The sequence below is a fragment of the Spermophilus citellus genome, assembly GCF_964194105.1.
Source record: "Spermophilus citellus genome assembly, chromosome: 5".
Taxonomy (NCBI): domain Eukaryota; kingdom Metazoa; phylum Chordata; class Mammalia; order Rodentia; family Sciuridae; genus Spermophilus; species Spermophilus citellus.
Window position 1 is genome coordinate 146,315,981 of NC_138186.1, and position 60,948 is coordinate 146,376,928.

At 38.4% G+C, this 60,948-nt stretch overlaps 1 protein-coding gene across 1 annotated transcript; it reads right to left on the minus strand.

Annotated features, from left to right (window-relative positions):
* Positions 1-46,764: 46,764 nt before the first annotated feature.
* Positions 46,765-59,370, minus strand: IL22RA2 (interleukin 22 receptor subunit alpha 2; the record flags this gene model as incomplete). The annotated part of the gene is made up of 5 exons (XM_081295456.1): positions 46,765-46,914; positions 47,837-48,006; positions 55,145-55,323; positions 57,735-57,870; positions 59,310-59,370. 5 exons carry the CDS (start codon positions 59,368-59,370, stop codon positions 46,765-46,767), a joined length of 696 nt encoding a protein of 231 aa, XP_081151582.1.
* Between the last annotated feature and the right edge of the window lie 1,578 nt (positions 59,371-60,948).

Consider the following 60,948-nt stretch of genomic DNA (forward strand, 5'->3'; position numbering starts at 1 on the left):
CCTGTGCAGAGACAGAGGCTCTGTCTGGTTCATCAGTGTGGGCTCCCTCACCCTGAGACTGATCTGGCTGCTGCCAGTCTAAGTGCCCCATCAACCAAAGGCAGCAGCACATGTGTTAGACACATCTCAGTTGGTTTGGCTTTTGTAGCCCATCATGCCTCTGTGTGGCCCAGCACCATGGGCTGACCAGAGGACTCATTCGCCATGTTTCATCACACACACACACACACACACACACACACACACACACACACACTTTTGCTCCTGACAAAAGGACTCAAACTGATTTTGGGTCTGTTTGGCTCTGGGTCTGTCTCCTGCCAATTATCTGATCCAATGAACATGCTCAAAATTTTTTTCTGAATGTAGATCTTCTGAACATAGATGGCATAGAGGTTGGACACCCTTCTCTTTCCTCTCCCAATAGCCTTGAGTGAACCTGAAAAAAAAAATTGGCTTGAGCAGGAAGGCAACACCCTGAATGTGTTCTTTGCCTGAGGCTTTCCCTCTTTGGCTGAGGATTTTAACAGGCCTTTGAGCAAGAGTTTTATTTCATGCCGGTAGGGGAGTGTTATCAGTTGACTTTTCAAGCCTTACAAAGTGTCATCCTTATTGATCTCTATTTTTTTCCCCACCTCTGCTTACAGACTTGCCATTTCTTGCCTTAATTCACTGCATTAAAAAAAAACTTTTTCAAACAGAGCAGCCAACCCACATTAACATTCTGATTCTTTGTAGCAGCTTCCTTTGAAGAAACAGAAGGGATGTGCTTTTCCAGTTATTATACATGATAGTTTTAACAAATATTTTGTGACAGGAGAGTCATGAACCTGTTGGTCTTATATACCTAGTTTCTCATTGCTACTGCTTTCCCATTATACCAATGCCATGTTTTAGCGTTTTGTGATGACAGTGTTGGGTTCCACTTTTGTATGAGTTATGGTGGGTACAAAGCCTCTGTAAAGAGAATCCAAAGTGCCCTTGTTTAAATATGACAGATATTCCTTCTCAGTGCAGGACTGGTAAGTGGGTTCTGCTCCATGATATTGTTGAGGAACTCACATGAACGAAGACAAGCCATCACATTCCACAGGTAGCTTCATGACTGCTGGAGAAACAGAAGAAAGAAGGGTGATTCAAAAGTAAACAACTTTTAGAAGGTGAAATAGCATGCATACACTCCAGTTTCACTCATTTCTGACTGGTGAAAACTTAGGTGCCTGGATATTACCTACCTGCAAAAAATTTTGAAAAATGTCATCTTAAGTAGGGCAGCCCCATCCTCAAAGAAGGGTGAATGTCTGGGGGCAATAGCCAACAGTCTGTCATGCTGGACAGGGGTCATGACTGCACCATTTCTAGAAATTAGCTTTGCTTTTCAAAATTGCCCCTTGTGAGGTCGATCTTTCTCTGTTCTTTTTCTCCTTTGCCCAGCACAGTAACTTCTAAAAGAAAGCTCCTTTAAATGACAGAGCTATGAACTATTACAGTCAACCCTCCCAGGAAAAGAGGAAAAGCGTGGGTCCCCAGACCTCAGAATCAATAATCTTTCTTTAGCTGTTTCAGAATCCAGAATACCTGGTGATCTTCAAATAACATCAAAATGTGGGCCAAAGATTTGCTAATCCTATTCTCTAATTAAAGGAAAAACAATGTACAACTTGCATGAAAATAAAGTGTTTATCTAAAGGATTACAGAACAGTCCCAGGAGTAAGGTTGTTGGAATTGCAGGAATATTCAACAAAGTAATAGAGTTAGGTACCTAAAGGTACCCGAAGGTACCTAACTCCACACATAGCTTTTCTACCCATCATCTCACTTCTCAGGTTTTCCCCCCTCATAAAAATCCTTTCACATACCAGGATTCTCTGAGATGACCATTAGGGCAAAAGTCCAGCCATTTTCTTAGTAATTGTGCTTTGGTAATAAAACCTGGTTTCCTACTCAACAGCCTTACATGAACATTTAGGCCTTGTCACTTGGATAGCTGTACCCAAGTGACCCTCTGAAGATGTGGCAATTATTCTCATCCTGGGGGTATTCACTGTGCCTACTTTCCCAAAGGTTTACAAAAATGCTTCTTATCAAACTTTTTAGTTTTTGCCAATTTAGTAGATGCTAGATGGTGTCTTATTATAGTTTGTGTTTTATTAATTATGTTTCATTTTCTCTTTATAAAATAATTTTAAGTCTTCTTTTTTGGAATGCTTATTTTAAATCTTTGCCATTTTTTTTTGTTGGGCTATTGGCATTTTATTATAATCTTCTGAGCACTTTATCGATAGGTAAGGCTTCTTCAAATACAGTGTTCCTGGGCCTCCCTCTATATCAAAGGTGGTCACACCATGATCTGTGGGCCAAATCTCTCTTTATGTGAAACTCCTGGTAACACAGGCATCCCCGTATTTTTACATATTGTCTGTGGTTGTTTTTGTGCTACGGTGGCCCAGTTGAGTAGCTTTGACAAACATTATATGGCCTACACCTTAAACGATTTACTCTTTAACCCTTTACAGAAAAGGAGTTTGCTGATCCCTAACCAAACTCACAGAAATAATTCCCAGTATTGGGGACTGCACATCTATATTTTGAAAAAGCTCCTCAGATTTTTTTTTTTTTTAAGTTCACCAAAGTCTAAGAAACACTTCAGTTAGTGGTAGAATATAGAAAGGCACAGTTTCTCACTAGGTTCTTTTTCAGTTCTTCTGCATTTCTCTCCCCTTTCCCAACATATCCAACCACCCCAAAACCAAAGTCTTAAGAGAAATGCACAGGGGCTTTCCAGGCAAGTGTGTCTGGTTATTGAAGCTTTGCAAAAATTCCTTAGATATAGTAAAACTTTATTTTAAAACAGTAAAAATCTTAGGCAAAAAGCAAGAAATTGGCATTTCTTCTATGTCAAAAAAGAAAAGGAAACAATTCTCTTTAGAAAATAATTCTGACATGCAAAGGTATATGTGTGAACACAGACATCTACTTACACGGTAATGCTGTGTGTATCTGTAGGCATGACCCTCACAGACGTATGTGTGTGCATATGTATCAGAAGTGCCACCTTGGATCAAATGCATGATTCAGGGAGCCCAGTCCTTTGTTTCTGGGAAGTGTCCAAGAATAAAGCTACCCTAAAATCTTTCATGAACCAGGAAATAACCACTCACTAACTGAAGCTTTTACTTTGATGTCAATCCAAAGTTAAAGGAGGAATCTGAACAATCCTGTTTTCCCTTAGTACTCCATGTGACTCCATGACTTTATTAGATCATCTATAAAGGTTATTTTTATTTTTGTCTCTACCCTTGTTTCATCTCACCAAAGTGCAGTAGGGCTCTGCTCCTAAAACCAGAAAACACTTGGGGTGATGGCATGTAATTACTGCACGAGTCACTAAACACAGCATTTATCTCCTGTGTTGTTTTCTCTCAGGAAATCTGTTTCAATACAATGCTCAATGTCAAGTAAATGCCAATATAAATACAAGTATTTTTACCTAAATGGAAATATATGGCATCTGCTAAATGAGTAGAGACATCTTCACATGCTGCATTGATGGCCTATATTCTTCTCATGTATGGATTAGCATTACAAATTGCTTCAAAACTTATAAAAATAGAATGGAAACACATCGAAGACAATGTACAACCATTTTATATGCTTCTTAAGCTTGTGGTTTGGAATTGATATTTCCTTTTAAATGACACCTTTAATGCCTAATATTTTAAGGGACTAGATTTCATCTAATAGGTGCATATGTTAAATATAGTACTTTGGATTATGAATTACTCATATTTTCTAAAGTAGGAATTACAATTATTATTATTTAGAAAAAGAATTTATGTGTCCCATAATATTTCTGAGCCCTGAACACATCAATTGGGGAAGTTGGTGGTCGGCCATGGCCTCCTCTGTCTGAATATTGTATAAATTCAGTGTGTAGGGATTATGTGCCCCATTCCCCATTTCAGAAGGAAATTTAGCTCGTGTGCAGAGAGTGTAACATGGTATAGTTTCTATGGAAAATAGTTTGGCAGTTCCTCAAAAGATTAAACATAGAATTACTATATAATCCAGGAATTCCATTGTTGGGTATATAACCATAATTTATGGTTATATAAAAAGCAGGGACTTGAAGAGATATTTGTGTACTCATGTTCATGGCTGCATTATTTGTAATAGCCAAAAATGAAAGCAACTCAAGTGTCCATCAAGAGATGAAAATGTGTGGTGTGTGTGAATGTGTATATTACAGAATATTTTTCAAGCTTCACAAAGGAAATTCTGACACATTCTATAACATGGATAAATCCTGAGGAGATTATACTAAGTAAAATAAGGCAGTCATAGAAAGACAAACACTAAATGACTCTATTTCTATAAAGTATTTAGTCAAACTCAGAAACAGAAAATAGAGTGGTAGTTGCCAGGGGCTGATGGGAGGGAGAAATGTGGAGTCACTTCAATAGGTCTGGAGTCTCAATTCTTCAAGATGAAGAGTTTAGGAGATGGATGGTGAGATCGTAACACAACAATTTGTGACTCATACACTTAAAAGTAGTTTAGATGTTTTATGTTATGTCTATTCCACCACAATTTTAAAAGTCCACAACCTCCAATCTAACCTAGACCACAACAATGATCTCATCCAATTCAAAGTTTCTCCTACCCTGCCTCAGCTCCTCCTCCATTGCTCCCAACAATGAACTGAACTATGATTCAAGTACCTATCGCAACAAAGGGCCTGGATTCTGTTTGTTCCCTAGATTCTACTACTTCCAAAGTTCTGGTTATAGAAAATATGTTTCCAGTATTCTGGGTTTTCCAAGGACAGGACTCAGATTAGACTGAAGGAAAAAGTTTCTTTCTGCTAAATTGGTGCTATTTATTATTCTCTTGTCTGCTGTCATGTACACCATTAAGGTGGCATCCAAACTCAATTTGTAAGGTATAGTTAGTGCTCTTGTGAGACAGTCCACCCTGCACAATCCCTTGAGGAAATCAATGCATTCTCCAGCGGTTCTAGTTATCTATTGCTGCACAGACAATAATTCCAAAATTTAGCAATTTAAGACACAAACATTTATTATCTCATGTTGTTGAAAGTTAAGAATTTGGAATGGCCTAGGTGGGTGGTTTTTGGATCATGAAGTTGCAGTCCAGCTGTCAGCTGGAGATACAGTCATCTCAAGCTTCATTTTAGGCTGGAGGATGCAAACAGAAACCCAAGCTCATTCAAGTAACTTTTTTTCAGGATGCCTCAGTTTATTACCTGTGGTTTTCTCTATAGGGTTTCTTCTGACATGGCAGCTGGCTTTCCTTAGAGAACTCATCTCAGGGATTGAGATAGAGATAAAGATAGATAAATACAGATATATAATTATATATATAATTTATGATAACATATATATACATATTATGTATATAGTATCTTTTATAACCCAATCTCAGTAGCAGTATTCTGTTACTTCTGCTGTGATGATCAGATCTCGTATGAGATGGGACTACATAAGGGTGTGAACACTCAGGGGTAAGGATTATTGAGCACAATCTTGGATTCTGGCTACTCCTCCTCAAGTTTCAGCCCTCAGGAGACTACATTATAACCAGTTACTCCTGGAGTACTCTAGCTCCTGCAGCCCTGTTATGTTGGTTCCCTTCAAGATAGCTGGAACCCAGTTATCCCACATAACACATGAGAAAGCCATCATCCTGGACATGCTGAAGGATGGAAATGAGGATGTATGCTACTTCTTCCCTTTCTTCTTATGCTGCTATGGTGGGTTGTGTTAGCTAGCTCCTGCCTCCAGAATTCTTCAGGAGAAAAGGGAGCATCTCCATCTATGTATGAGTATGTATGTCCATGAATCCAGGGAACACATCATTTTATCCCATGAGTGTAGAACTCTAGGCTCTCCCAAGAGCTCTCTCACCAACCGTGTGAGCAATGGGGTGGCTGATGAGTTCCAGTAGTTCAGCAAAAACCCAGAGGGCAAGTGGAACACCAGTCTCCCCCATAGGTAGGGTTTGTTCTTGGAGTTCCCTCAGATTCCTTGTGTGAATCTCCTCTTACGAATTCCTCTCTTTTCAATTAACTCTTCTCTTCTACTTTTGTAAGCTGGTTGAGGGAGTGGGCATGAAGATTAAAGGACACATTTGTCCTCTACTTGGTAGGTCTGGAGAGACATTTGGCAGAACTTGGATACATACTTTAAAATATGGAGGTACTTGCCCCATGCACCACTGCCAGATGATGGAAGAAGTCTCATTCCTCTTCCTGTTGGACATGTGATGAGGGGGGAAGGGCTGGATGACAGGGACCTTGGTGCTGCCTTTTGTCTGAAGAGCAGACAGACAAGTTGTTAAGCCAAACACATTTTGACCTGCATCCTTGACTAATGTACCTTTATAACCACAAAATTAAAAGGCTATACTTTTTATGTAACTGGAAGTGGGTCATATACCAAAGAGGACTGAATTTAATTATTATTACATATGTATAGGAAAGATATATAATATAATAATAATATATTATTATTATTACCTACTTATTAGCATTATCTATTTATGATCTATTTACTTCATAACATCTACTGATCATGCCTGTATTACCTCTTTTCATAATTACTAATTACATTGTTTTAATCAAGATGTTCACTTATTTTATGTTCCACTGGTGATAATGACAAATTTCTACAATCACTGTAGTTCTTAAATAGTTTTTTTACTCATTGTGATTTGCATAAATTTTGTTTTGCTGAAGTCTATGAATTTCTTTGAAAAGGCAAAGTCACCAGCCTGGTGGTATTGTCTTTATTTTATTTTTAGAAGACTTTGGTGATTTTATTAATAGTGCACAACAGTTCATACCAAATAACTTTAGAGCATAAAAATTCAAAATTTATTTTATTTTCCACCAAAAAAACATGATTTCAGAGAACTTCAATATTCACTACACTCTTTTAGGTCATCTTACATCTTATATAAATTAAAAACCAATTGAATGAGAGTACGTCCTCAGTATGCTCATTCTTTTGTTTAAAAGCTGTTTGTAGGATGTGTTTCAACAAGTCATTTCACCTTTAGGCAGATGAAAATATTTGACATAATCTCTAAATTGCTCCAAAGAATGTTATTACTATTTATGCAGTTTGGTCTTGTCTACTGATAATAAATTATAATTATATAATATATGGCACAAGGAAATCATCTAGATATTTGATCAAAACCATGGGTGTTATCATTTTTAGAATATCTTGTTAAAATAAAATGTTCTAATTAATGACTAATGTATAATTAATAAAATTATATTTATAATTTAATGGAAATATAAAATTACAATTACTTAAATTAGGCTGAAACTTTAATGTTCTGGAGTTTAAATAAAATCTTATTGTATATTTTTATTAAAGTAACATAATTTACAAAGTCTAGCATTTCATTTTCCTTTAGTTGTCTAGGTAAGCTATTGGTGTTATCCTTCATGATGTTACATCTAGGCCTTTTGTATACAATTTTAAGAAAAAAAAAGAATTGTTCAGTATTGCAAGGAATTTCTTAGTGACTGCATGTAACTGCTGCACATGCCACACTTGTGAAAATCCACAGAAACATGTATTGAAGCATGAACAGAAACAAGCAAATGTATGCTCTGGAAAGTGATACTTAATAATACAAATGTGTATTAATTTAATTCTATAAGGAAGGACGGAATTGGCCAATTAATTTACTTTTTTTTTTCTTACTAAGCACTTCTAACTCTCTTTTCCTCAAAGTCTGAAGCTACCTGCTTGGTATACTTGGTGGCAGAACCCAACATGCTACCGTATTTTGTTTTCATATACAGAACAAAAGACATAGAGAAATGTTTCCTGGTGTTCTTGATTGTTCAAGAAAGAATGGTTTTTAGGATATGACTTACACTGTGTTAGCACATTGAATGTGATGCTCAAAATATGTTCAGTATATTTTTATTCGAGTCTCTTGTAGTTAGGTCACCATAACTGAAGATGGATCTAGTGTTACTATGGCAGTGGAACTCAGTGAGAAGAAAGTTTACAGATTCTTTCTAATGTTCCAGGAACTTCAGTGCCTGAAGAAAATATATTATTTGATGGTTGTAAATTGTTTAATGTTTGATTAATAAACACTGTAATTTATTAATCAACTGAATTTTTAAAAAAATTCCCTAAAAGATTACATAATACTTACACAAGTAATAAAAAATGTTATGAATTTAACCAGTTAGAGTGTTAGATTTGACATTCATTAAACATTTAATCAAATCTCTTTTAAAATTTTACCAAATCAAGACATAAATGCTCTAAATCCCATAAGAGACACATGAAATATAAGCTACTTAAAGTTTATAAAACTTATTAAAGCCTTTTTACCAAAATGATTACAAATAGCATAGATTAAACATTAATTTTCATTCTTATCCTTCACATTTTCAGGGTCTCATTTTCTACATTTTTTGGAGGCTTGGGTCATACAGCCAGCCACTGTTTCACTACTTGCTTGGGACTTAGTAACTCTGCCAGACCTAAAGGAAAGTAATAGAAGGCATCACCCACAAGCTGATGCTACAGGTTCTTGGGCTGCACTGTCCAAAGCAATTCAAACCCCAGTATTTATCAGAAGCTGAACCTGTTTTATAAAACAGTTTTCATTGTTTCACTTAGGAATCTTACCCCACTTGTTTGAGGAAGAGTCTCGACTTTTGAAATATGGATTCGGGTTAAGCTGACCACAGCCATCCTGGGTTGTAACCATCAGGATTGCCCCCCAGTAACCATGGCTGGTTTTCCCCACAGGGTTTCCTAAATTCTATTAGTAAACAAGACCATTAGAGTGATGTGGGGAGATTAATGACTGAATTCTGGTGCTACCAGAGTCAGGCACATGCCCAAGTTGTTGATATTAGCTTGAGATTAACTAGATACTTCCCAGCTGGGATGAAGGCGCCTTGTCCTGACAATTGTGTATGCCCCTCTACTGACCAAAATGGCAGGGGTCTACTTGGTCTTGCTGCCAGGACCACACTTCTGCAAGTCCCTCCCAAATTGCACTCTGTGTAGTCCTGAATCTGTCTGCCTCTTTTTCTTTGGTCTCACAGCACCTGGGGGCCATTTCTCATACACTGGGGCCACATTGTTCTGGAGCAATGTCTTTTTTCAAATGGGGTCTCCTTCAAGTTTTGTGAGATTAGCCATACATTTTATCATGTCGACAGAGACAGCTGATATATTTTACAGTACAAATATTTATCATTAGTATTTTATTAACATTAATTACCTACAGTAGTGGTTTTTCTTTCCTAAGCAATGGGAAATGGAGTTTGCCTGGGTAGCTTTCTTCTTCCTCTGTCTCTGTCTCATTCTCCTCCTCCTTCTTTTTCTTTTTTTCCTACTAAGAATTGAACTTAGGGGCTTCTTCCCGGGTTGATGGGATATAGGCGTGTTCCACTGTACCCAACTGGCAATTTTCTTTTTTGGGGGGATATTTCTGAAAGTCTCTTTTTGTCAGCCTCCCTCTGGCTACCTTTCTAATTCTTCTTCCTGAGTAGTCACAGGTGCTAGCAAGTACTGGGCCCCTAATTCCCCTACTGCTATAGGAAATCAACTGAGCTCATTTCTGTAGTTGGTAGAGTTGCTACTTTTCTGGGACTGTGTGGCTCATTGGACGTTTCTGTTCCCCCTTTTCTGTTTATGCAGATAGAAATGAATACATTTAAGCAATCTGAAATATGGATATGCTCAACTGAAGAAAATAAATCTTCATGAATATCACCATTGGCCTGTATTTAAAACTCAATAAAAATGAAAATAACCTGTTTTTCCATTTCATTTTTTGTTGCTATTGCAACCAATTTTTTTTTGTGCATGTTATACTGATTTTTCTCTTTTTAGCTTTTTGAAAATCTCATTTTCAAATTGGCATAATTGGCTGTTGATAACCTCCCTACACTGATTTTTCTTGATCATTTTAGCTCTGTCCCTGATGTTTTATGACAAAAAAAATAGTGTGCTCCAGATTCAGCCTGATTTTTTTTTTTTTTGTTCTGCCATAAGGACACTTTAAAGAGGGTAGTTTGGTGGGAGACATTCTGAAAATTGTGTTATTTGGAAGTTTCATCACTGTGTGAAAAATCACAGAATATACTTACACAAACCAAGATGACTTCAATGTCATGAGGCAATAAAATTGTATGGGACAACCATTGAACATATGGTCTTTTGTCCATAGAAACGTCATGGGGTGCATGACTGTACCTTTGAGATGGAGGCTTGTGTTAGGGACCAAAGTCTGAGGGAGAGGACCCATGGAGAGTTGTGAAGAGTCCGAGCTGCCATTGTGGCTGCTTGCTAAACAGGAAGGAAAGACATTTTTAAGGTTATGTCTCCACATTAATCTTTCAAATTTATTATAATGTAATATCCCATTTTCATTATAATAAATGGTTCCATTGATCACAAAGATATTCTTCTACAGTGGCAACATGAAACTCAATAAAAAGGGAATATTTCCTTTTTTTTAAAGAGATTAATGAGATCCCATGTCTGGGTCATCCAGAGGGAGATTTGTGTGTGTGTGTGTGTGTGTGTGTGTGTGTGTGTGTATGTGTGACATATGTGTAAATGTCCACAAGGTGAATACATGTGTGTTTGGTACTGTGTACTGTGTATGATAGTGTGTGATGATATGGTGCATGTGTATGGTGTGGTGTATGGTACATATGTGTGGTTTGTGTGTGTGGTATGTGCATGTGGTGTGTCTGTATGTGGCAGTGTGTGTGTGTATATGTGATGTGTGAGGCTGGCAGGATGGGGTGGGGCTGAGAATTAAGCTAAGTCAGGTGTGACACTCCCAAGCATTCTTGAAATGTTTGATATAAAAATAGTGTGTGTTATTTTCTCCACTTTTGATGTTGATTAGATTAAGAGATTAGATAATATTTCTTCTGAGCAGGCTGTTTCTGGAAGCATTTTAGCTGAGTCAATGAGGAAACATTATAACATTATACTCCTTTTGTCTACTTGAAACGAAAAAGAAAGTTCTCATTCCTTGAAAATAAAACTTGTATCCTCAGGACTGCGGCTTCACTAACCAGAGAGAAAGTCTGCTGGGAGCTATGGTGACTCGTTAGTGATAACCAAGTGACTTATGTACATTCAGAAATTTGTCCCAAGAAGGATTTGTATGTGGAAGCTGCTGGCCAAGGCTGTCACAGCAGTGCCTGAGTGCTGGGGAATCCAGGCTCACCTTGTCTTTCCACCTAAACACTCTCTTGCTTATTCAGGCTTCTGTTCTGACTTCTGTTGCCTTTAGGTTGTAAGATGCTATTTACACATTCAGGATGACTCCTCTCCTCTCTGCCATTGGGAACAAGGGGGAAGCGAGAGTGAAAGTGTGTCAGTGTTTATTTCATAACATAATTAAAAGTCTTCTTCAAGTTGGGTACAGTGGTGCACACCTGTAATCCCAGCTATTCAGGAGGCTGGGGCAGGAGGATTGCAAGTTGGAAGCCATCTGGGTAATATAGCAAGATCATGTCTTTAAAAAAATTAACTGGGAAAATTAATAAAGTTTGGAAATGGATTAGATATGAAGGAGGAGGGAGAGGGAGGGGCTGAGGATGATGCAATCTTTCTAGTTCTGGTACCTGGGAAGATTACTTAGAGAGTAAATGGTGGGGATTGTATTTTGGGAAAGGTCATGAATTTAGACAATTGCAGCATGAGATGCTTTTAAAACATCCAGAAAGTAATGTAAAGTATACAATTGAATATATTTGTTTTACTTTTTCCTGTAAAGAGAGTTCTCTTGTCAGAGGAAATGTTGTCTAGTAAAACACGATGCATGAATGAGATGTTGAATAAACTCATGGTCCTGGCTACACAGACGCATGATACAGTAAGAAAGAAAACTCAAATCAATCTAGAGGTGTCCACTCCAGGGAAAAATCACTGTCCCTTCCAACACACACTAATATGCAAGATGTTTGCAGGTTGCTGCTGGCATTGACTGATGGGGCTCTCAGAGGAGGCTGCCAGGACAGCCTCAGGGAGAGGGAGCCCAGGCCATTGAGTCTGGTAGAACCTCTGTCCCTGCTGCATGGGCACTCTGGCCTCAGGCCCATGTGGCCTGCTGCATGGGCCACATGATCACATGGCTCCCATGGACAGGTTTTCAGCCTCCCTCAAGACCTGACACTAAATGCTGCTTTCCAGAATGAAACTAGTTTCCTTCTAAGGAGGATGGTATATTGGCCAAAACCCTAGAAGCCTCAGAAGTGCACCTGCTATCTAGGCTTCCCACACACTTCCTGCATGGTCTTATACCTAGAGTGGCCTAGCTCTTCTAATTTTCATACATACAGTGATTTTTCTTAAGCTAAAATCTGACTGTAGCTAAAATCTGTCACTGATTTCAGTCAATTGCAATCTTGTAACACGTAGTTCATAAGCACCAATATGTTCCAGTTTTAGATCTTGAGGATTCAGTGAAGACCACGCGAGAGTCACTGTTGATCTAGCGGAGGATGAGAGTAAAGAAAAATGATGCAAACAAGCAAAATGGTTAACAAGTGTGATGATTACAATGAAAGGGGAAAAAAGTCTTGCGGTATACAGTAAGGAAGGGGAATTGTTTCCCATAGAATGACCAGGGAATGCACTCAGTTGAAACCTGAGAGTGATGAGAGTGATGAAAGTTGTCTGAGAGTGATGCCAAGTGGAAGGAAGCAAAGGACATTCCAGGAAGAGGGAACAAGATGCCTTTTCCATTCTGATGCTCTCCACGCCTGAGAAGTAAAGTCCACTAGACTGTATCGATAAAATTTATTTAAATAGGTCTGACAAAATACCCATTAAGGAATAAAAACTGTGCCTCCTACGGGGAACCAATGCCCCCCGAAAACTGGTCCAGGAGATGTTCTATGGTTTACAGGGCTCCTATATAGCTGGTAGGAAAGCATTAATAAAAAAAAATAATTTGTAAAGGAAAAGGGATGACTGTATGTCCTTTGGTTGTTAAAACAGACTTATCCTATTTTGGGGGGATGATTTATGAGTCAGTTTTGGGCTGCAATGTCAGAATACCCTAGACTGGTTGACTTAAACAACAAACACTTATTCCTCATAGTGTGAAGGCTAGCGAGTCCAAGACTGAGGTGCTAGAAGATTCTTGCCTGGTGAGAGCCCTCGTGCTGGGTTGTAGCTCTCTGTCTTCTCATTATAGTCTCATGAGGATGAGAGAGATATCATCTGTCTGTAACTCTTCTCCTAAGGGTACTAATCCCTTCCTGAGAGCTCAACCCTTATGACCTGATCACTGACCCCTCTCCTAATACCATCACATTAAGGGTAAGGATTTCAACATGTGAATTTGGATGGGAGACACAAACTCTCAGTTCATGTTAATTAGATGTCAGACGTTAACTTTTAGAAAACTGAACGGGATGTAAATTATTCTCTAGAACAATCCGAGTAAATTTTTTTCTATAAAAATATAAAAAGTTTATTAGTAGAAAAGTTAATCCTTAAAGTTATGGTTTCATTGGCCTGTAGACATTAACATTTGTATTTACATTAATATTTTTCTTTCGATGAGTATAAATATTTTTCTCCCATAATCCTTTGAAAACACAGACACTCACACACACACACACACACACACAGACACACACACAGACACACACACACACTGAAATATGACTAAGTAATCACTAGAATGACTATTTTTTTTTCAAGTTTCAGAAAGTTTTATTAAAGAGTTCTGAGGAAATTTGGAGCAAATTGAGCTTTTCAAAAAAATTTTCTCCAATTTTTTTTTCATCTTTTTTTAAAAAATTTTATTTTTTATTGGTTGTTCACAACATTACACAGCTCTTGACATATCATATTTCATACATTAGATTGAAGTGGGTTATGAACCCCCAATTTTACCCCAAATGCAGATTGCAGAATCACGTCGGTTACACATCCTCAATTTTACATAATGCCCTATTAGTAATTGTTGTATTCTGCTACCTTTCCTATCCCCTACTATCCCCCCTCCCCTCCCCTCCCATCTTCTCTCTCTGCCCCATCTACTGTGATTCATTTCTCTCCTTGTTTATTTTCCCATTCCCCTCACAACCTCTTATATGTAATTTTGTATAGCAATGAGGGTCTCCCTTCATTTCCATGCAATTTCCCTTTTCTCTCCCTTTCCCTCCCATCTCATGTCTCTGTTTAATGTTAATCTTTTCTTCCTGCTCTTCCTCCCTGCTCTGTTCATAGTTGCTCTCATTATATCAAAGAAGACATTTGGTATTTGTTTTTTAGGGATTGGCTAGCTTCACTAAGCATAATCTGCTCTAGTGCCATCCATTTCCCTGCAAATTCTATGATTTTGTCATTTTTTATTGCTGCATAGTACTCCATTGTGTATAGATGCCACATTTTTTTTTATCCATTCATCTACTGAAGGGCATCTGGGTTGGTTCCCCAGTCTAGCTATTGTGAATTGTGCTGCTGTGAACATCGATGTGGCAGTATCCCTGTAGCATGCTCTTTTAAGGTCTTCAGGGAATAGTCCGAGAAGGGCAATAGCAGGGTCAAATGGTGGTTCCATTCCCAGCTTTCCCAGGAATCTCCAAACTGCTTTCCAAATTGGCCGCACCAATTTGCAGTCCCACCAGCAATGTACAAGTGTACCCTTTTCTCCACATCCTCGCCAGCACTTGTTGTTTGACTTCATAGTGGCTGCCAATCTTACTGGAGTGAGATGGTATCTTAGGGTGGTTTTGATTTGCATTTCTCTGACTGCTAGAGATGGTGAGCATTTTTTCATGTACTTGTTGATTGATTGTATATCGTCCTCTGAGAAGTGTCTGTTCAGGTCCTTGGCCCACTTGTTGATTGGGTTATTTGTTATCTTATTGTCTAATTTTTTGAGTTCTTTGTATACTCTGGATATTAGGGCTCTATCTGAAGTGTGAGGAGTAAAAATTTGTTCCCAGGATGTAGGCTCCTTATTTACCTCTCTTATCGTTTCTCTTGCTGAGAAAAAACTCTTTAGTTTAAGTAAGTCCCATTTGTTGATTCTTGTTATTAACTCTTGTGCTATGGGTGTCCTATTAAGGAATTTGGAGCCCGACCCCACAATATGTAGATCGGAGCCAACTTTTTTTTCTATTAGACGCAGAGTCTCTGATTTGATATCAAGCTCCTTGATCCATTTTGAGTTAACTTTTGTGCATGGCGAGAGAAGGGGATTCAGTTTCATTTTGTTGCATATGGATTTCCAGTTTTCCCAACACCATTTGTTGAAGATGCTATCCTTAATCCATTGCATGCTTTTAGCCCCTTTATCAAATATAAGAAAGTTGTAACTTTGTGGATTAGTCTCTGTGTCCTCTATTCTGTACCATTTGTCCACCCACCTGTTTTGGTACCAGTACCATGCTGTTTTTGTCACTATTGCTCTGTAATATAGTTTTAAATCTGGTATCGCTGTACCGCCTGATTCACACTTCCTGTTTAGAATTGCTTTTGCTATTATGGGTCTTTTATTTTTCCATATGAATTTCATGATTGCTTTATCTATTTCTACAAGAAATGCCGTTGGGATTTTGATTGGCATTGCATTAAACCTATAGAGAACTTTTGGTAATATCGCCATTTTGATGATGTTAGTTCTGCCTATCCATGAACAGGGTATATTTTTCCATCTTCTAAGATCTTCTACTTCTCTCTTTAGGGTTCTGTAGTTTTCATTGTATAAATCTTTCACCTCTTTTGTTAGGTTGATTCCCAAGTATTTTATTTTTTTTGAGGATATTGTGAATGGAGTGTTTTTCCTCATTTCCGTTTCAGAAGTTTTGTCGCTGATATACAGAAATGCCTTTGATTTATGCGTGTTGATTTTATATCCTGTCACTTTGCTGAATTCATTTATTAGTTCTAGTAGTTTCTTTGTAGACCCTTTTGGGTCTTCTAGGTATAGAATCATGTCATCTGCAAATAGTGATAATTTAAGTTCTTCTTTTCCTATTTTTATGCCTTTAATTTCTTTCATCTGTCTAATTGCTCTGGCCAGTGTTTCGAGAACTATATTGAATAGAAGTGGTGATAGAGGGCATCCCTGTCTTGTTCCAGATTTTAGAGGGAATGCCTTTAACTTTTGTCCATTCAGAATGATGCTAGCCTGAGGCTTAGCATAGATAGCTTTTACAATGTCAAGGTAAGTTCCTGTTATCCCTAGTTTTTCTAATGTTTTGAACGTAAAGGGATGCTGTACTTTGTCGAATGCTTTCTCTGCATCTATCGAGATGATCATATGGTTCTTATATTTAAGTCTATTGATGTGGTGAATAACATTTATTGATTTCCGTATATTGAACCATCCTTGCATCCCAGGGATGAATCCTACTTGATCATGGTGCACAATTTTTTTGATGTGTTTTTGTATTCGATTCGCCAGAATTTTATTGAGGATTTTTGCATCTAGGTTCATTAGAGATATTGGTCTGTAGTTTTCTTTCTTTGAGGTGTCTTTGTCTGGTTTCGGAATCAGGGTGATGTTGGCCTCATAGAATGAATTTGTCAGAGCTCCCTCTTTTTCTATTTCCTGAAATAACTTGAAAAGTATTGATATTAATTCTTCTTTAAAGGTTTTGTAAAACTCCACTGTATACCCATCCGGTCCTGGGCTTTTCTTGGTTGGTAGTCTTTTGATGGCTTCTTCAATTTCATCCATTGATATTGGTCTGTTCAAATTGTGTGTATCCTCCTGACTTAGTCTGGGCAAATCATATGACTTAAGAAATTTATCGATGTCTTCACTATCTTCTATTTTATTGGAATATAGGTTTTCAAAATAATTTCTAATTGTCTTCTGTATTTCTGTAGCATCTCTTGTGATATTGCCTTTTTCATCCCGTATGTTAGTAATTTGAGTTCTCTCTCTTCTTCTCTTTGTTAGCATGGCTAAAGGTCTGTCGATCTTATTTATTTTTTCGAAGAACCAACTTTGAGTTTTGTTAATTTTTTCAATAGTTTCTTTTGTTTCAATTTCACTGAATTCCGCTCTGATTTTAATTATTTCTTGCCTTCTGCTACATTTGCTGTTGTTTTGCTCTTCCTTTTCTAGGGCTTTGAGATGAAGTGTGAGCTCATTTATTTGTTGGTTTTTTCTTTTTTTGAGGAATGACCACCAGGCAATGAATTTTCCTCTTAAAACTGCTTTCATTGTGTCCCATAGATTCCGATATGTTGTGTCTGTATTTTCATTTGTCTCTAAGAATTTTTTTATTTCCTCCTTTATGTCTTCTGTAACCCAGTGATCATTCAGTAACATATTGTTCATTTTCCATGTGATGTAGGATTTTTCCTTCCTTCTTTTATCATTGATTTCCAGTTTCATTCCATTATGATCAGATAAAATGCCAGGTATTATCTCCACCTCTTTATATTTACTGAGGGTTGCCCTATGGCATAATATATGGTCTATTTTTGAGAAGGATCCATGTGCTGCTGAGAAAAAAGTATATCCATTTGATGATGGTTGATATATTCTATATATGTCAGTTAAGTCTAGGTTATTGATTGTTATATTGAGTTCTATAGTTTCTTTATTCAACTTTTGTTTGGAGGATCTGTCCAATGGTGAGAGAGGTGTGTTGAAGTCACCCATAATAATTGTGTTGTGGTCTATTTGATTCTTGAACTTGAGGAGAATTTGTTTTATGAATGTCGCAGCACCATTATTTGGTGCATAAATATTGATAATTGTTATGTCTTGTTGGTGAATGGTTCCTTTTAACAGTATATAATGTCCTTCTTTATCCCTTTTGATTAACTTAATCTTGAAGTCGATTTTATTCGATATGAGGATGGCCACCCCTGCTTGCTTACGAGGACCGTGTGCATGGTATATTTTTTTCCCATCCTTTCACCTTCAGCCTGTGTATGTCTTTTCCAATCAGATGTGTCTCCTGGAGGTAGCATATTGTTGGATTTGTTTTTTTAATCCATGATACCAGCCTATGTAGCTTTATTGGAGAGTTTAAGCCATTAACATTCAGAGTTACTACTGGTATATGGTTTGTACTTCCATCCATGTTTGATTATTTATCCTTTTTTAAAAAAATTTAGTTTGTTTCTCCATGATTATCTTTCCCCTCACCCTCTGTCTTTACCGAGGCACTTCCTACTGATGGTTTTGGTTATTGTTTTTCATTTCTTCCTCGTGTAGTGTTTTGCTCAAAATGCTTTGCAATGCTGGTTTTCTGGCTGCAAATTCTTTTAACTGTTGTTTATCATGAAAGATTTTTATTTCGTTGTCATACCTGAAGCTTAATTTTGCTGGATACAGAATTCTTGGTTGGCATCCATTGTCTTTCAGTGTTTGAAATACATTGTTCCATGACCTTCTTGCTTTCAGTGTCTGTGATGAAAAATCCGTTGTTAACCTTATTGGTTTACCCCTGAATGTAATCTGTCTCCTTTCTCTTGTAGCTTTTAATATTTTCTCTTTGTTCTGTATATTGGATATCTTCATAACAATGTGTCTTGGCGTTGGTCTACTGTGATTTTGTGTGCTCGGTGTCCTGTATGCATCTTCAATTTGTATATCTGTTTCCTTTTTTATTTCTGGAAAGTTTTCTGTAATTATCTCCTTCAGCAAGTTTCTCATTCCCTTGGTTTGAATCTCTGTACCTTCTTCTATCCCGATGACTCGTAAGTTCGGTTTCTTAATGTTATCCCATAATTCTTGGATGTTTTTCTCGTGATTTTTTACCAGCCTTTCTGAGTTGGCTAGACTCTTTTCAAGATGGTATATTTTGTCTTCATTATCTGATGTTCTGGTTTCTATTTGCTCCACTCTGTTAGTGATACTCTCAATTGAGTTTTTAATTTGGTTTATCGTTTCCTTCATTTCTAGAATTATTGTTTGATTATTTTTTATAATCTCTATCTCCTGATAAAGATGCTTAACTTCTTCTTTTATCTGTTTGTGAAATGCATTCTCAATGTGTTCTTTCGCTGCTTGAATTTGCTGTCTTGTATCCTCTTTAAGGTTCCATTCCATCTGTCTTAGGTGTTCCTTGAGTTCTTTATATGACCATTTTTCTGATGACTCTAGGTCCTCCTGAATATTTAGGCTGTCCTGCATTGTTTGTACTCCTTTTCTTCCTTGCTTTTTAAAGCTGCTCATGTTACTTCTTGTTCTGTTTGACTGATGAGTTACTGTTTACTCCTATAAATTTATTAGATGCTTGGGAGGAAAGGTATTAGAAGGGAAGGGAAGAAGTCACTAAAGAGAATGAGAGTAAGCAGGTAGAATTCAAGGAAGGGGGGATAAGGTAATTGAAAAGAAATGAAAAGACAAAAGAAGAAAAAAAATAGGAAATAAAAAAAGAAAAAAAATTTAAAAAAATAATAAAAAAAATTAAAATTAAAATTAGAAGAAAAAAAATTTAAAAAAAATTGTAAAAAAATTTTAAAAAAACAACAAGAAAGAAAAATGAAAATGAAAGAAAAACCCAAATCAAAAAAAAAAAAAAAAAAAGAGAAAAGAAAAAAAACTAATAAATGCAGTCTTAGAGTTTGATTAACTTCTCTTCCAGTAGGTGGTGCTGTACCCACCAGGCCAAGTTTCTCCTGTCAATACGCGGGAACTAATCACTGTGCAGCACCTCCTCCCAGACTGGGCGAGTCTCCAATCCTGAGTGCCTAGGGCCTCCTCTTGTGTCTAGTCACTTCCCACTTTTCCTCTAGCCAGGCCCCTCTCACGGGTGCCGCTCACCACAATACTGGCTACACACCAGGTCTGCTGCTCCCGAGAGCCCTGTTTTCATGAACGACTGGGCACACTCTCCCAGTTTGCCATTCCCTCAGACCCTAAGTTTGTTGAGCTTGGGGCTGAGAATCCTCAGCGAATTTTACTTGCCCTCCGGTAGCCACGCTCCTGGTAGCTGGTGCAAGAGACCTCAGCTGTCAGCACTGGCGGGAGCGGTAGTTCTGCGCCACGGGTCCCGCACCACCTCTGATTCCCTCGGTCTGGCTATCGTGCTCACGGGAGAGCTGGGAGGGGCCCTTAAGGTTTCCCCGATGTGTGGAGAGGGAAGGCTAGGGAATTACACACCTGTAGCCGCAGGTTTCAATGAAGTTATCTCCTCCGCCGCAGTCTGATGACGTCAGTTCTCTGCCATGGTGGTATCTCTTGCAAATGGCGACAGTTCGTTTCCCTTTGCCGGGTGACCAATGCAATGGGTGGGTCCTTACTGTCTCTCCCAAGCCCCGTTTCAAACCTGTGGCCACTACCTATGAATGCTCAGTAGGCATTTACCTCCGTAGGATGAGAAGGGCTGACCAGTTGTTTCAGCCGGATGGATTAGTGCTGAGTCACAGCTGTTTGTCTGCGGGAAGCAGGCGAACGGGAGCTTGAATTCAGCTGATCTGGGCTCAGTGTGTGTTCTGAGAGGCCCAGACTATTCGCCCCAGATCCACGTCAGCTCAGCATTGCCTAGTGATACTGTTGCGGGTACTCAGGATAAATCCAATTCATCTAACGGACCACTTTTCTTTTCCATCACCACCCTCTCACTTTGCTCAGTGCCTCCGGAATGCTTGTAGCCCCTGCCAGTCCTCAGCTCCAGACCTGGCCCTTAGAGGTCTGGCCCTATCCGGCGTGGAGCCAAGGCGCAGCTCTCTCTCCTCGAAAAGTGAGCGGAGCGCTCAAGAAATGCCCTGGAAGAGAGGGCGCACCAGAGGAGAAAAGAACGTTTCTTTGACCCTGGACCCCAGACGTTTGAGGCTGCCCTGAAAACCGCAGCAAACCAGCTTGTCCCCACTGTCTCCCGGCTTCTCCTTCTTTTACCCTCTCTCCTCAGAAATCTACTTTCTCTCACTTCCTCCTAGAATGACTAATTTTTAAAAAATGTTAACAATGCCAAATACTTATAAGGATGTAGAACAACTAAAATTATATTGCCGATTGGAATATAAATTGAAACAATCACTTTAGAAAAATGTTTGCTGGTATTCACTAACACTAAACACACTCAAACTCAATGACTTACTTCTGGGAATATATCTTGTTGGGAGGGGTGGTTTGAAACACGGTCTCTGATCGTCCTAGAGCAGGAGCTGTGCCTGCTCTGGAACTTCCTGTGCAAAGGTTGAGGTCAAGACTGCCCAGTTGTCATGGTGATGCCCTGCTTAAAGGAGGTTCTGTGCTAGGCATGAGACTATACATCTTGACCCTGAGTTCAAATACCAGCTGCCAGGGATAGAGAATTATGAGCACAAGTAGATAATCATAATTGGTTGTGCAATACTTCTACCTTTAATCCTACATGTTTTGAAGAAACTTTCTCACAGAAAATACTTTTGATGATAAAACCTATATAATAAACCTGCTGAGCTAGCTTTGGGTCATTGCTCCTCTACCAGAAGATGGTGTCCCACCTGGTTCCAGCTTTCTCTCTCTCTCTCTCTCTCTCTCTCTCTCTCTCTCTCTCTGTGTGTGTGTGTGTGTGTGTTTGTCTTTTATAATCTTCCATTGCCCCTTGCAGGTTTCTGAAATGTCTGTGCAGCTTGAGGAAATAGCTAACAGAAATCTGTGTTTATGTCTATTGAAAAAACAAATATAAGGAGGATGTTGGGAATTATTTTCAATATTCCAAAACTGAAGGCAACTAAATGTTCATCAATGGACTACGTGAATTCCATTACAAATATACAATGGAAATCTACATATTAATTTAAAAATGAACTGTTTAAGCTTTGGTTTGTGTAGAGGGGAGTGAGGGGAGGAGTGGGGTTGTGGGGACTGGAAGGATAGTAGAAAGAGACAGACATTATTACCCTATATATGTGTATGATTACACTAGTGGAGTGACTCTGAACCATATACAACCAGAGGAATGAGATGTTGTGTTCCATTTGTGTACTATATCTCAAAATGCATTCTACTGTAAAATAAATTTTAAAAATTAAAAAATGAACTCTTTATGTATGCCACAACACATATGGATTTTATGGACATAAAATTAAGTGAAGGTAGTCAGATGCAAATGACTGACTAGGGGGACACTAACTGGAAATGCTAAAAGCTTAATATAGGGAGCTATACGAAGAAGCATTCTATGTGCTGATAATACTCTGTAGAGTGGGCCCTCTCTATACCCTGTTGCCTCCATCGTGGGACTCTCTGCAGCCACTGCCATAGTCCCCTATGCAGTAATCTGCCTGCACCTGGGGGCATCTCACAGGCTCTGAAGACAGCCAAAGCCACAGGAATGAATGTCACAGAGGTTATCTTTGAACACATTGCACAATGCCATCACCCAGCTCCCCCTACCCCACCCAACACCCTGGCGCTGGAAGTGGCCCACCTCCATTTTGGCTCACCTTCCTCACTATATTTGGTGGGGGCAGCTCCCAGATTGGAACTCCATCTGGCCAGGTACCCCATTTCCAACTCCCCTCTCTCCCCAGTGGTGGTAACCTGGCACAGTAACTGCCCAACACAAAACAGCTCTCAGTGGGATGGGTGCTCAGTGCCACCAGGGCACCACCCATCAGAGCCCCAGTGAGAGAGGTCCCTCAGTTGGGAACTGCTAAGGGAGAGGGAGAGGGTGCAAAAGTTCAGAGACTAACAGAGAGACCAGGAACTGGGAAATCTTCAGGCAAGATTGGGAGATAAGACAGGGTGCTCAAGTCATAAGAGAGGTCCCAAAAAGAGATCCTTGAGGTGCAGTCTCCCTCCAGGGACTTGTGGGTGCCGTACTCACTTTCAGGCACCCTGCACCAGAACCAGCCTTCCCATCCTGGTTACCTTCACCATCCTGAGGGCAGAGATACCACCTAACAACAGACAATTCCACCTATTGGATGAGAAGGGAAGCAGGAAAGATAATGATCTCTAAAACTATTCTTCCTTCGAGATTTTCTTTTTCATTTTTCTCTTTTTTCTTCTCCCTCTCTATCCTCCTGCACTCACATCCCCAACATATGTGAAACCAAGTACTTTGCATGAATTAGGATTTTGAGGACTGGGACATTTGAATAATATACTAAAAGTGTGTTGAATATGCCCCCCTTTTCCTTTTCTTTCTTTTCCTTTCCAATTTTTACTATTTTAACATCCTTTAATTTTTCTGAATACATACATATATTTGTTTGTGTATTCTACTGTTTTCCCATGTACCTGTCTACCCCAAGTTACTTCCTATGTATTTTCTTGATACTAACCCTCTTCATTAGATTTCTCTTTCACACTTCCTACAATATATTAACCCTATATCCTCACATTCTACCTCATCAGCATATCATCCTACGCCTCACCCCCAGTTCATTGTTTGCCATCAGAAACTGTAAATCCTTTTACAAACCTACTGATTATATTATAGATAATAATCAAATTCAACATTTCTGTACATTGTGACCAAATTGTAAACATCTTAATAGCAGCAAATTGTTCACAGGTGGTATATTGTTGATATTGGGATCTGTTAACATTTTCCTTCCCCACAAAGGAGAAGTTTTGGAACCATACAAGAGGACTATAAGCCTACAGGGTAAAAGCAACAAATACCCCAGACCCGAAGTGCTAGAAGGGAAGACACATGAGCAACATGAAAAGACAAAGGAAGAAAGTGCCCCAAACAAATCAAGATTCCACATTATTTCAATCCATGGCAAGCACAGCAGAAAAAATGATAGAGAAGGAGTTCAGGATATACACGATTCAAATGTTCTATGAATTGAAGAATGATGTAAGAGAGCAAATATAGGCAGAAAAAGATCATTTTGACAAGGAGCTATATAAACAAATACAGGAAGTAAAAGATCACTTCAACAGGGAGATAGAGGTTCAAAAAAAAAAAAAAACCACACACACACAAAAAGCAGAAATACTTAAAATGAAAGAAACATCACCAACAGATTAGACCACTTGGAAGACAGGACCTCAGATAATGAAGACAAAATATATAATCTTGAAAAGAATGTAGACCACACAGTGAAAATGGTAAGAAACCATGAGCAGAACACTCAAGAAATATGGAATAGCATAAAAAGACCAAATTTAATAGTTACTGGGATAGAGGAAGGAATAGAGTTCCAAACCAAAGGAATGAACCATCTATTCAATGAAATAATATCAGAAAACTTTCCAAACATGAAGAATGAATTGGAAAACTAAATTCAAGAAGCCTACAGGATGCGAAATGTACAAAGTCACAACAGATCCACACCAAGGCACATTATAATGAAAATGCCCATCATACAGCATAAGGAGAGACTATTAAAAGCCAGGAGAGAATAGAGTCAGATTACATATAGGGGGAAATCAATTAGGATAATGGCAGATTTTTTGTTCAATGTTTATAGCAGCACAATTCACAATAGCTAAACTGTGGAGCCAACCTAGATGCCCGTCAATAGATGAATGGATTAAAAAAGGTGGCATGTATACACAATGGAATATTACTCAGCAATAAAAGAGAATAAAATCATGGCATTTGCAGGTAAACGGATAGAGTTGGAGAAGATAATGCTAAGTGAAGTTAGCCAATCCCCCAAAAAACAAATGCCAAATGTTTTCTCTGACATAAGGAAGCTGATTCATAGTGGATTAGGGAGGGGGAGCATGGGAGGAATAGATGAACTCTAGCTAGGGCAGAGGGGTAGGAAGGGAAGGGAGGGTGCCTGGGGTTAGAAATAATTGTAGAATGTGATGGACATCATTATCCAAAGTGCATGTATGAAGACACAAATTGGTGTGAATATACTTTGTATACAACCAGTATATGAAAAATTGTGCTCTATATGTATAATATGAATTGTAATGCATTCTGATGTCATATGTAAAAAAATTAATAAAATAAAAAAATAAATGAAAAGAACCAAAGGACTTGGAGGAACTTATAGGACTTTGGCAGACTTGGAGGTTCTGAGAGCCAAATTTGAAGGCTGAACAGCCAGAAATAAGGTCTCCATTGTGTCACAGAGTGGTCTATTGGATACTGAGCATAGTCATTGTAATATTTGCCCCTTAGAACTCTAACATTATATGGGTGAGTAAGCCACTGAAAATGTAGCCACAGCTGTGTCTGTGTCACTCACTCACCACTCAACCTAGATACTTGAACTTTAGCTGCAAGGGAGGTTGGCAGAGAGGGCATCTGCCCCCATGTCATAAACTGGGAGAACTCGTCAGACATCAGAAGGAGTTTCTGAGAGGCGCTTCCTGCAAAGATAACAAATTCTCCACAGGAGAGGTAGTTCAGTTAGTCAACCAATACTCACAATGGACCCATGCTGTACTAGCCACTGGGCTGGAAAAGAAAACCCTAGGAGCTGATTTCCTATTAGGTGTATTGTTTTTCCTCATTCAGTTGCAGGAAGGGAAAGGAATTGGTGTAGTTGTTGAGAGATTAGATTCAGGTCTTAGTATCTGATGAGTCTTTTCATTTCAGACAAATGAAGATTTGCTTTTGTTTTTAGGCTTATAAAAAATAAGAGTAATAAAAAAAATAAGAGTAATGATCTCAACTACCTTTTCCTTAAAAGACTGAGATTGACTACTTTTAATAATAAACTTGAATTATCCGGATACTTCCTTCATTAGTAGCAATGGGTCCCAGCTTGTGGAGGCCTTGACTGCCTGTCAATGTTTTACCCTCCCAGCTCCATGCTTGCCATTGTTGCAAAACCATGCATGGGCCCATTTGTGCCTTGAGGTTGTTCTAAGAAGAAACGAACAAAGATACCAGATTAATTTTAAACAATGGAAAATATTGTTCTTTGCACAAATATGAAGGAGAGTGGTGAAGTCAGGTCTGGCTGGACTTTAGGGAGAAGAGAAAGTCTGTTCTTTGTGGTCACTTAGATTAAGGAGTAATTCAAAGGATCAGTCTTCCTTGTAACCCTACATTGAGAAGCAGAGTCAGTACTGTATTACAAAGCTATGTTTTTAAAACAGTAAAAATGAAGAGCTAGAAGCCTGCATTGGCAAGTGCTAAGTGTGTGTGTGTGTGTGTCAGACAGAGAGAGAAATCATTTGAACCAAGTATGGAGGGCATTGCAGAATTGCAGATGTGATCTGCGCAATTGAGTTTTGTTTACCAGCATTGTCAATACTATTTCTGGCCTGAACTTGGAACATGAAAAAAAAATGACTTTCTGACCTCGAAGATTCTATTACTAAAGTAAAAGAGAGAGATTAAAACAGACAGGTTTGGAGACTCTAAAATCAACAGCAATTTCCTCAGGCTAAAAGTGAAGATTGACAGGGCTTCATGCCCCTAGCCTGACAGGTGCCAAGGAAGCAGAGGGTGGCATCACCCCTGCCCCTACCAGACCAGCACAGGTTAACTAAATCTACACATGTATATCTCTTGCTTTTTAATCTCACTTTGCTGCTTCTGCATCTTCTCTTTTAAAATCTTCCTTGCCCTTAGAAGCTCTGAAGAAAAAATTTTGCAAATGATAGGTTTCTTCTACCCTTTTTCAGAGGTAGCTTTCCATGAAACATTTTTCCTACCATCTTGATTCAGAATATTTTCAGAGGTACAAGTAGCATAGCCCCATCCTTTCCCAGGGCGAGATTCGTGGTAGCAATATTGACTCTTTGTTTATACTATTCATATAGCCATATGACCTTTGAAGAATATCACATGGGATCTTGATTGGCTGTCATAAAAAAATGATAAGAAATAAAACCCGACTTTTACTTCATGCCAAGAAAACTGAAAACTGAACAAGTGAAATAACCAAGATGAGAGTTTACTGAAAATGCTAGACTTTGACACCATCTCTGACGGAGCCCTGACCAGAATAACCCTGCACATTTCTGTAGGGCTTTCGGATACTCAAACTGCATCAATTGTGTCATCTACAGAAAGCTGCACTTTTCTAGCAATATTCTTCTCCATATTTACAGGTTAGAGTAGACACGGAACAAGTGTACTTTGATTAATACAATACATAATTCATGCCACAAACACTTTTTCTTTTATTCCATTAGGCAAGAATCTTTGGGTTAAAAGTGATAGAAGTTTCAGACAAAACAAAGAAATAAGAAAAAGTAAATAAAAATTTTCCCTCAGGGTCAAAGTTCAGGAACTGGGCTGGTTTTCAGTGCAGCTGGATTTGCCTGGACATCATCAGGGTTCTGTCTCTTGCCACCCCCGCTCTGCTTTCCTTCCTGGGGACTTTCCTTCCTGCTGGGCTTTTTCCATGTGCTGGAAGGTTGCCCTTGGCAGCTCCAGGCTTAGCTGATCTTACTGCAGTGACCAGAGGAGGGAGTAGGCTTCTCTCCTCCACTCCCAATATTAGTATTTGGAAAGAGCTCTGCTCTACCTGTCAAGTCCTACTAGGAGATGCCCTGGGTATGTGTGTGGGGGAGGGAGGAGGATCCTTTGATAAGATGACAAATAGGGACACAGAATGGAGGGAGCAGGGCTCTGTGGGTGTCGTGTGGCAGTCTTGGTGTTGTTGGATGAGGGATGAATGTGGAAGTGGGATGGCGGTGCAGGTGCTATGCCAGCTCCTTCCTTTCTAGACCTTTGAAAAGACTAAACAGACCCATCTCTGGGAGCATCTATCTTAGGTGTAGTGTGATTACAGGGGCAGGGGAAGGGGCCTTTCTGCCTAAAATATCTACCTCCATTTGCATAGTGTTGTTTGGAATGATTTCCATTCTGGGCCAAGCATTTTGTTCTGAATTAATCTTTTACAGATAAAAGCTCCAAATGCAAATATCTGGCAGAACTGACTCCTTTGTGAATGTCAGACAAGGGTAATCAGCTACTTCCTGAATCCAAACGGGCATCATAAAGGAGGAGGGTATAGGACTCCTGAGAGGGAAGGAACGCCCAGGGGACCAGACCCTGCCCACATCAGGCCAGATTTGGGAAAGAAAGGACAGGTCTTGTTGAAAAAGTGCTTGGAAGGAATTGGGATCTAAGCTGAAAAAAAAATTGTATGTTTTGGGGACACTGGGGGCAAACCCTAACCTGCAGAGATCAATTTTGGGGGTTCAGCCTCGGCAACATCCAGCAGTTGGCTACTAGATGAGTTTGACCATTGTTTAGACAGGAAGTCCTACTTTCCTTCCCAGGAAACAAGATCTCAACCACCAGGATAAAGTAAACCAAGAAAATTCACCAAAATAGTGAAAATAATTATGTTTTCCTAGTTCACTTGTTTTCCTGGGTAAATGGCATACAAATGAAGGAAAGCAAGGAATTTGGTATAAGAATTTTAAAATGGCTATAGTTTAAAAATTAGATTTGTCTACAGTTCATTTGAAATCAGATTTCATTCATCAGATACTTTTTCCTAATTGAAAAATTGGAGCTTGATTTTTAAAATGAATTTCTGTTTTTTTTTCTTGAAATCAAGGTATCATAGAAATTACTGACAACAGCTTTAAAAGCAACTTGAAAAGACTGAACATTGAACAATAAATGTATAGACTTAAAAATTTTTTTCTAATGAATATGTACCTTCCAATAATGCAATTATTTTTAGGTGCATTTTTCTTTCTTCCTAAGAGGCATGGATACCTACCAGCTCTCCTATTGCCCCCATCAGACCTCTCTATCCCCATGCCTAAAGGTCAACCCTTTGCCCTTCAGTGTACCAACATTTTTTAAAAAGTCCCCAAGTTCAGTGGGGCAAAGTTGACATTTTAGAAAAAAGAATTAAGTAAGAGATGAAATAGAAATCTATATGTACTAAGACCTAGAGGAAGTTCTTGAGGATGTGATTAACAGAGCTAAAGCCAAGGGGTTTTCCAGTCCTTGACAAATCACTTAACCTGACAGAGGCTCACCTCTGAAACAGAAATAATCCCGACGACCTTGTAAGCAAGGGTGAGGGTTGAAGAAGCAGTGTACCTGTAGGTGTGGCACTTGGGCAGGCTGGAGCTTGGACTTAACTAAGAAGTGCCTCCAACCAATGTCACCGCCAAGTCACAGGATTGAGATAAGATTGTCACCATTTGCTTGTTTCTGGTGAGCAGGCAGACCCTTAACCAGATTCCTCCAAGACAAATGAGAGGGGAGCCAGCAGAGTGTCAAATCCACAGGAGGATGCAAAGAGGGCCTCTGACTGGGGGGACTTATTCTAAGCAAATGGCAGTAGCCTTGGGCCTGTGTCTTAGTGGGGAAATGTAAGGGGGACCTGGGAGCTTAACTCCTGTATTGGAGATGTGTGTTCTCCTCCATCATTTGTCATCTTGCCAGAATTCTATATCCTTTGCCTTTGAAGAAGGTATCATGTCTTGCGTGTCCTTTGGAATCCTCCCTTCTGTCTCATCACCATGCTGTGGGCAGTCCATCACCATGAAAGTGCAGCACATAGAAGCCAGCTCCCTTCTGATGCCCCTCCCTCCAACAGCTTTGATCCAGCCCGAGTTGAAATAGGCTTTTATGTTTCTAGGAAATCCTGGTTTCTCATGGTTCACTCCCTCACCTGGACCCTGTCTTGAGGATGCTCTCTAAAATCCCTTTTTGTCAATGTGGATATGTCCTTTTTATCTTTTCAGTTTTATTCCCTCTCACCTTTTGAAGAAAATATGGGGCAGGACTTCTGGACTTGACCTCTGGATGGGAAGAACCTTGGTTTTGATGTCTGGGAAAAGAATGACTTCTTCTCCCACACTTATCCTTGCAGGAAGATGAGGTAGCAGGTGGCACAACATTTCTTTTTTCTTTCTTTCTTTTTTTTTATTGGTTGTTCACAACATTACAAAGCTCATGACAAATCATATTTCATACATTAGATTGAAGTGGGTTATGAACTCCCATTTTTACCCCAAATACAGATTGCAGAATCACATCGGTTACACATCACATTTTTTACATACTGCCATATTAGTGACTGTTGTATTCTGCTACCTTTCCTATCCTCTACTATCCCCCCTCCCCTCCCCTCCCCTCCCATCTTCTCTCTCTACCCCATCTACTGTAATTCATTTCCCTCCATGTTTGTTATCCCATTCCCCTCATAACCTCTTATATATAATTTTGTATAACAATGAGAGTCTCTCTCCATTTCCATGCAATTCCCCTTTTCTCTCCCTTTCCCTCCCATCTCATGTCTCTGTTTAATGTTAATCTTTTCTTCCTGCTCTTCCTCCCTGCTCTGTTCATAGTTGCTCTCATTATATCAAAGAAGACATTTGGTATTTGCAGGGAAATGGATGGCACTAGAGCAGATTATGCTTAGTGAAGCTAGCCAATCCCTAAAAAACAAATACCAAATGTCTTCTTTGATATAATGGTTGCACAACATTTCAAGAAAACCCTCCCTCCCATTGTTCTGACCCACTTTTCCCATTCTCTTAGTGGTTCCACTCTTGATTCATTAATCTATTCAATAAATGTTAATTGAATATTTACTATGTCCCAACTTTGTTCTAGATATTGAAGATAGAGCTATGGGAAGGAAAAAGCCTTCATATCCTGGTTGATGACGGGGAAGACAAATAATAAACAAGACCAATGAGTAAACGATAGTTTATTGGTTTAGGTGGTTAAGTGGTATGGAGAAAAATGAGGGATATCAAGAGTTGCAGGGGTAGATTGTGATTCTAAATCAAATAGTGAGGGAAGCATCAGCGATTAGACAAAGTGGTCCAGCAAAGACCTGATGGAGCTGAAGGAATGAGTCTGTGGAAATCGGGGTACAACCTTCCAGAAAACAGCGGGTGCAAAGGCCCAGAGGCCAGAGCATTTGTATTTAAGGGCAAACAATGAGGTCAGTGTGCTGAAATGAAGTTACCAAGGTGAGTGGGAATGAATGGAGTCTGAGAGGTAGTGAGAATAGGAAACAGGTCATCTAGGGCCTGGGAGGATTAGGAGGGTTTTTATTGTTAACCTTTAGATATGAAAAGTCACTGCAGAAGAGTGACATGATCTGATTGTGTTTGAAGGCTCACCCAGCCTACCCTGTGGAGCCTAGACTGGAGTAAAGCTGCAGAGCTGAGAGTCAAGAGGGGTGGACGGAATCCCAACCAGATGGGGAATGGTGGGATGAGGTGGTTGTGAGAGGCGTCATATTTTAAGGTAGGTCCAATAGAACGTATTTATGCTTTGAATATAGGATGTCAGAGAAAGGGAGGAGACAAAGATGGCCTCACAGCTTCTGGCCAGAGCTGGAAGTGTGGAGTTGCCATACGACCATCAGGCACTCAGAGAGCGGCTGGCATCTTGCTCAACACGGTGTGCTCCTTCCTGGGTGGAACTCAGTGTAGACAGCTAAGTGGGATTTTAACTGACAAGAGTTAAACACTGTATTCTCCTAAAAGCCCACTTGACAAATATTTCAAAATGCAAGCAAAAAAAAAAAAATGGTGGACATCACTGCTAGGCTTGGAGGTCCTTTCTCTGGGCACAGCTTCCGCTACCTCGGAAGCCACTGCTGCTGACACCCAGAGGTCTTTTCTCCCAGCGAGGCTGCGGCCCACATGCTTCCAATGCTGCTGGTGCTGTCACAGCTACTGAGCCCTGAGGTCCAGGTTGCCTGCAGGTCTTCTCTCTGGGTGCCGCTGCCCATGCAGCTGCAGCCAATGGCTGCCACCAACACAAATGCCCCCAGGATGCTGTCGCTGATATCTCTGCTGCCCCCCATTCCAGATTGCCTGGGTGATGCTGTCCCTGCTACCACTGTCCCACTACTGCTGCTACCACTGCCCAGAGGTCTGCTGCAGGGGAGACTCCAAGTTTGGTTGCACATGGCCACATCCATCTTTGGACACAGGCCAGGGTCTGGGGGACCAGAGTACCAACAGGTTTGCTACTGGCAGCTGCCTCTGTCTGGGGACTCCAACAGGACGTGGAGGTCAAGTGTGGGGGTGCCTATGGGTTTGGCTGCACCTGGGGTCCATCCTGCTGGGAATGCTGGTGGTACCTGTCTTGCTGCTACTTCTCAAGGTCCCTCCTTTGTGTGAGTGTATCCTTGAGGGTCTGTCTGCAAGTTGGAGCAGCGATGAGATCTTGGGACTTCAGTGTGGCCAAGGCTGGGGTATCTGAAGCCCAGATCCATGGGATAGTGACTGGGTCTCCAAGGGCTGATCTGGGCCAGGTGGTCCTGTGAGACGTCAGAGACAGGGCTGAGAAACTTTTGAACACTGACAGAGAGATTGATTTTCCATGGAGATATATTTTATTATTCTCTAACATCTCTACCTTACTTGGAGCAGGATTTATGCATGAGTGTGTGGAGGATGGTGATGTATGAATGGTGTTTTGCAGTTTTGTTGTATCCTTACATTTTTAATTTTTTTCTATTGTTCCTTTCACTTGTCTGGTTTCCTAGATTTTCTTTCCACCTTTTCTCCAACCAACAGCCAATCTCTGTCAGTTCCTCTTCCGCTCTTCCAGTGAATTTTTGCTTCTAGTTTCTCTCTTCCTCCCTCATGAACATCATGTACTATGCTACTTCTGTTCTGTCATCCACCATTTGAAATTGTAAACTGTTTTATTAAATTTTCTGATATGTACTGTAGACAGTTCTTGAACTCATCATTCAGTTTGTGAGAAAGCAGTAGATGCCTTAGTGGGAACTATTAGGTTTAAAGCTATATATTGTTTACACTGGGTGCTATTGATATTGGTCTCACCCTTAAAGGCAAAGTACTGGAAACGTTCAGGGACAATGTAAGTCTATAGGGTAGAATCTATACTGCCTCAGGTCCACACTGCTAGATGGGAAAACACAAACAACATGAAAAGACAAGGGAACAAAGTGCCCCAAACAAAACAAGATGCTCCAGTAACAGAATCTACTGACAACACAGTAAAAGAAATGTCCAAGAAGGAGTTTAGATTTTATATAGTTAAGCTGATCTGTGAAGTAGAGAATGGTATGAAGAGTAAACACAGAAAAGTACAGGAAGTGAAAGATCACTGCAATAAAGAATTAGAGAAGATTCTTTAAAAAAAATCAGAAATCCTTAAAATAAAGGAATCAATAAACCAAATTATAAATTCAATCAAAAGCATCACCAACAGACTAGACCACTTGGAATACAGAACCTCAGGCAATGAAGACAAAATACGTAATCTTTAAAATAAAGTTAACCATACAGAGAAGATGGTAAGGCTGAACTGAACTTCCAAGAATTATGGAACAACACAAACAGACCAAACTTAAGAGTTACCAGTATAAATGAAGGAGCAGAGATACAAAACAAAGGATTTTTTTTTCCAATGGCAAAATATCAGAAAATTTCCCAAACTTGAAGAATAAAATGGAAAATCAAATACAAGAGGTTTACAGGACTCCAAATGCACAAAATTACAGCAGACACACACCAAGACATATTATAATGATAATGTGTAAAATATAGAATAAGGATAAAATCTTAAAGGGCGAGAGAGGAAAAACAACAACAACAACAAAACAAATTACCAGGGGAAAATCAATCAGATCTCAACTGATTTCTCAATCCAGACCCTCAAAACTAGAAGATTTTGGAATAATATATTTCAAGCTCTGAAAGAAAATGATGCCAACCGGTGTCCAGGAAAATTAAGTTTCAGGAAGATGAAATAAAAACCTTCCATGATAAAAAAAAATTAAAAGAATTCACAACTAGAAAGCTTGCACTACAGAACAGTCTCAACAAAATAATCCATGAGGATGAAGTGAAAAAAAAAAAGTGAAAATAAGCAAAGGGAGGAATTACACTAAAGGAGTAGTCAACCAAAGGAGAAACTAAGTCAATTTAAAAAAAAGAAATAAAACAAAATGACAGGAGATACAAATCATATCTCAATAATAACCTCGAATGTTAACGTCCTAAACACATCAATCAAAAGACACAGACTGGCAAATTGCATTAAAAAACAAGATTCAACAATGTGCTGTCTCCAAGAGATTCAACTCATAGGCAGAGACATCCACAGACTGAAAGTGAAAGGATGGGAAAAAATATATCATTTATATGGATTACATAAACAAGCAGGGGTACCCATCCTCATTTCAGATAAAGTGGACTTCAAGCCAGAGTTAATCAGAAGGGACAAAGAAGGACATTTCATACTACTTAAGGGAATTATATATCAGCAAGACATAACAATTGTAAATATTTATGCTCCTTCCCAAATGGAGCATCAATATATATATCAAACAGACCCTTCTCAATTTCAGGAATCAAATAGATCATGATGCAATAATACTAGGTTTCTTTAACACACCTCTCACTACTGGGTGATCTTCCAAACAAAAAATAAATAAAGAAACCATAGAAATAAATAATACAATCAATAATTTATACTTAACAGACATTTATAGAATATTTCATCCATCAACAAGTGAATATGCTTACTTCTCGGCAGTACACAGCTCCTTACCTAAAATAGACCATATCTTATGGCACAAAGAAAATCTTAGTAAATACAAACAAACAAACAAAAAAAACCCCAAACAGAGATTTACCTGCATTCTATTATATCATAATGGAATGAAATTAGAAATCAACAATAAAAATAAAACAGAGAAACTACTCTAAAAAATGGAGACTAAATAATACACTATTGAATGATGAATGGATAGTAGAAGAAATCAAGGATAAAATTAAAATTCTTAGAGTAAATGAGAACACTGACACAATATACAAATTTCTGGGACACTATGAAGGCCATACTAAGAGGAAAGTTTACTGCATTGAGCTCATTTATTAAATGAATAAAAATTCAACAAATAAATGACCTGACATAACACTACACCTCAAAGCCCTAGAAAAAGAAGAGTGAATCAACACCAAAAGAAGTGGAAGACAGAAAATATTAAAATCAGAGCTGAAATAAATTAAATTGAAACAAAATAATTGAAAACATTGATGAAACAAAAAGTTGGTTCTTTGAAAAAAATAAATAGAATAAATAAACCCCTAGCCATGCTAATGAAGATAAAAAGAGAAAAACTCAAATAACTAAAATACATTTTGAAAAACAAACACTTCTGAAATACAGAAGATAATTAGAAATTATTTTGAAAATTTATAGTCCAATAAAATAGAAAATATTGAAGACATTGACAAACTTCTGGAGACATATGACCTACTCAAACTGAAAGAGGAGGTCATACAAGATTTAAACAGATCAATTTCAAGTAAAAAAAAATAGAAAATGCCATCAAAAGCTTACCATTCAAGAAAAGCACAAGACCAGATGGATTCTCAGCCAACTTCTACAAGATATTTAAAGAAGAATTAACATCAATACTCCTCAAAGTATTCCATGAAATAGAAAAGGAGAGAACCCTTCCAAACTCATCCTATGAGGCTAAAATCACCCTGATACCAAACCAGACAAAAACATCAAGGAAAGAAAACTTCAGACCAATATCCCTGATGAACATAGATGCAAAAATTCTCAACAATGTTCTGGCAAATTGCATACAAAAATATATTAAAAAGATGATGCACCATGATCAAGTGGAATTCATCCCAGGGATGCAAGGTTGGTTCAACATACAGAAATCAAAAAGCATAATTCATCATATTGATAGACTTAAAAACTAGTATTATATGATCATCTCAATAGATTCAGAAAAAACATTTGACAAAATACAGCACCACTTCATGTTCAAAACACTAGAAAAACTAGGGACAGTAGGAACATACTTCAACATCATAAAAGCTATATATGCTAAACTGAAGGCCAGCATAATTATAAATGGAGAAAAATTGAAAGCATTCCCTCTAAAAATTGGAAAAAGACAATGGTGCCCTCTTTCACCACTTTTATTTAACATTGTCCTGGAAACTCTATCCAGAGCAATTAGAAGAAAGAAATTAAAGGTATACAAATAGGTAAAGAAGAACTCAAACTATCTGATGACATGATTTATTGATGACATGATTTTATACTTAGAAGATCCAAAAAATTTCACCAATAAACTTCTAGAACTAATAAATGAATTCAGCAAAGTAGCAGGATATAAAATCAATACCCATGAATCAAACACATTCCTATATATCAGGGATGAATCCATTGAAAAAGAAATTAGGAAAACTACCCCACTCACAATTTCCTCAAACAAAACCAAAACCAAAAACAACTTGGAAGTTAACCTAACAAAAGTGGTACAAGACCTCTACAATGAAAACTATAGAACACTAAATAAAGAAATTGAAGAAGACCTTAGAAGATAGGAAGATCTCCTATGCTCCTGGATAGGCAGAATTAATATTGTCAAAATGGCCATACTACCAAAACTGTTATACAGATTGACTGCAATTCCTTTTAAAATACCAATGACATTTTTTATAGAAATATAAAAGGTGATCATGAAATTCATTTGGAAAAATAAGGGACCCAGAATAGCTAAAGCAATCCTTAACATGAAAAGTAAAGCAGGAGGTATTACAGTATCAGACCTTAAACTATACTGCAGAGCTATAGTACAAAAACAACATAGTATTGGCACCAAAATAGATACATATACAAATGGTAAGGAATAGAACACAGAGACAAACCCACACAAACACAGTTATCTCATACTAGTCAAAGGTGCCAAAAATATTCGCTAGAGAAAAGATAGCCTATTCAACAAACGGTGCTGGGGAAAATGGAAAGCCACATGTAACAAAATGAAATTAAACCTCTATCTCTCACCCTGTATGAAACTCAAAGTGAATCAAACACAAAGTGAATCAAAGACTTAGGCACTAGAACAGAGATCCTGTCCATTCTAGAAGAAAAAGTATGCCCAAATCTTCACCATATTGGCTAGTTTCTGACTTCCTTAACATGACCCTGAAGGGCAAGAATAAAACCAAGAATCAATGAATTGGATGGATTCAAACTAAAAAACTTCTTATCATCAAAATAAACAATCAATAAAGTGAAGAGAGAGTCTACAGATTGGGAGAAAATCTTTACCACATGCACCTCAGATAAAGCATTAATCTCTAGGATATATAAAAAACTCAGAAAATTTAACACCAAAACAAACAAACAAACAAACAAACAACCAAAAACAAAACAAAGCAAACAAGTAACCCAATCAATAATTGGGCTAAGAAACTGAACAGACACTTCACAGAAGAAGAAATACAATTGATCAACAAATATATGAGAAAATGTTCAACATCTCTAGCAATTAGAGAAATGCAAATCAAAACTACTAAGGTTTCATTGCACTCCAGTAAGAATGGCAATTATCAAGAACACAGACAAGAATAAGTGTTGGTGAGGATGTGGGGGAAAAGGCACACTCATACATTACTGGTGGAAATGCAAATTGGTTCAACCACTGTGGAAAGCAGTATGGGGAATTCTCAGAAAACTTGGAATGGAACCACCATTTGACCCAGCTATCCCACACCTAGGTTTAGACCCAAAGGTATTAAATCAGCATATTACAGTCATATGGCCATGATGATGTTTATATCAGCTCAATTAATATGGAACCAACCTAGGTGCCCTTCAATAGATGTACGAATTAAAAAAAAACACACAGAGCGGAGGCGATCGGGCCGGGGTGATGGTGCAGGTGCCCCCGGCGGGCGCGGAGCTGCCGGGCTGAGGGGCGCCTGGTCCAGGGTCCGCAGCGCCGCCGCGTCGCTCTCAGGGACAGGCGAGCGGGCGGGAAGATGCTGAGCAGGTTGATGAGCGGCAGCAGCAGGAGCCTGGAGCGCGAGTACAGCTGCACCGTGCGGCTGCTGGACGACAGCGAGTACACCTGCACCATCCAGCCCTGAGTAATCCTTGCTGCCCTACTGGTGGTTCGAGGTGGGAGCCAGAGAGGGGAGCCGTCTCGGACCTGGTCATAGAAAAAGGCCGCTGCCGCTGCTGGCGCCGCCTCCCTTGTAGCACCATAGAGCAGACTCTTCACCGCGCGAATGAACTGCCGAATTATATGAAACAGCTGATAAGATGAGCGACAATTTAAAATCCAAGTGATCCGAGAACACGCACTGAGCTCTGACCCGCTGAATTCAAACTCCCGGTCACCTGCTTCCCGCAGACAAACAGCTATGACTCGGCATTAATTCATCCCGCTGAAACAACTGGTCAGCCCTTCTCATCATATGAAGGTAAATGCCTACCGAGCCTTCATAAGTAGTGGCCACAGGTTTGAAACGGGGCTTGGGAGAGAAGGACCCACCCGTTGAATTAGTCTCCCAGCAAAGGGAAACCGTGTCATCAGACTGCTGCGGAGGAGATAACTTCGTTGAAACAGGTGTGTGATCCCATAGCCTTGCCTCTCCACACATCGGGAAAACTCTAAGAGCCCCTCCCAGCTCTCCAGTAAGGGCCCCTCCCAGCTCTCCTGTGAGTGCTTCAGCCAGTCCGAGGGAATCAGAGGCGGTGCGGGTCCCACAAGCGGAACTACCGCTCCCACCAGGGCTGACTGCTGAGGTCTCTTGCACCACCTACGGGAAGTGGATACCAGAGGGCAAGTAAAAGCCGCTGAGGATTCTCAGCCCCAAACTCTACAAGCTTAGGGTCTGAGGGAATGGCAAACTGGAAGAGTGTGCCCAGTCGTTCATGAAAACAGGGCTCCCAGGAGCAGCAGACTTGGCGTGTAGCCAGTATTGTGGTGAGAGGGGCCTGGCTAGAGAAAAAGTGGGAAGTGACTAGACACAAGAGGAGGCCCTAGACACTCAGGATTGGAGACTCGCCCAGTCTGGGAGGAGCTGCTGCACAGTGATTGGTTCCCACGTATTGACAGGAGAAACTTGACCTGGTGGGCACAGCGCCATCTACTGGAAGAGAAGTTAATCAAACTCTAAGACTGCATTTATTAGGTTTTTTTTTTTCTTTTTCTTTTCTCCTTTTTTTTTTGTTTTTTTTTGTTTTTTTTTTGATTTAGGTTTTTCTTTCATTTTCATTTTTTCTTTCTTGTTGTTTTATTAATTTTTTTTTACAAAATATTTTTTTAAATTTTTTTTCTACTAATTTTAATTTAAAATTTTTTAATTATTATTATTATTATTATTTTAATCTTTTTCTTTTTTAGTTCCTATTCTTTTTCTTCTTTAGTCTTCTCATTTTTCTTATCCCCCCTTTTTTCTTGAATTCTACCTGCCTACTCTCATTCTCTTTAGAGACTTCTTCCCTTCCCTTCAAATACCTTTCCTCCCAAGCATCAAACTAATTTATAGGAGTAAACAGTAACTCAGCAGTCAAACAGAACAAGAAGCAACATGAGCAGCTTCAAAAAACAAGGAAGAAAAGGAGTACAAACAACGCAGGACAGCCTAAATATTCAGGAGGACCTAGAGTCATCAGAAAAATGGTCATATAAAGAACTCAAGGAACACCTAAGACAGATGGAATGGAACCTTAAAGAGGATACAAGACAGCAAATTCAAGCAGCGAAAGAACACATTGAGAATGCATTTCACAAACAGATAAAAGAAGAAGTTAAGCATCTTTATCAGGAGATAGAGATTATAAAAAATAATCAAACAATAATTCTAGAAATGAAGGAAACGATAAACCAAATTAAAAACTCAATTGAGAGTATCACTAACAGAGTGGAGCAAATAGAAACCAGAACATCAGATAATGAAGACAAAATATACCATCTTGAAAAGAGTCTAGCCAACTCAGAAAGGCTGGTAAAAAATCACGAGAAAAACATCCAAGAATTATGGGATAACATTAAGAAACCGAACTTACGAGTCATCGGGATAGAAGAAGGTACAGAGATTCAAACCAAGGGAATGAGAAACTTGCTGAAGGAGATAATTACAGAAAACTTTCCAGAAATAAAAAAGGAAACAGATATACAAATTGAAGATGCATACAGGACACCGAGCACACAAAATCACAGTAGACCAACGCCAAGACACATTGTTATGAAGATATCCAATATACAGAACAAAGAGAAAATATTAAAAGCTACAAGAGAAAGGAGACAGATTACATTCAGGGGTAAACCAATACGGTTAACCACGGATTTTTCATCACAGACACTGAAAGCAAGAAGGTCATGGAACAATGTATTTCAAACACTGAAAGACAATGGATGCCAACCAAGAATTCTGTATCCAGCAAAATTAAGCTTCAGGTATGACAACGAAATAAAAATCTTTCATGATAAACAAAAGTTAAAAGAATTTGCAGCCAGAAAACCAGCATTGCAAAGCATTTTGAGCAAAACACTACACGAGGAAGAAATGAAAAACAATAACCAAAACCATCAGTGGGAAGTGCCTCAGTAAAGACAGAGGGCAAGGGGAAAGACAATCATGGAGAGACAAACTAAATTTTTTTTTTTAAAAAAAGGATAAACAATCAAACATGGATGGAAGTTCAAACCACATATCAATAGTAACTCTGAATGTTAATGGCTTAAACTCTCCAATAAAGTGACATAGGCTGGTATCATGGATTAAAAAAACAAATCCAACAATATGCTGCCTCCAGGAGACACATCTGATGGGAAAAGACATACACAGGCTGAAGGTGAAAGGATGGGAAAAAATATACCACGCACATGGTCCTCGTAAGCAAGCAGGGGTGGCCATCCTCATATCGAATAAAATCGACTTCAAGACTAAGTTAATCAAAAGGGATAAAGAAGGTCATTATATACTGTTAAAAGGAACCATTCACCAACAAGACATAACAATTATCAATATTTACGCACCAAATAATGGTGCTGCGACATTCACAAAACAAATTCTCCTCAAATTCAAGAATCAAATAGACCACAACACAATAATTATGGGAGACTTCAACACACCTCTCTCACCATTGGACAGATCCTCCAAACAAAAGTTAAATAAAGAAACTATAGAACTCAATACCACAATCAATAACCTAGACTTAACTGACTTATATAGAATATATCAACCATCATCAAATGGATATACTTTCTTCTCAGCAGCACATGGATCCTTCTCAAAAATAGACCATATATTATGCCATAGGGCAACCCTCAGTAAATATAAAGGGGTGGAGATAATACCATGCATTTTATCTGATCATAATGGAATGAAACTGGAAATCAATGATAAAAGAAGGAAGGAAAAATCCTACATCACATGGAAAATGAACAATATGTTACTGAATGATCAATGGGTTACAGAAGACATAAAGGAGGAAATCAAAAAATTCTTAGAGATAAACGAAAATACAGACACAACATATCGGAATCTATGGGACACAATGAAAGCAGTTTTAAGAGGAAAGTTCATCGCCTGGTGGTCATTCCTCAAAAAAAGAAGAAACCAACAAATAAATGAGCTCACACTCCAACTCAAAGCCCTAGAAAAGGAAGAGCAAAACAACAGCAAATGTAGCAGAAGGCAAGAAATAATTAAAATCAGAGCGGAAATTAATGAAATTGAAACAAAAGAAACTATTGAAAAAATTAACAAAACTAAAAGTTGGTTCTTCGAAAAAATAAATAAGATCGACAGACCTTTAGCCATGCTAACGAAGAGAAGAAGAGAGAGAACTCAAATTACTAACATACGGGATGAAAAAGGCAATATCACAACAGATGCTACAGAAATACAGAAGACAATTAGAAATTATTTTGAAAATCTATATTCCAATAAAATAGAGGATAGTGAAGACATCGATAAATTTCTTAAGTCATATGATTTGCCCAGACTGAGTCAGGAGGATATAGACAATCTGAACAGACCAATATCAATAGATGAAATTGAAGAAGCCATCAAAAGACTACCAACCAAGAAAAGCCCAGGACCGGATGGGTATACAGCGGAGTTTTACAAAACCTTTAAAGAAGAATTAATACCAATACTTTTCAAGTTATTTCAGGAAATAGAAAAAGAGGGAGCTCTTCCAAATTCATTCTATGAGGCCAACATCACCCTGATCCCGAAACCAGACAAAGACAACTCAAAGAAAGAAAACTACAGACCAATATCTCTAATGAACCTAGATGCAAAAATCCTCAATAAAATTCTGGCGAATCGAATACAAAAACACATCAAAAAAATAGTGCACCATGATCAAGTAGGTTTCATCCCTGGGATGCAAGGATGGTTCAACATACGGAAATCAATAAATGTTATTCACCACATCAATAGACTTAAAGATAAGAACCATATGATCATCTCGATAGATGCAGAGAAAGCATTCGACAAAGTACAGCATCCCTTTATGTTCAAAACATTAGAAAAACTAGGGATAACAGGAACTTACCTTGACATTGTAAAAGCTATCTATGCTAAGCCTCAGGCTAGCATCATTCTGAATGGACAAAAGTTGAAGGCATTCCCTCTAAAATCCGGAACAAGACAGGGATGCCCTCTATCTCCACTTCTATTCAATGTAGTTCTCGAAACACTGGCCAGAGCAATTAGACAGACGAAAGAAATTAAAGGCATAAAAATTGGAAAAGAAGAACTTAAATTATCACTATTTGCAGATGACATGATTCTATACCTAGAAGACCCAAAAGGGTCTACAAAGAAACTACTAGAACTAATAAATGAATTCAGCAAAGTGGCAGGATATAAAATCAACACGCATAAATCAAAGGCATTTCTGTATATCAGCAACAAAACTTCTGAAATGGAAATGAGGAAAAACACTCCATTCACAATATCCTCAAAAAAAATAAGATACTTGGGAATCAACCTAACAAAAGAGGTGAAAGATTTATACAATGAAAACTACAGAACCCTAAAGAGAGAAGTAGAAGAAGATCTTAGAAGATGGAAAAATATACCCTGTTCATGGATAGGCAGAACTAACATCATCAAAATGGCGATATTACCAAAAGTTCTCTATAGGTTTAATGCAATGCCAATCAAAATCCCAATGGCATTTCTTGTAGAAATAGATAAAGCAATCATGAAATTCATATGGAAAAATAAAAGACCCAGAATAGCAAAAGCAATTCTAAGCAGAAAGAGTGAATCAGGCGGTATAGCGATACCAGATTTCAAACTATATTACAGAGCAATAGTGACAAAAACAGCATGGTACTGGTACCAAAACAGGCGGGTGGACCAATGGTATAAAATAGAGGACACAGAGACTAACCCACAAAGTTACAACTATCTTATATTTGATAAAGGGGCTATAAGCATGCAATGGAGGAAGGATAGCATCTTCAACAAATGGTGTTGGGGAAACTGGAAATCCATATGCAACAAAATGAAACTGAATCCCTTTCTCTCGCCATGCACAAAAGTTAACTCAAAATGGATCAAGGAGCTTGATATCAAATCAGAAACTCTGCGTCTGATAGAAGATAAAGTTGGCTCCGATCTACAGATTGTGGGGTCGGGCTCCAAATTCCTTAATAGGACACCCATAGCACAAGAGTTAACAACTAGAATCAACAAATGGGACTTAATTAAACTTAAAAGTTTTTTTTCAGCAAAAGAAACAATAAGAGAGGTAAATAGGGAGCCTACATCCTGGGAACTAATTTTTACGCCTCACACTTCAGATAGAGCCCTAATATCCAGAGTATACAAAGAACTCAAAAAATTAGACAATAAGATAACAAATAACCCAATCAACAAATGGGCCAAGGACCTGAACAGACACTTCTCAGAGGAGGATATACAATCAATCAACAAGTACATGAAAAAATGCTCTCCATCTCTAGCAGTCAGAGAAATGCAAATCAAAACCACCCTAAGATACCATCTCACTCCAGTAAGATTGGCAGCCACTATGAAGTCAAACAACAACAAGTGCTGGCGAGGATGTGGAGAAAAGGGTACACTTGTACATTGCTGGTGGGACTGCAAATTGGTGCGGCCAATTTGGAAAGCAGTTTGGAGATTCCTGGGAAAGCTGGGAATGGAACCACCATTTGACCCGGCTATTGCCCTTCTCGGACTATTCCCTGAAGACCTTAAAAGAGCATGCTACAGGGACACTGCCACATCGATGTTCATAGCAGCACAATTCACAATAGCTAGACTGTGGAACCAACCCAGATGCCCTTCAATAGATGAATGGATAAAAAAAATGTGGCATCTATACACAATGGAGTACTATGCAGCAATAAAAAATGACAAAATCATAGAATTTTTAGGGAAATGGATGGCATTAGAGCAGATTATGCTTAGTGAAGCTAGCCAAACCCTAAAAAACAGATACCAAATGTCTTCTTTGATATAATGAGAGCAAGTATGAACAGAGCAGGGAGGAAGAGTAGGAAGAAAAGAGTAACATTAAACAGAGACTTGAGATGGGAGGGAAAGGGAGAGAAAAGGGAAATTGCATGGAAATGAAGGGAGACACTCATTGCTAAACAAAATTACATATAAGAGGTTGTGAGGGGAATGGGAAAATAAACAAAGAGAGAAATGAATTACAGTAGATGGGGTAGAGAGAGAAGATGGGAGGGGAGGGGAGGGGGGATAGTAGGGGATAGGAAAGGTAGCAGAATACAACAATTACTATTAGTGCATCATGTAAAATTGTGGATGTGTAACTGACGTGATTCTGCAATCTGCATTTGGGGTAAAATTGGGAGTTCATAACCCACTTCAATCTAATGTATGAAATATAATATGTCAAGAGCTTTGTAATGTTGTGAACAACCAATAAAAAAATGTAAAAAAAAATAAATAAAAAATAAAAAAAAAACACACAAAACCCCCAAAAGTGGCACAAATACACAGTGGAATATCACTTTAAAGAAGAATGAAATTATGGCATTTGCAGGTAAATGGATGGAGTTGGAGAATATCATGCTAAGCAAAATAAGCCAATACGCCAAACCCCAAGGACAAATGTTTTCTCTGATATGTGGATGCTAACTCACAATAAGGGGGTGGGGACATTGGGGAAGAATAGAGTTACTTTTTATTAGGCAGAGGAGAGTGAAGGGAAGGGAGGAGATACAGGAATAGGAAGGAGGGTAGAATGAAACAAACATTATTACATCATGTACATATATGACTGTATGACTGATGTGATTCTACAACATGTACAATCAGAAAAATGAGAAATTATACCCCATTTATGTTTGATATATCAAAGTGAATAGATGCATTCTACTGTCATGTATAACTAATTAAAACAAATAAAATTTAAAAAATAGAAAAAAATGCAACCAAATTTTTTAAAGATTTATTGAAATAATAGCACAATACATTACTAACATGATGAAGAATGTGACAATTGTTATTTTTCAGAGTATTTTGTAATTGCCTAACTATGCTTAATTGCTTAGGTATGAAAAAAAAGCAAAGCAATTAAAATTAAGATAAAATTTGATGCTACTTGATAACTTTCACAAAGCAACCATAATTTTTTTTCTCAAAAGTCAGCTTTCTTAAATGCTGTTGGCCACAAATGATCCCTACTCCACACCCATCCCATTGCTCCTATTTTTCCCCTCCCTAAGAAAGATAAAAGGCAAAAATAATAGCCAAGTAATAGGCTAAATATAAAAAATAAAATCCACAATTCAAAAACATAAAATTCTTTTTTTCAATCTCCAAGTCTATGCTCCTGAGCATATGGAAAAGCAATGAAATCAATTCTCTAACTCTTTTTCTTCTATCCCACCCCATGCATTTCTGAATAATTGAAAATCCATTTATCATTGTGACTAATTTTATACAATCAGGAGTACTAGTTATATTGTTTTACAATCACATTTGGCACAATTTTTTATGAGAAATTATTCAAGGGTTCTCTGATCCATACCTCACAAGGTAGACAACCTTAAACACATATAAGAACTTAGCCCCGAGTGAAGATGACTTTATTGAGCTTTAGGCCACTGGTCTTTAGAGGTGTGTGGTGGGGTTTGTGTTTGGAGGACTCTGATTATCCCTGTAATCTCCAAAAGTATCCCAAACAAAATGACCACCATCTTGTGCCTTAGATTCAAGCTAAGCTCTCTCCATGAACTCCAGAGAGTCCCAATCACACCTTTATTCATAAGATCCTCCACCAGCAAGGATGAAGGAGTTTTCAGCAAGACACCCTTTGCCAGGAGGGTTGAGCAGTTATTGTGTCCAAATGGGGAGGTAAATTTTCTTTTTCTTTTTGAGAAATATTAAACTTAATTTTGGGAAAAAGATATATTCTTTAAAGACATATTAAAACCAAACCAAAACAGAAAAGAAAATCTTAATGTAATTACATGTTAATTTGGGGAAATTATATTGAGTGGGCCTCTCTTGATGTTTAGATGTTATTGTTAATAATCTAGATATTAATTCAGAGATCATGAGTATTTTTTTCAAAAAACTGTTTTTATATACACAGAACAGGACTTAAAACAAAATTTTGGTCATGAAGTAGAAATATTTCATAATAGAAAATAAATATAGGAAAAGTACAATTATATCAAATAGAAATGCATAGATAAACATTCATATAAAAATATTAAGTTGGAATATCTATGTCAAATTAGCTGACTCAACAGAATGAAAAATGATTCTTCAGGATTGTCTCTCAGCCTGTAATTCTATTCTCAAAAAATTCATTCAATACTTTTATTAAATGCCTACTATTCTTTGGTTCTTAGTTTTTGTTTTGCCGTTTTAGGAGAATGAAGATCATTGTTCAGGATGTTACAATCAGAAATAAGTGTTTCACAGAGGCCTTTATTCTTTACCTTCTTTAAATTCTAATTTTTGAAGGGTGTTAGTCAAATTTTGTTCACAAGTGAAATATTTAGAAAGAAACAATGGAAAAACAAAATAAGTGTCTGAAATGTAACAGTGAATATTGCTTAAAGAAAACATGGAAAAGACTTTCAATAAATTCTTAAACATGAGCCTTCCTATCCTCAGAGAGCTTTTGATTTCCATACTGCGGAGCACTCTATAATCAGTCATGGGGTTCCCACACACCTCTCTTTACTTCTCTGACTTCTTCTGTCTAACAGGGGCAGATATATTTCAGCCACTACACAGTAGCCAGAGTGAGGCGTAAGAGCTTCAATTTCAGCAACACCATTAGCCCCTTCATATACTTGTTGCTCCTATATACAAGGGGAAGAAAAAACATAAGATAAATGATTTCCAGTGAGTCACAATAAGCTCTATCTGTGTTAAATTCAGTAAGCTGTCATGGTCACCCTAGTTGATGGGTTGTAGGGTTCCTTCTTAGACACATCCTCCTTCCCCAGAGTTCTGGGCTGCAACTTGGTAAAGGGACTGGTCCAGTGGCCAAGTAGCTTCTACCCGAGACTTCCCTGAGGACTGTTGATGGATTAGCTCGAATATCAGAGTCTCTTTTTCAAGAATTTAAACTGTGAAGTGAGAAGAATGGTTTCCTGTTTCTGGTTGTCCATGAGATTGCTTGTTATCTCCTAGTAAAACTCCTCTGCTTTTGCATTTCAGTGAATTTGAACAGGATTTTTCTTCCTTACAATCAAAGTAATCCTGTCTTAGATGGACCCCCCCCCTCCCAAAAGAAACATTCAGTTCATCACTACATCCAAATAAAGGCACCAATGATGGATTTTCTAATAGCAAAATTGGTACAAATATATTGTGCTGTGATAAAAAAGCTACTCAAGTAAATAAAGCATATAAAACCCACAAAGGGAACATCTGTGGCAGTCAAGTGGAATTAAATATTGTCAATACCAGTTTCTAGATGTGCAAGGAAGACCAAGTGGAGACAAGCTGAGTGAAAGGGCACATAAGCACGCACTTACACACACACACACACACACACACACACACACAAAACATACTTGTACACACATGCACACACAGAAATTCAAATGGTGATCCTAGCACTGATTGCTTCTCAATAAAGGTTAAAGTGAGAAAGAACAAGAAAATAAAAGAAAAAGTAGAGGAGTGAGTAGCAAAAGACAGGAATATAATATGGTCAACGTGTTAGTTATATGAACAAATGAAAAGTATTAAACTTGTCTGTTCATCCAATCTTACCTTTCCCAGTGAATTTTTAATTATAAAAACTCTGTATAGTATGTTGTAGTAATTTTCCATTGATATATTTTTTCCTTTTTGTTCTTTATATGGCAAATGTGGAGCATGGAGTACCACCCATGAAGACCCATTTATTTGGGTTATATTTACAACTGGAGGATCTATTTTCACTGGAGAAAGAATAGAAATTTTGACAAACCACTTAGAAAATGAAATTTTACATGTGAACACATTATGCATCCTGACAGATCACTATTGCGTTCAGAAACTGGTGGAGGGAACACAACACAATCTAGGTATGATTTGATTTATGTCCATAGTACAGTTCCATGGAGTAACTGGTCTTTTTAATAAGTGAGATTGAATCAATTTGGAGGGAAAATCTTGTTTCTCTAAACTACTCATTTGCAAAATCAAGTCTGGTTGGATGAAAGCAATAATTCTCAGCAACTACAGCCTATAAGCCAAATTTGGCCTGTTTGTTTTGGTAAATAAAGTTTCATTGGACCATAGACATACCTGTACATTCCCAAACTGTTTGTGGTTGCTTTTGCACCACAATGAAAAGCTGAGTAGTTGCAATACAGACACACGTGGCCCACAGAACCTAAGGTATTTCCTATTGGATCTTTTATAGAAAATGTTTGGTGATATTTGCTAACATAGGAGAATATTTTTATTCTTTCTTTTTTTAAAGAAGAATGAAATTATGGCATTTGCAGGTAAATGGATGGTGTTGGAGAATATCATGCTAAGCAAAATAAGCCAATACCCCCAAACCAAAGGACAAATGTTTTCTCTATAGTCATGTGGCCATGTCAAGGTTTATAGCAGCTCAATTCACAATAGCTGAACTGTGGAAGCAAACTAGATGCCCTTCAATAGATGAATGGGTAGAGAAACTGTGGTATATCTCACAATGGAATATTACTCAGCATTAAAAGAGAATAAAATCATGGCATTTTCAGGTAAATGGATGGAGTTGGAGAATGTAATGCTAAGAGAAGTTAGCCAATCCCAAAAAAACAAATGCCAAATGTTTCCTCTGATATAAGGATGCTGATTCATAATGAGGTTTGGGCAGGGAGCATGGGTAGATTAGACAAAAAAGGGGAGGAAGGGGAAGGGACGGGATATGGGAATAGGAAAGATGGTGGAATGAGATGGACATCATTACCCTAAGTACATGTATGAAGACATAAATGGTGTGACTCTACTTTGTGTACAACCAGAGATATAAAAAATTGTCCTGTATATGTGTAATATGAATTGTAATGCATTCTGTTGTCATACATAACAAATTAGAATAAAAAAAATTTAAAAAAGAATTAAAAAAATTATCATTTTATATAAGACATGTAAATATATTATATATAAATATAAATTTATATGAATATATATTCATATAAGTATGAAATATTTTGTTTAATATATATACACACACTTGCTATAATATATATATATATATATATATATATATATATATATATATATATATGTATATATGCTATGCTTCCTTCTGCCAAAGGGTCTTTATAAATACTGCTCCATTTGTCTGGAATGCTCTGTTCAACCATTTGTCTGATTAACCCTATTTCTCTTTAGATATCAGCTCAAGTGTCACTTCTCAGAGATACTTTTCCTGATATCCCTGACCAAGTCCCTCCTTGTCTAGGGAGTTTCATGACACTGTACATCATTCCCTTGTACCTTCTGCCACAGTATTGTTTTATGGATGCATGATTATTTTATTAATATTTGTCATCCCTATTAAACAGAAAGCTCTAGAAAGAAAGGGACTTCTCTGTTCTGCTGTGCTTGCCATATTTCCTCTGGAACTTAGTAAAATGCCTTAGTAGAATGCCTGGAGTAATTTCAGAATGAACAAAGGCTGACAGTAGTTTACCTCATTACCATATCAGACCTAGTCCAAAAGTCCAAATGCATTTTTTTATCTTTATTTATTTATTTGTTTATATGTGGTGCTGAGACTCAAACCCAATGCCTCACACATGCTAGGCAAGCGCTCTACCACTGAGCCACCACCCCAGCCCCAGCCATATGCATTTTTAATTCAATAAATTCTGGGCTCAGATAATATTGAAATTATACTGAGCATCAAATTCTATTTTTAACTTAAGGTTTTTAAAAGTCTTGCTTTGTCTCCAGATAGACAACAGGAATCAAAATTTCAGATAATATTTTGCAGGTCAAAAACAGGTCTCCATTGAGCCAATGCATACAGGTGACTCATGATCTTGTATCACAGGCTCTGCAAACATGTTGCCCTACGATCTGAAAAGCATGTTTCTTAAAAGAGGTTTTTCAGCAAGACTCAGGAGCTGTGGGAGGAGAGGGCCAAGTTGGAGGATGAGGAGAGCTAAGTGGGCAGGGCTCCTCAAGATTGGTTCCTGAGAGAAGCTGCAATTTTAACTGTTTTAACTGACTGAATTTCTTATTATTTTACCTATTAGGCCCTGGCATAAAAAGACTTTTAAAACCATGTCCAAAACTTTTCTTTTCTTTTTTTTTTTTTTTTTTTTTAGAGGGTAGTCACATAGAAAGAAACTAAACCTTTCTTAACACTATTCAAATTTAAACAAAATTGTGCCAAAATCTCCCCTCATCTCAACCAATGTATTTTGCTATTCCTACCTGAGTAGCCTAATTGATTAGACTGGAGAAAGCTTTGTTTGATGAGTAATTTGACCGGAGCCCATTTCTAGACTTGCACATAGTCATCCAACCACTCTGAAATTCCCCTCAGCTGGTGTAAACCAGCTTCCTCATGCAACCACCTTTTCCTCAACCAGAGAATTGTTGGTTGAGTGCCTTGAGCTTGAATTTCAAGTTCTCCTAAGAAACCATGTACCAGAGACCACATATTGGTTTGCTCAATTCCTGTTTCTCCTGTCTGCTAATTAGAGAGTTGGAAAACAAAATACACAAAACAATAAAATAAACAACACAGCAAAAGAAAGAGATGTTTTCTGAATTCTATTGCATCCAGCATTTTTGACATGACCCAATTAATTTGGATTTAACTGGACATCACACCAGTTAGAAGAGGCGTATGGATGGGCCCCTCAGTGCTATTAAACCAAAACTCTTTGTCACCAAGGGATCTCTGAAGTAAAAGCATTTGCTGAGTCATTATAGATGCAGAGTAAAATACAGGGTAAACCATAATGAAAAAAAGATCTGGGTCAATCCTACAACTATTAGTAGCAAGCTTAGGTAGCAGGTAGAAAATATCTGCTAGATCTAAAACTATGGGTATTTTTGTAAACTTAGGGGAAAGGAAAGTACTGTTTAAGTTGAGCCTACATTGGTTATAGGTAAAGGGGTGGGACTATTTGAAGTGGTGATAGCTTTGGGAGGGAGGGCAATCCACAAGAAAAAGTAATTGTTGCTTCTAGATTTATTGGTGTGAATAGTCCAGAAAGACTACAGGTAACAGGACACTGTGGCCCAAGAGACTGGTTGGTCTTGATGGGAATTGGTTCTAACATACATTGAAGAATGTAATGTTGTTCTTTTCAGTATATGATATTGATTAACTTTTCCTCTTTTCTCCTTCCTTCCATTCTCTGGACCTTTATAATTAAATTTAGGACATCTCAGTAATTTTCTTTTATCAGTATTAAGATCTAGAATGTTAATATTTTGGTGTCCATATGAAAGCAAAGCAAAAAGCACTTACTGACAGGAAGTATTTAAATAAAAGGTCTACATGACTATGGAATTGCAAGGGTCCCATCATAGCCAAAATAATCTTGAGGGTGGGGGAACAAGGTAGGAGGGCTCACCCGTTTCAATTTCAAAACATAATACAAAGCAACAGTAATCAGGACAGCATGGTTCTGGAAAAATGATACATTTATAAATCAATGGAATAGAATTGATTCTGGAAATAAACATTTTTCAACTTATTTTCAACAAGGTTGCTGGTATCATTCAAGGGAGTATGCTAGTCTTTCCAGTAAATGATGCTGGGACAACAGAATTGCCATATTAAAAAAATGACATTGAATCCTTACCTCACATCATACTTAAAAAAAAAAAACCTACTCAAAATGAATCAAAGACTTAGATGTAAGAGGTTAAACTATAAAATGCCTAGAAGGAAATACAGGATAAACCATAATGATCTTGGATTTGGCAAAGTACTCTCAAGTTTGACACCAAAAGCATAGTGATCAAGGAAAAAAAAAGCTGAATTGTATTTCATCAAATTAAAACTTCTATATTTTAAATGACAGCATCAGAAAAGTGAAAAGAACCTCCAGAATGAAAGAAAATATTTGAAAATCACATATCCAATCAAGGACTGGTATCCAGAATATAAAATGAGCTCTTATAACACAAAAATAAAAAGACAAATAATCAAATTAAAATTGGGTGAAGGATCTGAATTCATGGTTCTCCAAGGGAGATAGATAAATGGCTAATAAGTATAAGAAAAGTTACTCAACATTCTAAATCACCAGGTTAAAACCACAGGAGATACTTTTTCATACCCTCTAGGATGGCTATAATCAAAACGACATATAGTAAGTATTGCTAAGGACATGGAGGAGTTGGAAACTTCATACACTGCTGATGGGATGAGAACTGGTACAGTCAGCCAGATCCTCAAATGGTCAAATATAGTTTTTATCATGAGACCCAGCAATTCCACTCCTACATATATAACCAAAAGAAACAAAAATATATTCCCACATGAAAACTTGCATTCATGAATGTTTACAGCATATTATTCATAACAGCCAAAAGGCAGAAACAAACCAAATGTCCATCAACTGAGGAGCCAGTGCATAAATAGTGGGACACCCACATGATGTAGTATCATTTGGCCTACAGGGAATGAAGCATCCATGCATGCTACATCACAAATAAACCTTGAAAACTGGATGCTCACTGAAAGAAGCCAGTCACAAAAGACCACATAGGATTCCACATGGAACAGGAAGCTGTATAGTGCTGGCATGTAGATCAGTTATAGCTTAGAGCTGGGGTGTTGAGGAGATGATAGAGAGGTGATAGCAAGAGGCCATGATTTTTTTTTTTTTTTTTTTGTGGTGATACAAACGTCCTAAAATCCACTATAGGTTGATGATTATACATATATGTGAATACATTAAAACTAATGAATTTTATATATTACATGGGTAAATTATAAGGTATGTGAATTTTAATCTCAATAAAACTTTTAAAAATACCTAGGAAGGCATAGTGACAGCCTATTTCCCCCAAGTGCCATCATTACTACTCTACGGATTGAAGAACAAGATGGTGTGTGAAGTGGGTGGAGGCCGTACAGTCCTTGGTTTATAGTGGTTTGACTCATAATTCTTTTTTTACTTTCCAGTGGGGTGAAAGTGATACAAATTAATCAGAACCTATTCTCCAAATGTTGAATTTTTCTCCTTTTCCATGCTAGTGAAATGCCGAGCAGCCCAGGAGCTGTGCTTCCCATTCAGCCCTGTGACCATGAGGGGAAACAAACTAGCGCTCCATGGTGGGCTGTACTGATAAGCCATTGTTAGGTTAAGGGCAATAAATGCAGTTTTATGATATTTTCAATGTACAGAGGGTTTATCAGGACGTAGCCCTACCACCTGTTGAAGAGCATCTGTATATAAACTCAACAATATGAACTTCTCAAAAAGGTTGTGATGATCCCGCTGAGTATACAGCTTCCTAATAAAGACCAGTGCTGAACAGAGACACACTCTGGTGGCTGTTATCTGCCACCTGCTTGTAAGCAGACTTTTATTTACTTATTTATTATGTTCTGTTCCCACTGGCAGGGGATAAGAGGTATTGGAATAGACACTTCTAGTGTAATAGTCTTTATTTCAGTTTTTCTTTACTTCTTTAATGCTTTTTATCAGAAGATTCCTCTCTACCACAGCATGCCCATGGATGTAGTGAACACCTTAGTCATGACCATATCCCCCCACAATACATTGCTTAAGACAAAGAAATCGTTAATATGGAAGAAGTGAACCAAAGTCTCATACCCACATAAATATTTGGCCTTACCATATATTCCACCACTCAGAAATTCCTGACTTTACAGGAAGCTGAAATGGACACCTGAATACTCAGTTTGAAAGACACCTTGTAAGGTGGTATTTGAATTGATATAAGCTCTAAGCCTGTGAGCAAAATAAGGTGCTATGTCTTTCTGATCTAGGATACAAAAGTGGAAGTGAGAGGGGCATACAGTGAACAAACCATAAACTTTTTGTTTCCTGTAGGCTTGACCTTTAATTCTTGTGGTTTATAACAAGAATAATCTCAAGACCTGGAAGCAAAGGCTGCCTCCCAACCGTTTGAAGCTTCTTGTGCTATTCAGCCAATGAAAGGAAAATAAGGTTCTTGCATTGTCTGATTGATTCTGATGATCAAGGGAAACAGAGTTGATCTGAGCACAACGGGGTCAGGTCATGCCTGGCATCCTCTGGAGGGCCCCTCAGGGCTTTAATATTTGGTGATAAAACTAAGGTAAGGTTATGTCAGTTAACTAACACCAGAAAGACTGAAAGAACTCCTTATTGTGAAAAAGCAAGTGCATATTGAGTTAATAATGTGAAAATAAAATATTAACTACAGCTTCATGACTCTTTGCAACTGTGAGAATTGTGCTAAATGCCTGCATTTTCTTTCCTGGTTTGTTACATAGACAATACTTGTACATTAAGAGTTTTAGTTTTTCTCCCTCCCTTTCCACTAACATACAAGGTCTGTTGGTAATGGCTTATTTTATATTTTACATCTTAGACTATACTATATTATTCTGTGATTATGATTAAGCTAAAAGAGAAATAAACATCACCCAGAAAAGTATTCCTAGAGAGCGCTTTTGTCTCTCTTTTTGGGGAGGTGTCTAAAAAATCTTTGTTTCCTCAAAATAAAATTCTTCTCCTGTAGGCATTTTCAGGAACTTAACTCTCTTATTTGGGGAAGTGTTGGACAATATGGCTTCTTTTCTGCTCTCTAAAAATACTTTTTCAATAGAAGCATCAATCTGGCAACATGTGAGAGGGAAGGCTCTATAGTCAGAGGCAACAGGGTTTGAACCCTGATTCTGCTAACCCACACTGGGAAACTTGAGCAAGGACTGAGCCTGGTTTCCTGGTCTGTGGGATCAGAGTAATAGAAGATATCCCTAGATAGTTCAGAGAACACGATTAAATAAGACCAGGGCTAGACCTCCACCTAGCAGAACCTGGCCAAGCCCTGGAGGCTATTCAAGGGCAGAAAGAGCAGAGGCAAAGAAAGTGCATGGGAAGAACTCACTTTCCCACCAAGGAAAGAAGCGCGGTGACAAGCTCCAGTCGGAGTAGCTCCCAGCAGAGGCCATCCTCACCCTTGCGTAGTAAGGTTCCTGCAGATTCGAGGTTTCATTAGTAAGGTCACAAAAGAGTTCTGGAGTCCCCCAGCAGTCCTCTTTATTTTGCCATTGTCTCTGGCCATACCTGGAGAGAGGAAAAGAGCAAGATCTGCATTTCTTTTCTTCATTAAAGGAATCTTCAGGGTTTTTTTTCCCAGTGTATTAATTTTTTAGAAAGCTTGAAACCTGCCCTCTAATATTAGTACCATTGTGAACACTTACAGCTATCTTTAAGAATTTTTAAAAATATTTGTTAGTTGTAGATGGATATAAAAATAAATAAATAAAGGTTTTTATATGGTGCTGAGGATCAAACCCAGTACCCCACACATGTTAGGCAAGCCCTCCACCACTGAGCCACATCCCCAGCCCCAAAAATGTTTTAAAAATTCTTGTTAAGTGCTAGCTTGGTGAAAGACGAATTCAACCTTGACAACTTCTGTATCACTAAGGTAAGTGTGTGTGTATAAATACTGAGCAGTATTCTGATGTATGGATAAACTTCCATTTTTAAGTAGTCATCCTCCACATCTGTAATGCTTCTGAGGTTTTAAGTATGTGGCTTTTCTTCCTCTTCTCATCAGCTTGCTAGTGAGTAACACAGCTGAGCCTGAGAAGTTGATGCACTTAGATGATGCTTACTGAATGCACATAGCTTATATCTTTATTGACAATAGAATGGATACAGTAGTGAGGGCTCCATGGTGAGCCCTGTGAGTAGCGGTTGGAGAGATAGACAGAGGCTCCTGTACAAAAGGGTGGTAAGGCCAAGAAGCAAACAGGTTGGCTCAGCCTGAGGCCAGGGGATGGGTAGGCTTTACATCCTTACCAGTCACAAATCTCCTCAAGAGGTGATGGTGGGGGAACAGAGCAGAAAGTGGAGGCCAGAGAGAAGCCTCCCCAAAATATTTGTTGAAGGACTTGGAATCTTAACTTTCTAGCTATATAATGAGGAATATTGCTGTTCTTTCTCTTCCTAATCTATACAATAACAGCAGTCTCATTACAGTAGGATTAAAACAGAACCAACATATGGAGCACAATTTGATATTTTTTAAATTGTTGTTTATTGATGAGACCTTGTGTTTGGTAGCTGAAGTTAGGTGTCAAGACCTCTTTTTTAATATAATATCTCATTTTTGCCACATCCCAAATGACACAGATATTAACAGTAGACCCACATAAATTGAATGCAACAAAAGTGAAAGTTTTCCAAATTATAAATCTGCATTGTGCTGTTGAAAATAGCACAATTAATTAATAGAGATTAATTCTATTTATAGCACAATTCCTATGGAGTCAGGAATGGATCCAGGTATTCTGAGTTCTGAAATTTATATAAGCTTGGGAGCCCTCTTAAAGAAAAAAGAATCACAGACTAAAAATTCTTCCATGAGGACTTGAAATTTAATCTTCATTAGCTTCATGGTAAAAATAAATAAATACATAAATAAAAGTACCAATTTCTAGTTTCTATATGCTGGAATTACATCCTCAATTGTGCACAGATGTAATTTTTTTTTTGTAGTGGAGAACCTTTTATTGTAATGATTTTTACATCTTACAATTACTACACAAAGTATTTAGAGAAAAGCTGGAGCAATTAAACACCAAGAAACTTCTGGCGATATTTTTTCTGGAATTAATTAACAGGAAAAATCTGTTCTAGGACTTATCCCATATTGGAAAACACAGATGTATTTATGGAATAAGAATTGCTACCTTGATTCATGTCTACATCTGATTTTCTGAATTTCTGATGAAAAAATGCAAAAGCTAAATTGTGATGACCTTCTGTCTCATGCTCAGCCAGCATCTCGAACTGTGTCAAGGGAAGAAGAGCCTCAAAAACCCACAGGGAATACACGAGTGGGAAAGCCTGCCATTTCCAAATCAAGATGGTCTGTTTCTAAATCTTGATCCAAGAAAGGAGTTTATTATCTCTGAGTGTTGGCAAGGATCTTACAAGATTACCTTAAAGATCACAGGGAGAAGAGCATGCGTCAGCCTGTTCCAGTATGTGTTCATGTGTACAAGAGTCATTAATGTTTGAAAAGAATTTCCTAAATAGTGAACCCACTTTTAAAATGGATTTTTAGATTAAGACATATTATGCACTCATCTTAATGTTTACCACAGGATCATTTCAACTATCAATGATTTTCCTCGAGTACTGGCCATGTGCTAAACAAGTAACTTTCAACATTCCTTTGACAAATGTCTATTGAGAGCTCACCCTGTGCCAAGCACCTTTGTGGAGTCAAAGTCTCTCGGTGCTGTTTGCTAGGCTGTAGCATCTCCCCTAATGACTGCATGTCATCATGCATTTCAAGTTCCCAGACAGCTTTCAGGGAAGATAAGTCACCCTACCTCTGCTTCTTTTCAACCCCCTTGAAGCCCCTCAGATGAAAGCTTAGATCCTAACACCCCATTGCATTCCAGAACATGCTGTCCCTGTGGCCTTCTCTGTTAGGGGAAGCAGCTCAATTTACTTACATTTTGTATTGCACAAAATAGGTACTGTTGTTGCCAGTAAGTGCTTTCCCATGCTGCCATTGCAAAATGTTCTGGAAATTTCGGGACTGAAACTGTACCTTCTGAGGCTTCAGAGAATCACGGGCTGGCAGAATTCCTAATAAAAAGAAGGAAAAACACTGAACATGACTCTGAACACTATTGTTATTAATAGTAGTTTTTACTATAATATCTGCATCAGGGTTTCCTAGTCACACGAAGTGTAGGCGGCCCAGAAATCAACATTTTTGACCCTTCAATGTGATGATTTTGATTCATGATATTGTTTCTTTTCTTCTTTTTAATTTTCAGTTCTGGGGGATAGAACTGAGGGCCTCATGCATACCAGGCAAGGTCTCTACTCTCAAGCCCAATGTGAAGTTTCAGAATGATGTGCTCCAGACTATCAAAATGTATGAGATATTCTTCCGCCCATTCCCCAAGCTGTAAGGGAAATAAATCTCATTGAAAGATTATGGCCCTTCATTCCTTCCAGATGGAGATGGGATTTAATGACTGGGATGAATGCTCCACACCAAGGCCACATGTTCACCTTGCTAGGAGCCTCTTTCTTCCTCCCTCCACCTCCTCCTTCTGACTGGCATTCAGTGAACATTGAGCTGGCATTCATATGAGCCATCAACTAAAATCAGGCTCTGTGCTCAAAACTTGTTAACTCATTTAATTCCCACAGCCACCAAATGACATAGGTATTTTTATTACAACCTTTTCAGATGGGGAAACTGAGGCCTAAAGCAAGCCCAGCAAGCTGCAGAACCAGGGTCATTTTGGTAGCATGAGAATTCCTGGGAAATGAGTTCTTGTTACTAAGGACCAGAGAAATAGTATATGCTAATTCATAGATTTCTGGAAGAGAGAGCTTTGAATTACTTTTATGTATCATTCCTGGACAACTGCACCGTCATGGGAATTTTCTTAAGCCCCTGACACTGAGAGATACCCATGTGTTGACCTGGGATTCCAACGGCCTTGCTCTCAAGTATGTTGTGGTAATAACTCTTGGAGGGTTCTCTGTTAACATCAGTAGTGAATTCTCACAAGTTGCTTATGGTCCCTATTCTGTGCCAGGCACTGCTGTATGGAAATTGGCACATATATTAACTCATTGATCTTCACAATGACCTTCAATCCTCATTCTACTGAGGGGAAAATTGAGGCACAGGTAGTAAATGGCAGAATTGAAATCCAGACTCTGACATTCTGGCTTAGGAGGCCTGGTCTCATCATCACTAAGCAACAGTGTCCCTTCAAGGCAAAAGAAATTTTAAAGAGAGAGACAGATGCATGCACATTTGTTCCAAATGAAGTTCCTTGTGCCCGCAACAATGCCTCCTTTTAGTAGACACTCCTCAGGTACCTATAGAGTTACTCATGTCGTACATAGAAGATCACCCCGTGTCTGCTCTGACCATTTAATGACTTAAAAAAGCCAAAATCTTTACAAAACCCAGAAAAATATCAGTGTCATCTCTAACTGTCTTTTGATCAGATTCAGATGACAGAGATTGGGCAATTAAGAAGAAATGAATCACTTACCTTCTCCACCAGTCAGGAGGAGACTGACCAGGATACCTAGAAAGCAATGTTTTCGCTTCATGGTCCAAGTGCGACTGGTCTGGCAACAATGTTCCCTTCAATGAGAAGACAACTCAGCTCAAAAGAGGAAATTAACACAAGCAGGCTGACCATCCTTTTTTTCAGGCTGTTTCCTTGAAGCAATTCATTTTGTTACATTGCATTAGCAATACATTTTAAATAAAATGAAAGTATGAGAATTCAAGCTGGGTGCAGTGTTGCACCCCTGTAGTCCCAGCAACTGGGGAATCTGAGGCAGGAGGATGGCAAGTTCAAGGCTATCCTGGAGAATTTAGTGAGACCTCGTGTTAAAAAACGAACAAAAAAAACCCCAAACAAACAAAACCCCAACCAGCCAAACAACAACAGCAACAACAAAAATATACCATAACCAGGCGTTGGGTTTGATTTCCAGTGCTGAAAAAAAAAATTAGTAAAAAAGATAATTTGCTATAAGTCACATTTGGTAGAAGCTTGTTTTTGTTGGAGCTTTGCTAGCAGATCCTGAGGGCAGGGGCAGGGACTTTGCAAGTTGCAAGGAAGAGAGGCTGACAGGGACCAGGATTGGGCCAACAAGTTGATTTTGAATAATGTGCTTCGTGATTACAGCTATCAGGGCCTTTGGCAGTTGTTCTCAAGGTGGAGTCTTACTGACTCTTTCCATCTTTTTCTTTCTTCTTTTTTTGGTAGCTTCCCAGTTAACCTAACTCCAATGCCTCAGGCCTTCCTGCACTCTTTGGCTTTCCAAAGGGCTTCCTGCTGTATTATGACTGGTCCCCTCTCCGTGGTGGCCTTAGATCCCCCTAAACTAATGCCACTCCCTTTTCCATTCCCACACTTGAGTTCCAGCAACCTGGATAAAACCTGTCAAACCAAGATGCCCTTGAGAAGTGAGTGTGAATCAGCATGTAGCTCAGTCACTGTGAATTGCATCAGATCTGTTTCATATCTCCTTCGAATCCGACTGGATTAAGTCATCTGTTATTTGCCCATTGATTCACTGTATTGTTTTTCTTACCATTTTTCTTTTAGCACACATTTTTAGAGGTACTAAAATTATACTTCCAAACACAAGAAAGTCATGAAGATTTTTTTGTTGTTGTTGTTATCAAAAGAGGCTCTTGAGGTCAAAAGAGGAAATGCATCTGGCTTCTTTGTCTTCGAAGGCAATTGGTCTTTTTCAAGTTCTCCATAGAATAGCCCCTTTAGTGTGGAATACATGGTGCTGGGTCTTACTTGCTCACTCATTCATTCATTTCCATTTAACAAATATTTGTTGTCCTGCCATCAACTAGGTACTGTTCCCAGCAGCAAGTAAGACAGACACTGTCCTGCTTTCTGGAAGTTTCTTTTTAGTGGAGGCTGGAGACATGGATGATAAAGAGTTATGTCAGGGATGTTACTCTATTCAATTTTCCTCTTTCACTTTCTTCTTCTTAAGTGAAAGACACCGTTTCAGAGAGTGGCTTGAAAGTCACCTTACCCCAACCTCCATCATAAAGATTAGCCAAGACCAGAGCTTCAGGAAGGGCAGGGGAAGGTGTAGAAGAGCTCAAGGTCAGGGTGAGTGCTGCTGATGGAGAGGGGCAGTCTGTAGAGA